General features: G+C 41.8%; 3 protein-coding genes across 3 annotated transcripts; 2 read left to right on the forward strand and 1 right to left on the reverse strand.

Annotated features, from left to right (window-relative positions):
* Positions 1-1907: 1907 nt before the first annotated feature.
* Positions 1908-36338, forward strand: mtmr12 (myotubularin related protein 12). The gene is made up of 16 exons (XM_080432860.1): positions 1908-2105; positions 11688-11748; positions 12528-12667; positions 17096-17168; positions 17285-17424; positions 17763-17853; positions 19830-19953; positions 20982-21057; positions 21146-21243; positions 22368-22492; positions 25218-25296; positions 25402-25472; positions 27844-28013; positions 29367-29543; positions 31273-31428; positions 32756-36338. The coding sequence occupies exons 1-16, from the start codon at positions 2034-2036 to the stop codon at positions 33362-33364; spliced, it is 2262 nt and encodes a 753-aa protein (XP_080288986.1). The 5' UTR covers positions 1908-2033; the 3' UTR covers positions 33365-36338.
* Positions 36339-39071: 2733 nt separating this feature from the next.
* Positions 39072-55572, forward strand: golph3a (golgi phosphoprotein 3a). Its single transcript, XM_080434035.1, has 4 exons — positions 39072-39599; positions 48140-48271; positions 49295-49409; positions 50283-55572. The coding sequence occupies exons 1-4, from the start codon at positions 39363-39365 to the stop codon at positions 50705-50707; spliced, it is 909 nt and encodes a 302-aa protein (XP_080290161.1). The 5' UTR covers positions 39072-39362; the 3' UTR covers positions 50708-55572.
* A 7014-nt stretch (positions 55573-62586) lies between these two features.
* On the reverse strand, positions 62587-65205 carry LOC308088282 (GPN-loop GTPase 2-like; the record flags this gene model as incomplete). Its single annotated transcript, XM_080432683.1, has 3 exons — positions 62587-62989; positions 63553-63563; positions 65104-65205. The coding sequence occupies 3 exons, from the start codon at positions 65203-65205 to the stop codon at positions 62587-62589; spliced, it is 516 nt and encodes a 171-aa protein (XP_080288809.1).
* Positions 65206-72089: the final 6884 nt, after the last annotated feature.

Here is a 72089-nt window from a genome sequence, read left to right on the forward strand (position 1 = left end):
TGTACAGGTTAACCATGGATCACAAGACTGTCATCTGTCATATAATATATGACCGTCATGTATCAGGGCTATGTACAGGTCATATCGCTAAATCTCAAACATCCTGTTAGTAAAGGTATGGTGGTTTAGATCAATTCCTATAATAAAATAAAGTGTAATGGGGAGATAATGTCATCAGATCGATATGATTGGATCTGAAGTAGCCTACTACACACGTTCAAAACGGACGAAGGCTGTCGCATAGATGACCTCACATCACAATGGAGATGTGTCCACTGTTTGTAGGAGATGGACAAATAATTTCAGTATTCTTCAAATTAAACTATCCCCTCAAGTACCTCTGGGGTCCCTGAACTCCACTGTGAGAACCGCTGTAGTGGATCATCCTCCCTGTAAATCAAGGGTCTCTGTTTAGTATGTATTAATATTTGAGTGGTGACACAATTACACTGAGCTGTAGTCAAAACAGTTGTGCACTGCATTGGTCACTCATGGGTTTAAAAACAATTAATTTGTGTCTGACTAAACTTGTCAGAAAAGGAAGGTTTTGTGAGAGTTCAAACTTTATACTGAACTTTTTTTTGAACAAATTGTACTTGTAAGAGTAGTTAGTAGTAAATAATGCAACATACTTTTCTCTATAACTCAAGTATATTGTCAATTTTTTTTTTTACCTTTTCCTCATTTACATTTGGCCCAAATGTTAAGAAATAAAAGTAACATTGAGTTGACCAAATGATTTGGCAACTTTCCACTTGTTACGGTTACTTTTATTGTATTATTTTTGTAATCATTAAATGCACATGTTTAATTCCATCAGAGAGATGTCAGCCAATTTGGTTTATTTTTTATCTATGGAAAAGCATAATTTTAAAATGTTTGACATTTCAATTACATTCTGATTAAACACATCAGATTGTATGAAGTAACACAGACAGACAGTAGTCTTTTAACTTTATCTTTACTTAATTACATACTCATGGAATGATTTGGATGACTACTTTTACAAAGTTCTACTTGAGGAATTATTTAAAAGTAACACTAATTAAGTAACACAGTTTTTGCATACCCACCTGTAGCAGGTAAATGCATGGTGATTCAACATTTTTTGGGCTTTTGAAGCGCGATCAACCACCTTGTGTATGGAAGTCCATAGGTCCAAACATTTTAAAATAAATACCACAATGAAATAAATAAAAAACACAAAGAAATGAATAGATACCGCAGTTAAATAAAAAACATAATGCAACAAATACATTTATTTATTTAAAGGAGTAGTTCACCCAAAAAATTACTTATTTTCTATCAATTACACACCCCATGAAGCCTTGATTTCATGGATTTATTTTTGTTTTTGTGGAATTCCTAAGACAATAATTTGATGACCGTGTGTATTTCCGGTAGGAGACACAAATAATCTACTTTGTGTCTCCTACCGGATACATTAGCCGGTAGGAGACGGGAATCAAATTATTAGCTTAAGAATGCGACAAAAACAAAAAAGAATCCATGGATTCAAGGCTTCATAGGGTGTGCAATTGATAGAAAATAAGTAATTTTTTGGGTGAACTCCTCCTTTAATTGTATCTTTTGTTTGTTTTTGTATTTGCATTTTTCATTTATATAATTGCGTTTTTAATTAATTTCATTGTGGTATTTATTTTTAAATTCTTGGACCTATGGACTTCCATAATTGTGGGCCACCGTACTGGACAAAAAAAGAGCAGATCTACAAGCTAACAACGCGTCGCAGCTTGTAGATCTGTTATTTTTTTGCAAAACCCCCAGCCAATGAGCGTGGAATAAAGAAACAGAGAGGGCGGGATGAGAGCCCAGCTGAGCCAATGAGAAAGGTAGAGGGGCGTGGTGTCGGAACGGTTCAGTCAGATGTCAGAGCCCAGCTCTCAGTGAGAAAGTCCGACCATCCCGTTTGTTATTTTGTTTTTATTGTTGTTTGTTTTTGTTGTTGTCTGTTTCCTCCCCTACTGGAACAGCGCAGGGAGGAGTGGAGCTAGCCTGTCTAGCCCGTCGTCATGGAGATTTTGAGAGGGACCGTGGCCGGGAAACCCACGAAACCATCGTTTGTTTCCTATGTCACGCCGGAGGTAAGAAGAGTTTTTGGAACCTCACCCTTCACCGAAAGCTCCGAGTTGAGGTCCCGCTTCGTACGCTGACGGCAGAGTGCGACACCGGCGAATGGTGGCCAATATTTTAGATGTTTTACCTTATTCCGCACATCGTATACAAAAAGTAAAGGTCGCCCCCTCTGCTCTCAGATGTTTGAAATGTTAGCGGTTAAGAAAATTTAAGCGACGGGTTGAAACAAGTGTTTAAATTGCCTTTTTTAGTCCGTCTGTGCCATGTTTTCACCATGCAGCCAAAAAGGGAGCTGTCTGACACCTGCGAACGGGGGTTGACTGGCCACAGGCTGACTAATAAAGGCGATTTAAACGCTTATTTCAACCCTTCACTTACATTTTCTTGACCGCTAAAATGTCAAACATCTGAGAGTAGGTGGGAATACCTTTACTTATTGGATACGATGTGTAAAAAGCAACAATATTGGCTGGTGTCACACCCTGCCGGCACCCTAAAGTAGAGGAACCTCATCTCCGGTCGGAGCCAGCTTCCTTCTCTGCTGTCATTATAAGCAGCTACCGGGCGGTAACGTTACGCACACATTGGTGACCTATATTATCCGTTTTCCCAATGCAGGACTTCAATTGAAGTTAAGTTGAATCTGTTCTTGACTGTAATTTGCAATGAACAAACGTCGAAACAACCACCAAATGTTATTTGTTTTAATAACCGAGCGTTGTCATTCAGCGCATTCGCCAAACTAATACGAATGGCGTCAATTAATTGAATGAGTCACCAATGTCGGTGTAACACGGCTGACCAGTGCTAGCTGAAATGTTGCTAGCAAACGTCAATAAATGAGAGACAGGCTGAGGCGGGGCTGGTAATGTCAGACCGCATACTGTCACAAGTAGAGCTGTGGTGATCTGTTTAGAGCCGTTGGGGATTACTGTTCCGGGCATTGTTGTCATGTTAAGCTGTTGTCTTTATAAACTCATGTAAACTTGGGTCGGTTGGTTTAATCATCTCGGATTACCAACGGTTTAGATCAGATTGTCTGAACACTGTACATGCAACCTTACTTGGTACTTTTCTGGTTGATTCATTGGTTGTAAACGATAGACAGGGGTTATTAATAAACACATACAGAGCTGTAAATCACAACAGTTTAGTTACAGGAAGATGAGTGTGGGAGTAGCTTTCTCACGGGAAGCAGGATATGGAGGTTCAGTTGGAAACAACTGTCACTGCTCTCTTTTCCCGTTGACAAAGTTAGGCTCTGTGTCTGTGCATGTCTTGTACTGTGTACACACACACACACACACACACACACACACACACACACACACACACACACACACACACACACAGTGGTGTACATTTATTATTACAATTATTTGACAGCTTTAGTCACTCATTACATTGCAGATTTAGATTGTTAATACGAAACATAGATTAACCAAGTAAGCCCCATTTAATATTTTGTTTATTTGAAAATACCTTGTAGATCAGCTATTTTCGATTTTTGCAAAACATTTAGGTAATTTTACTTTGATACTGTAAGTACAATTTGACTCAAATCACATTTCTAATACAGGCCGTTATAGTAGGGGGTACTAAGCACAAAAAATGGCCAAATCGTTACGCGGCGGATAAAAGCATGAAATTTGATACAGATGTCCCTTGGGTCATCCTAAAAAATCCTAGAAGGGGTGCCCAAAAAAATCTTAAACAGGAAGTGACTTATGGACAAAATGGCCGCCTAAACTGTTGACCGTTGACTCAAAAGACACCAAAAGAATCTCCAAAAAGCATAAAATTTGGCAAATATGTCCCTTGGGTCATCCTAAGACATCCTAGAAGGGGTGCCCAAAGGAATCTGAAACAGGAAGTGAGTTATTGACTAAATTGAAAATGGCCGCCTAGTGTTGTCGATTGACTCAAAATACAACTAAAGAATCTCATAAAAGCATACAATTTGGCACACATGTCTTTTTGGTCATCCTAAGACATCCTAGAAGGGGTGCCCAAAGAAATATTAAGCAGGAACTGAGTTATTGACAAAATTGAAAATGGCCGGTGTTACAAGCTACAGTGTTATCTATTGACTCAAAAGACAACTAAAGAATCTCATAAAAGCATACAATTTGGCATACATGTCCCTTGGGTCATCCCAAGACATCCCAGAAGGGGTGCCCAAAAAAATCTTAAACAGGAAGTGAGTCATTGACAAAATTGAAAATGACCGCCTACAGTGTTGTCGATTGACTCAAAAGACAACTAAAGAATCTCATAATGGCATACATGTCCCTTGGGTCATCCTAAGACATCCTAGAAGGGGTGCCTGAAATTATCTGAAACAGGAAGTGAGTTATTGACTAAATTGAAAATGGCTGTGTACAGTCTTGACAGATGATGCAAAATACACTCATAAAAAATTATTCATAAAAGCATGAAATTTGGTACAAATGTCCCTTGGGTTATCTGAATGCATCCTAAGGGGTGCTAAAAAAAGTTTGAATAGTCTCTCAATGGAAAACACTCCTCCCACACGGGCTGCACTGCTACAATATTCAAATCGAGCAGCCAATCTAGCATTTGGTCCAGAAGCCTGAAAGCTATGCAATCTCTACCATCTCCTGACAAATAAATTAAAGTCGCTGATTCGTGGACACCTTTATGGACACTCTTGCCAGAGGCTGCTTAAGTTTGTAGAGAACTCAAGTGTGGCTGCAAAGCTGAGCCCTTCTGTTCGAGAAAGTGTAGATGCCGGGATGCTGGGTTACCTTGCAGAGCATTATGCCAATGTGCTGGTAATTGCGAAATGGCACACATGAATACATGTAGTTACTAAACACTAATCACAAAAAAACAGTAATGATCAAGAAGAAAATACATGAGAAGATAGAGTGTAAAACAAGCAAGAAGATGTAGAGTGCAAAATAAATAAGATGCAGAGAGTAAAATAAGAATATGCAGAGTAAGATAAGATGCAGAGTAAAATAAATGAGAATATGCAGAGAGTTAGATAAATAAAGAAGATTCAAAGAGTACAATAAAAAAATTATGCAGAAAGTAAAATAAATAAGTGATGTAGAAATGAAAACAGAAGGTAGACTACAAAAAACGGCAAGTTATGCACTGCATAACCTGTCGTATTGAGTCTGCATAATATGCAGACTGCCATGGTCAACTGCCATTTAGAATTTCTTCAACATGGTCCCTTCCTAAAAAGTTTAATAAACAAGCAAACAAATAAATAACCCCTTCTAGGATATATTAAGAAGCACTCAATGTACGTACCAAATTATACACTTTTATGACGTCCCCTTATGTTTTCTTTTGTGTCAACTGCTTTTAGGCGGTCACTTCCTGTTTAAAACCTTTTTGGGCACCCCTTGTAGGATGCGTTCAGATCACCCAAGGGATATTTGTACCACATTTCATGCTTTTATGAGATTCTGTAGGTATCTTGCATCATCTTTCAACACTGTAGGCGGCCATTTTCAATTTAGTCAATAACTCACTTCCTGTTTCAGATTATTTTTGGCACCCCTTCTAGGATGTGTTAGGATGACCCAAGGGACATATGTGCCAAATTGTATACTTTTTGGAGATTCTATAGGCTTTTTGAGTCAATCGCCAACACTGTAGGCGGCCATTTTCAATTTAGTCAATAACTCACTTCCTGTTGAAGACTTTTTTGGGCACCCCTTCTAGGATGTCTTAGGATGACCCAAGGGACATGTGTGACACATTTTATACTTTTTTGGAGATTCTTTAGTTGTCTTTTGAGTCAATCGACAACACTAGGCGGCCATTTTCAATTTGGTCAATAACTCACTTCCTGTTTCAGATTTTTTTGGGCTCCCCTTCTAGGATGTCTTAGGATGACCCAAAGGACATGTGTGCCACATTTTATGCTTTTTGGAGATTATTTTGGTGTCTTTTGAGTCAACGGTCAACAGTTTAGGTGGCCATTTTGGATTTTGTCCATAACTCACTTCCTGTTTAAGATTTTTTTGGGCACCCCTTCTAGGATGTTTTAGGATGACCCAAGGGACATCTGTATCAAATTTCATGCTTTTATCCGCCGCGTAACGATTTTTCACTTAGTACCCCCTACTATTATTGCAACAGAGTATTTTTATATTGTGGCATTGCTACTTTTACTCAAGTAAAAAAGGGGGGGAAATTGAGGAGTGGCAAAGAGCATCAGCCAGGATTGGAATGGTGCCCTGGATTCTGCCTGTAGTACTGTACACTCCCTAGTACAGGCAATGGCATTGGAAAGTCATGTACAACTTCATACTGTAGCTGTTCTCCCCATGCACTGGAATAGATGGCCTACATATGAATCTGAGCAGAGTGGACAGGGAATAATATACCGTGTTCATTTTGGGGTCTGAAGTTTAGAGGACGTGCTTTACATATTGTCCAGGTGCCACACGTTTAGAGGCAGACGCCTGGGGTAGATCTAGAAATCCATTTAAAAAATGTAATTAAAGTTTCTATTTGAGAAGATTTGACTTATAAGCAAACAAATAAATAAACTGTTTGTCAGATAAAGTACATTTAATTAAGTATGTATTAAACGTCAATATATATTATGAAGAGAAGAATGTTTAACTTTCATTGTACAATGGACAAGCAAACAAGTACATATAATACACGCATGAACTGAACTTAATTTTAAGGCCATTGGGGATAACGGTGTTGCAAGGAGTTGCATTGGTGTGGACTGACCTTTATTTAACCACTCTGTAACTTTCATGTCCTACTGGGGATTCGAACCCCCCCCCCCCCTTGCACAAATGCTGAAATGTTTACCACTCGGCTAATAGAGCCCGTCTCTATTACAACATCCATTGGTGGCAGTTGTCTCCAGACATTTTGTTTGACTGTTCATGAATAAGGAAGTCGAATCCTACTGGCACGCGAAGATAATCCAGAGATCCTTGATAAATGCTCCGTTATATTGACACATGCGGTTGCATAGCCATTCTTTGCCTTTTCATTGTGGTTTTAATGGGCAGAGGCCTGAATGATCGTTTAATCTCCAGTACTTTGAAAGGCAGTAGTGTTCAGAATTTTAATATCTGCCACCCACACGCCCATTGACGCCATCCTCGGGTCACCTGTGTCAATGTTGGATGAGCAGCAGCACTCACCATGGAAAGCAAATCAGTATTACTACGTATGAAGCATTTAGGCTGAAACATTTATGAAATGGACGCGAGGTCGCGAGGAGCCTCTATTTCCTCCAAAAATGTGTTTTAAGCTAAGCTTAAAATAATACAAAAATAAATAAATTATAATAATTCAAAAATAGCAGATCTACAAGCTCACAACATGTTTGTCATTGTGACACATTGTGATCTTGTAGATCAGCTATTTATTTATTTATTAATCAACTCTTGAAAATGTTAACCTATATGACATGCCCAAAATATAGGGACACAAGGTTACAGGTCATCTGCATAATTTCAAAAAGTAATATAATGGCTGATATATTGGCCAAACCAATATGAAACATTTAGGCTGACAGAATCGAGTCCCTCTGTAAAGGCCAGTCCACACCAATGCAACTCCTTGCAACTACTTGCATCCATTAACCCCAATGGCAGTTGCAAGGAGTTGCATTGGTGTGGACTGGCCTTTAAACTGTTTTGTAGCAAGGAATTGCGACTAGTTGCGTTTGTGCGGTCTGGCCTTAAGAGCACATGATCAACTATATAGTGCTGCTGCTGGCCAAAGGGCAATGTTCAACTGAACTGTTCAAGTTGACTTCATACACTGTTATGGCTCCATTTGTACCCTCCAGAGTTAAAGAGTTGCTGTGTAGGAAAAGTTTTGACCTTGAGTTGATGCAAAACACCCCAAACTAGAAAAAGTGCTCCTCGGAGCACAGGTCTCCGCCAGGTTAGGTAGGTTATTGTGGCCTCCTGGTGGCGCTATAATAGGCCAATGTGAAAAGGGTGCCATTTCTTCTTAGGCCTTGCACGGCAATCGGACCTTGCATTGATGATTTGAGGCATTTTGTTCCAAAAATGTGTGTTGCTAAATTAGACCTGCTGGTGGCGCTATAACTGGCCAATGTGAAAAGGGTGCCATTTCTTCCTCGGCCTAGTGGGAATGTGCGTGCAAAATTTCAAGGAAATCGCATGCTGTGTTCATGATTTGAGGCATTTTGTTTAAAACAAACCAATCCTGCAAACTTTGGAAGGCAATCTTAACCAATCAGGATGGAATATGGAAAATCGGACAGATCCGTGTTGATCACATGACTATAGAGATACTGTGTACTGATTTGCGTGATGTTTGGATCAAATCTGAAGGAGTACTGTCAAAATATATGTTTTGCACAAATCGGCCTCCTGGTGGCGCTATAACAGGCCCATGTGAAACATTTGGGGCAGAGGTTCTGAATTGGCATCCAGGGAGTGTGTGTGCAAAGTTTCGCTGCGATCAAGCCAACGGTGCGGGAGATTAGCTGTTCACAGACGGACACACGGACGGACGGACACACACACACACACACGGACGGACAGGGGGTAAAACATACTCTCTCGCCATGCCTTACGGCCTGGCGGAGACAATAATGCAATAACTTATGTCAGTTATCACTTATTGACTACAGCAGTTTGCCAGTGGCTAACTAAGAGCCTTTCGTTCAGATGAGCTCCTAAAAAGGCATAATGCTGTAGATTGGAATCTCTAGCTCTCAATTCAAATGATGCTAAAAAATCACACCATATTATCAGTTTCGTCATTGCCAAGGCAGGCTATGTGGGCTAGAGTCTAAAAACTCCGAAAGGGCTTTAAAATGTTTCGGAAAACAAAACACAAATGAAAAGTGTCGGCTAGATTGTCTCTATGAGGTTATTACGGCCATAGATATATTCACCCACATAGAACACATTGTCTGCTACTGTTCATTGGAGCAGTGTGTCAATGCAGCCGCCATACGGGCAGGGTCAAGCCATGCCTCATAATGCATGTATGCCCCACGTATGTGTATGGAATCGGGTCTCTCCGTAATTAAAATAATCATAAAAACAAAACATACTGTATGTACATTGAACCAGAAGCTCTCTCCAAAATTAAAATGATCATAACTCATAATGCATGTTGAAGCAGGGGGAGGTCTCAGTTAAAATCCATCATAACTCATAGTGCATACATATCTACTGAAGCAGGAGGTCTGTCCGCTATTAAAATCATCATAACTCACTGAATTCTCAACCCCGCCTAGCGTACACTCCACTGAACACAATTGTGTTCAGCTGTTCATTCATGTAGATGCTGATTCCAAACTGGATGCACCGAAGTGGATTCAAACCCCTCGGTGGCGGGCTGGTACTTACCTCTGCGCCACCCGAGATCTAAGCGCAGAGATCCAACTGTCATTCAACATTGATGTTTGAAAGTGATCTACAATATATCTGACACCAGTTTGAGCAGACCTCTCAAGTTTCAAGGAACTGATTTTAAACCGGTGAAATATTCTAAAACCCCTGCAGTGTTGTCTACGAGTATTTAGTTATCAGGAGCAGCATACAAGCTTATATTAATGGCTCTGAGTCTGTAGGTAGCTTTCTTTCACATACGTAATAATGACACTGAATGTGTGTGACTCACAGGAAGTGATGTAGCTTTAACCACATGAACACTAGCATTCCCTATTCTGGGCGATTGATAATTGGGTAACATTCTGACAAAAAAGAAAATGAAAAAAAGGTGAGCATTCAGCAAAATATGGCAGATCTATATGGCATAGCGCGGCACTCAGTGCCGGCTATGAGCTTGTAGATCTGCTATTTTTCAAAATTCTTGAAGTAATCCTGGGCACTACACTCCCTCTGCCAGCCTAGGGGGAGCCCAGAGCCGAGCTCATGCCTCCTTCAATGCATGAGAGCTAGCAAGCCGCTTCTTGTCACCTGACAGGGGGGAGGTTCCCTGGTTGGACGTAGCGCGTGGAAGGAACATGTTATTCCAGCCAGTTTCTTTCCCCTCCATCCGGCGCCCCGGCTGACCATGGGGAGGCAGTATAGATACCAGGATTACTGCATGTTTTTGTGGGGGTACCTACCTTGTGCTGTTACACATAGTGATATCCTCATGTTACATTGGAGCTGACGCTCTGATCCAGTGGCACTCAACACTCAACAGTGGCACTCAACAACTTAGGGCCCTATTTTGCGTGTGTTAAAGGTATATTTCACTTTCAAAAAAACTTTTGGTCATTTTATCATCTACTCAGGCCTTTGTGAACCCCCCTGACAGTTTTTAAGTTGCTTGATTCATTATTTAGATATTTGATGTTCATTTCATCAGACACGCCCCCTTCCTATACAAACCCATTGTAACTTCAAACTCCATTTTAACCATGTTAGATTCATCAAAAACACCCGTCCTTGGTTCTGGTGACTCACCCTGCCCTCCTAATGCGTGAGGGGGCCGTGTTTTTTCGATTACTTTTTTCATTTATTTTATACAATAAAATAAATTAATTGTATTTAATTTTTTTCATTTTCCAAAAAATATATAAAAGATAAATGAAAAAAGTAATTGAAAAAACTTGGCCCCCTCACGCATTAGGAGGGCAGGATGAGTCACCAGAACCAAGGATGGGTGTTTTTGATGAATTTAACATGGTTAAAATGAAGTTTGAAGTTACAATGGGTTTGTATAGGAAGGGGGCGTGTCTGATAAAATGAATATCAAATATCTAAATAATGAATCAAGCAACTTAAAAACTGTCTGGGGGGTTCACAAAGGCCTGAGTAGACGATAAAATGACCAAACGTTTTTTTGAAAGTGAAATATCCCTTTAATTACCAGGTCTTATGACTTAACTTGGAGGCGTGGTCAATGCTGTTTCTCTATTTTGAGTGGCCAAACAACATTGGCCACGCCTCCAGGTCTTAAGATAAGACATAAGACCTGGTAATTAACACAATGGGTGCCAGAGGTTTATTAAAACAGTTTACGTTGAGTGCCAGAAATCTCACCGTTTGCAACGCTGTGCTGTTTAGAGCTGTAGACTCCACGGCGAGCACGTAAACAATGCATGCATGGACGATGATGGATGGTCCTGGCTAACGCCTTTGAACAACAACATGTCTCACGCGAGTCACCGTTGCGGAGCAATCGCGCATCGAGAATGACTCGTTTTGCCCACTGTAAAAAGTTAAGGAGATACAGAGGTTTTTAGCAAGGAGATAGGATGGGAGCCAGATTTTTGCCACAGTGATCCGTCTGTCCCTTACTTCTTAGAGTGTTCATGGGTGATTCCAGAGCTGCGCTAGCCCCCCCCCCCCTTTGCAAAAAAAGAAAAGAAAAAAAAGACTGATAACACGGTCTGAACCGTGTTCGGCACCAAAGCGCTACTCTGTGAAAACACGGTTTGAACCGTGTTTGGCACCCGATGTGTTAAGAAGCAGCACAAAATAGGGCCCTTAGTCTTGTTTGTGTACATTTTTATGGTTGTGAGCTACAATATTATAATGGCGATGTCTAGGCAAGGAAAAATAGGCCGTTCTATCAAGACTAGTGAATATTGTTGATAGAACAACCAAAATAAAACGACGTCTTTTGATTTACAGGAAATCAAGTCAGAGACACCAAGCACACCAAAGAAGGAGAAACACCCTGATCTATTACCAGGTAAAATTACATTTTATTACCATGCTTATTTAAAGGTGCTGTAAGTGTCATATTTTGAGGTTAAAGTAAATAATATAAATAAAACAAGACCAGGAGACCTGGTTCTGCCAGACCCAGAATGAAGCTGATGAGCTGATGAGCTTTACTTAATTACATACTTGTGACATAATAATGATGTCATGAATAGTTCGTGACGAAAGGGGGACAGACTTTCTTTTGGCTGGGGCCGGAGGACAAAGTGACAGACTTTTTTTTGGCTGGGGCCGGAGGACAAAGTGACCATGCCCATGTATGGACGAAACAGGTACAAAGCCTCATGTAAGCCCGACCCCTTGGGTCTGGCAATAAATAGCTCTAGTAAATTGTGAATGTCTATTTCAACCAATCAGGAGAGAGAACTCATACAGGATAAACAACTGAAATTCGAAGTGATGACACAAATAAATGAGAAGACAACATTGGAATTGGAACACTATACATTTGTGAGCTGATAATTTTCTCTGCTGATTGCATGAAATTGTTTAGTTCCCGCCTGAAAATGTATTTTCTGCTCATTAAAGCTGGAGACACGGGGAGACCCCTGTCATTGAACAAACATCCTATAGCTACGGTTACTATCAGAATATAACATTTTAACAAGCGACGTTTCGTTTTAACCAAAAAATATCAAATACACTACCCTTTAAATGTAGTTTGTGAAGCACTTGGTAACACTGTTATGAAAACCAACGTGCAAAATAGTAATCCTCTTGCACCTGTATGTGTGGCGCCTCCTGCAGGCGAGGTGGTGTTCTGCAGTGCTAGCACAGTGGTGAAGGAAACCCAGGACGACCTGTCCCAGCGCGGAGTGTTCGGGACGCTGCTCTGCACCAACTTCCGTGTGTCGTTTGTTAGCGATGAGGAACCGTCGGAAGACGCGGTGAGACCAACATTTTATCTGCTTATTTGTCTTCAGAGAAAATAGTAGATCTACATCTTGTAGATCTTGTTCGCTTATTATGACATGGCCAGGATAGGGCTATGGTTCATGTGGTTGAAGGACCACTGGACCCATTTTCAATCTTATATTCATATAATTGGTAACTTGTCACTATTAATGCTCATTATAATATGGTACCATTTATGTCTACTCACTCTGCATCTCCAACGAGGGCTGTGAACAGTTCAGAGACCTGCCTAGCAGTGACATCATCGGTGTGCATGTTTAGTCATTACAAACTAGATTTAACGCTTTTATTTTAGAATTTTAATGAATGCAACAATTATGGCTTCTATTTCAGCATTGTAACTTTCCAGGAAGAGAAAGGCTATAGTTTATTTTAGCTTAGAATCCCCGTCGATGATGTCATTGGTAGGCAGGTCCATAGCAGACAAATGAGAAGCAGAGTGAGTAAACGAAAATCGTACCAGCTTATAATAAACATTAGTGAGGATTAGTGATATGAAGACATGGTAGAAAGTGGGTGAAGTGCTCCTTAAGTGTGTGTTCACACTGACTGCCTGTTATGAAAGAAAAACCATTTTCCTGCTGAAAATGAAAGGTGCAACATCCTCCACCCCCGACAGCGGGGTGGAGGATCACAATCGTCTAGATGTCTTGATGAAGCTCGTTTTAAAGCTTATTAATTCAGGCTATGTGAGGGGCAATTTGAATACCTGTTGCAGAGGGTTTGAGCCAGCAATCTTGAGTCAACAGATGCAATTTATCATGATTGGTAACGCACTGACCAGCACCTTTTTTTTAAAAAGGTCTTTTACACTTGCGGTCTCCTTTTTGGTTATTTATTTTTATGTAAAGAGGCAGGGCCTATTTTATTTTATCATTTTTTTTACAGTGTGAACTTATTTTTTACACGTTTTAACATTTCTTGGTTGATGGCAAGGAATAATGGTTTCAATAGTCTCAATTGATTAAATAAAAAGGCGTTAATTGTCCGAGCTGGCTCCAGTGCCTTCCTTCTACAGTCTCAATTGATGCTCAGTACATCTCAATACTAAACATTAGTATTTACTTTCCATTTAATTTGTTGACAGTTCTTTTGTGAAACGCATTGAATGTCCGCTAAACAAACTTCCCATTTACCATCTACTGTATATTCTGAGTCTGTCTGACTATATTCTGGTACTGAAAATGAAGAAGTACCCATACTCAAGTTACTCAGAGAAAGCCACATTGACCCATAACAGAAGCCATTTGGAGAAGTGTGTGAATGACTCATGTCCTAAATTTCTCTCGGGCACTACTTAAAGTAGTTCTCCTGCATATAAGTTTCCTCTTTCAGGTGAAAACGGAGTCAAATGTAGTATTGTCTTAGTTTCTATAGTGCAGTCTTAAGTCTTTGATGCTACTGTCCCTCCATGCAGTTGCATTCATGAATAGGTTGATTGCATTCACTCTACCATCAAGCACCTACACTACATAACTGTACTGATTGCCTCAATCCACCTCCTTTGCAACAATAACAATATCCTGTAAATGTACACTGTTTATTTAATGCAATCCATTGCATTTTGGGATCCAGGGATTCTAACCCAGGTCTCCCGCGCAGGAGAAAAGGACTTCTACCTGTGAGCTAAGACAGTACGCCCACTTGGGCAGGAGAGATATTGAGCTTTGGGGTTCAGACAATAGCAGTAGTTGTCCTATCCGACAGACAGCAGGGTCTAAAAGTGTCAATAACCGGAACCGGAACCGGAACGCTCGCACCAAAACACGCTCGCCCCATTTTGTCTGCGGACCGCTCGCCCCCAGCGGTTCTTCAATTCTTGTGTTCGTTTTTACTGAGGATAAGGTTGGGAGTAAGTTTAGGGTTAGGCATAGTTTTACTGAGGTTAAGTTTAGGAATAAGGTAAGGTTTAGGAATAAGGTTAGGTTTAGGCATAGTTTTACTAAGTTTAGGAATAAGGTTAGGTTTTAGCATAGTTTTACTAAGTTTAGGAATAAGGTTAGGTTTAGGCATAGTTTTACTAAGTTTAGGAATAAGGTTAGGTTTTGGCATAGTTTTACTGAGGTTAAGTTTAGGAATAAGGTTAGGTTTAGGCATAGTTTTACTGAGGTTAAGTTTAGGAAAGGAGGGTCCGGCCGATAGTCGAACCTCAGATTCAAGAGGAGCAATGTGGTTTCCGTCCTGGTCGTGGAACAACTGACCAACTCTTTACTCTGGCAGGGATCCTGGAGAGGGCCTGGGAGTATGCATATCCGGTCTACATGTGTTTTGTGGATTTGGAGAAGGCATATGACAGGGTCCCCCGGGAGTTTCTGTGGGAGGTGCTGCGGGAATATGGGGTGAGGGGGACCTTGTTGAGGGCCATCCAATCTCTGTACGCCCAAAGCGAGAGCTGTGTCCGTGTGCTCGGCAGTAAGTCGGATTATTTTCCAGTGGGGGTTGGTCTCAGACAGGGCTGCGCCTTGTCACCTATCCTGTTTGTGATTTTCATGGACAGGATCTCGAGGCGAAGTCGTGGCGGAGAGGGTATACGGTTCGGTGAGCTAAGGGTTGCGTCACTGCTTTTTGCGGATGATGTGGTCCTGATGGCACCATCGGTCCGGGACCTTCAGCTCTCACTGGATCGGTTCGCAGTCGAGTGTGCGTCGGCTGGGATGAAAATCAGCATCTCCAAATCTGAGGCCATGGTTCTCAGCAGGAAACCGGTGGATTGTGCAGTCCGGGTAGGGAATGAGGCTTTGCCCCAGGTGAAGGAGTTTAAGTATCTCGGGGTCTTGTTCACGAGTGAGGGGAGGACGGAGCAGGAGATCAGCCGGAGAATCGGAGCAGCAGGAGCGGTATTGCAGTCGCTGTACCGCACTGTGGTGACGAAAAGAGAGCTGAGCCAGAAGGCAAAGCTCTCGGTCTTCCGAGCAATCTTCGTTCCTACTCTCACCTATGGTCATGAAGTGTGGGTCATGACCGAAAGAATAAGGTCGCGGGTACAAGCGGCCGAAATGAGTTTTCTCAGACGGGTGGCTGGCATCTCCCTTAGAGATAGGGTGAGAAGTTCGGTCACCCGGGAGAGACTCGGAGTAGAGTCGCTGCTCCTTCGCTTGGAAAGGAGCCAGCTTAGGTGGTTCGGGCATCTAGTACGGATGCCTCCCGAGCGTCTCCCTAGGGAGGTCCTCGCTGCACGTCCCACTGGGAGGAGACCCCGGGGCAGACCAAGGACCAGATGGGCGGATTACATCTCCACACTGGCCTGGGAACGCCTCGGGATCCCCCAGGAGGAAGTTGCTAATGTTGCTCAGGAGAGGAAGGTATGGAGCTCTCTGCTGGAACTGTTGCCCCCGCGACCCGACTCCGGATAAGCGGTTGAAGATGGATGGATGGATGGATAAGTTTAGGAATAAAGTTAGGTTTAGGCATAGTTTTACTGAGGTTAAGTTTAGGAGTAAGGTTAGGTTTAGGCGTAGTTTTACTGAGGTTAAGTTTAGGAGTAAGGTTAGGTTTAGGCGTAGTTTTACTGAGGTTAAGTTTAGGAATAAGGTTAGGTTTAGGCGTAGTTTTACTGAGGTTAAGTTTAGGAATAAAGTTAGGTTTAGGCATAGTTTTACTGAGGTTAAGTTTAGGAATAAAGTTAGGTTTAGGCATAGTTTTACTGAGGTTAAGTTTAGGAGTAAGGTTAGGTTTAGGCGTAGTTTTACTGAGGTTAAGTTTAGGAGTAAGGTTAGGTTTAGGCGTAGTTTTACTGAGGTTAAGTTTAGGAATAAGGTTAGGTTTAGGCGTAGTTTTACTGAGGTTAAGTTTAGGAATAAAGTTAGGTTTAGGCGTAGTTTTACTGAGGTTAAGTTTAGGAATAAGGTTAGGTTTAGGCATAGTTTTACTGAGGTTAAGTTTAGGAGTAAGGTTAGGTTTAGGCGTAGTTTTACTGAGGTTAAGTTTAGGAATAAGGTTAGGTTTAGGCGTAGTTTTACTGAGGTTAAGTTTAGGAATAAGGTTAGGTTTAGGCATAGTTTTACTGAGGTTGCATTTAGGAATAAGTTGGGCCTCATGGCTCGGCAAGGCTTACTTACTATAGGTTTACGGAGGTTAGGGTTAAGAATACCTGGTGGTGACCGTTTCGAGGTCACCAGATTTGACCCGGGGAAAAAGTGTTTTGCGGGGAGAGCTCTTGTATTCATAGGGAGAACACCTCTAACCATTGCAGATGGTTGGAGTTATATTGTATTAACCGTTACCTACAGATTGGTTAAAATCTGTGAAGTTTTGTTACTCTAAATTAAGTTCTGGGGTTTTCAACTTCATATACAGTACCTTTTATATGAAAGAGGTCATTTTAATCCACTAATACTGAATCTGTTGTTTTCAGGTATATAAATCCAGACCCACTGTAATGGCATTATTTTCCATTTCAGACTCAGCTTTTCAGAAACAAACTCTACGGGCCAAACGACATCCCTCTGTCATGCGTGGATCACATCTATGGAGGTACACAGCTGAACAAAAGCTGCTTAGCTCGATTGGTTCAGTCTTTGACTAATGATACGTGGGACAATGTGTGGTATGTGTGCGTATTGTCATCATGTTGGTGGTTTTGGCTTCAGGGTATGAGGACAAGAGGAAGTTGATCACCACAGGAAGCCTGGCGAAGAACAAGTGTCCGTCTAAGCTCATCTTCCACTGCAAAGACCTGAGAGTGTTTACCTTCGTCCTTACCTACTCTGAAGAGAAAGATGCTAAAAGAGTATGGACACCCTTGCCTTACGTGTGTGTGTGTGTGTGTGTGTGTGTGTGTGTGTGTGTGTGTGTGTGTGTGTGTGTGTGTGTGTGTGTGTGTGTGTGTGTGTGTGTGTGTGTGTGTGTGTGTGTGTGTGTGTGTGTGTGTGTGTGTGTGTGTGTGTGTGTGTGTGTGTGTGTGTGTGTGTGTGTGTGTGGGGGTTTAGTTTTTGTATATTGTTGTTTTGTATTGCTACATGTATTTTATCATTTACTTGACTAATAGCATGATATCTGAAACAATGTATTTGCTATTAGATTCACGTGCATAACACACACGTTTGTGTTGATTTGCTTATCTTGTAGATCTTCCAAGGAATTGTACACCACTGTTTAGAGCCGAAGTCTTTGAAAAACCTCTTTGCCTTTTCTTACTGTGAAAACACCGCTTGTCCAGGTAAGTGATTCAGTGAATGTTTAACCACACGAACCCTAGAGCCACTCACTCAACTCACCATTCCATACATTGCACCATATTGGGTTCACCATGCACTTTTTCTCACAGTTTTCAAACGATAATAACAAAATGAGATTCCTGACAACTTGATGATTATTGATTATTATTTTAATTATTTCTCAGACAAAAACTAGAAAATACTGTATTTTATTTATGTTTATCTTTTCTATATCATTTATGGTTAATGTATAGCGCCTAAAACCAGGAAGTAACAGTTGGAGTTTTCACAGGTTATAGTCCTACCCCAGTGACATCACTGGAGTCAGCTTTTCACCACAACTTTGGTGGCGATACAAATTTAATCGGTAACCGAAACTCGTTCAGGGTTAATTAACCATTACCCAATAAGAATAGAACACTATTTAGCATGAATGTCTGCGAATCACTCAGGGTCCCAAATGAACTCTCGCCAGGACTGCATTTGTAGTCTCGTGAAACTGTTAAAGGAACCCAGTATAGCCAAATGTGGGTAAATGTAGTCTTTGTGGAGTAAATGGAGGCCATCCACCACCACTGTTTGCTGTTACAAGCTACTACTGTAGATCATGATCTGCCATGCTGCACGTCTTCATCATGCGTAGTACATAATTTCCTCAGTCATCGAACCATGTAATCTTTGAATGATGAATCGCTAAAACATAATTGTATTGCAAAACACAGTGTAAAGCGCGGTCCATCCATTCTCCTTCCGACCCTCCAAACGTTTGAAATGAACATCCCACGGCCGCAACTTCCTGAAGTGGAAATGGATAAAATTTCAGGCCAAACCCAAACATTGTCTTTGGTCCACAAATTAAAGCACAACGACATGTTGGTAGAGGTTCCAGCTGTGCAATTAGTAAATAGAATTGTCTAATATGTAAATAGCTCACAATGAGTCATGCTGTGACACATTGTGTGCTTGTAGATCTGCCACCCTCAGTGCCAGACTCCATGTGCAACCAAGAATAAATCAGGCTTTAGTCAAACGGTGACGAAGTGAAACAGAACCAGCCTCTAATTAGCAGAGTGCATCTCATTAAACACAAGGTGAAATTTAGTTACTCAGAGCTAGATTACACTCGCAGCTCATGTTATGACATCCAAATGACATCCAGTCATTGCTTCTTCTTTATTTTAATTGTGATAAATCTCATATTGTGGATTTGTTATTGTGATATTATCGTATCCTGAGTTTTTGATATCGTTACATGCCTAGTAACTACACAACTCAAACCTCTACCAAAGTATCTAACTGGTAACTAACGCCTAGTTCAGACCAGTGATTCACTATGCGAGGAAACGGTTTTACAACATTGCAGAAAAAAAAGGTCACCGGTCTGAATCATCTTGTTGAAGGTTGGCTGATACAGGCTGAAGTCACAAGAGATTCAACTTGTCAAATCACAAGCAACAAGTTGCAACGCATTTCTGATCACACTCAAACACATTGCTCACATGAATGTACCATTGTAACGTCCCCCCCCCCCCCTCTCTCTCACACACACACACACACACAGGCGCACGCGCATGCACACACACACACACGTCACACACACACTCGTCACACGCGCATGCGCACACAAATGCACACAGTCTAGTGAATCGTGGGTCTGTCTCACACACACACACACACACACACACACACACACACACACACACACACACACAAACTGTTATAGATGGCTAGCCTCTTTCTTTAAAGGACCACATAATGGAAATGTGTATATATATATATATACAGTATATACAAATATGTCCATGTATAGACCTACTTACTTATGCATTCTTGTGAATAAAAACGTAAATTTCAGAGCCACGTCATGAAAATTCTTAGGGGGAGGAATTGTCAGTCTGTCCATCAATTATTTTAGCAACAGTGACGTCCCATATACATGTGTTAGTGTGAAAGCATCGAGTGTTTGTTGTGTTTGTAGAGAAGCAGAGGAAACAGAGGACTATGATGTTTGACTGTGCAGAGGACTGGGCTCTGGACATGAAGAGAAGCAGAGGCGCCTGTCGACTGGTCACAGAGAACGACAACTTTGAGCTCTCGCCGCAGTGAGTTCAGTGTTTACAAGCAGCTAATGTCAAAGACACAAGTCATAGAGCAGGAAAGGTAACGCACACCTCGCCCTAACCATAGAAGGTTAGGGTGAGGTGCTGATCACTGGGAATAAACTTAAAAAGCGGAAAAGGTGCTGCACTCTCTGGCTCCATATAGACGTTTCAGCCTACTGGCTTTCCTCAGAATCAACTACTTAGCGATTTAAGGCGTGTCAGGAAAGCATACCCAGTTGAATCCAAAAACACAATTGCATTGATACTCCCGGCTGGCTACTATTACTACCCTGGGCATGGCCAGAGGATTACAAATACAGTACAAGCTCATTTTAACCACATTTTAACATGTTAAAACATCACCACTGGGATGTTGGAAAAAGTACTCAAATATTACCAATACTGCAATGTAGAAGTACTCTGTTATAAGTAAAAGTCCGGAATAAAAACTCTACTTGAGTAAAAGTACAAAAGTATTGGTATCAAAATGTACTTAAAGTACCAAAAGTGAAAGTACTAAAATGTTTGAAAATAACAGATCTACAAGCTCACAACGCTTTGCGACGCGTTGTGGGCTTGTAGATCGGCTATTTTCAAATAGCCTAGGTATAAAATAGGGCTAAAGTGGTTACAGTATGTTTTATAATGTAAAATGTATATCTGCAAAGTAACTAAGTTTTCAAATAATTGTAGTGTAGTAAAAGTACAATATTTGCCTCTGAGATGTAGTGGAGTAGAAGTAAAAGTACAGAAAATTGGAAATACTCCAGTAAAGTAAAAAATACCTCAAAACTGTGCTCAAGTTCAGTACTTGAGTACATGTACTTAGTTACTTTACACCACTGGGCATCCTATTTTGGGCACATATTCTAAGATAGCTATTTTGTGCTATGTGTTGTATGAAGTATATAGTGCATGAACGTAGCTATATTAGTTTTACTTTCAAAAGGTGCATATTCCCTGATTCATTATGATGTAATGTAAATGTGTTGAACGATAAACAAAATTGTCTTTCTTTCTTTCGGCAGCTTGCCCCAGTTCTTCATTGTACCAACGAATGTTACTGAAGCAGACATGTGCCAGTTCCAGGGAAAGGGCTTGCCAGTAGGTGCTCTTCACTGTTCCATTAGTTTTCCACTGCAGAGTGTGAGAGACATGCTACATCTTGAGCCCACCTGTTTTGTCCCTCCAGATGTGGTGTTGGTCCCATCACAGTGGATGTGCGCTCTTCAAAACATCAACACTGCCCATTCTACCGGAGGACACTGTTGCACAGGCTTACATGGAAAAGTAAGAGTCAGCCAAGTGATATCTCTGTGTACGATCTGTAAAAATGATAATAAAGTACGTCATTGCAAAAAAGGCGAGGACCATACAGTTGGTGGACAACATCGAAATACAGCCTTTATCTTCCTGCAAACTTAACATGTTGAAATATAAGCCATTGTTCTTGCATTAATACAACAACAAAAAAAGATGATTTAGTGTGACCAAACCTACCTACCAATGATGTCACTGGTAGGCAGGTTTCAGAACTGTCCACAGTCCTCCTCTGAGACAGAGCGAGCTGACAGAAATAGTGCCATCTTATAACGAGCATTAGTGAGGACCAATTAGATGAAGATAAGGTTGGAAATGGGTGAAGTTGTCCTTGTTAGTGGTTATGTGTCCATTTTGAAATGATGAAAGAGCTGTTGTGTTCAGTGGTGGAAAAAGTACTCTTTTACTTAGGTAAAAGCATCAATACTGCAATGTAGAAATACTCTGTCAGGGCACAGTCACACCACACTTTTATTTTACCTATGGGGTGGAATCTGCCAATGCTTTGTCAATGCAAATGCGTGGATTCGAGTGAAAGATGCGCAAGACCATGAATCCACGCATTTGCATTGACAAAGCATTGGCAGATTCCACCCCATAGGTAACATAAAAGTGAAAGTCTGGAATTAAAAATGTACTTGAGTAAAAGTATTGGTATAAAAATGTACTTAAGTACCAAGAAAGTACTCATGCAGAATGTCCCATTTCACAATGTTTCAACTGTATAAAATGTATAATTTTGGGGGGGAAATGGCAGATCTACAAGCTCACAATGCGACGCATTGTGAGCTTGTAGATCTGCTATTTTCAAATGGCCAAAATGTATCTACATGTAGGGCTGAAGTGGTTAATGCATGTTTTGTAATAATAATCCAAATTAATAATCCAACTAGTAACTAAAGTTTTCAAATAATTGTAGTGGAGTAAAAGTGTAATATTAGCCTCTGAGATGTAGTGGAGTAGAAGTAAAAGTACTGAACATCGGAAATACTCCAGTAAAGTAAAAAATACCTCAAAATTGTACTTAAGTACAGTACTTGGGTAAATGTACTTAGTTACTTTACACCACTGGTTGTGTTTTTGTTGGTGTGCAGAATGCTGACGGCAGTGGCTCACAACTACTTGTTCTCTGTGAAGACGGAGGATCTGTCTGATACACTGCCAACTGTCCAGGACATCCAGCTGGCCTACAGCAAGTTCAAACACTTCTTCCTTATTGGTGGGTTCCCTTTGATGTCTGCCAGTAGCATTTTAGTGCAACTTTACAATAAGAAACATATTGTCGCTGTTGGGTGGAAACCTTGGATATCCAAACCCAGTCATTTTCAGGGAATGGAAAAAAGAACCTGTGTCTCCAAGGGATGCAGTTTATGTAAGTAAGTAGGTCGGAGTTGTCGGTATTGGCCTAGAACGAGGGTGTCTAATTTGCAATGCGCTAACCCCCTGAGAGATGGATTCTTGAGGTGGAGCACATCTCAGTTAACCAAACCGGGCTACTAGTACTCATACATTGGTGGTGCCGCACCCAGAACCTTGTGGTATAAAGACGAGTGCTCTACCGACAGAGCTACCAAGACAGGGGTAGCTATATTGGATCCGGACACCCTGATCCAATGTAGTCATTATTTAGTCACAAGCTCTTGTTATTAATACTTTTCATTGGTTAAGTATTTATAAACCCCATAGACACATTTAACCTAGCCTGGGATCAATACCATTTTTGGTTTTCTAATCCGTTTTGGAGCGGAAACAACGGCCGGAACCCCATGACCGGAACCAAGCACGCCGTGCACCTCCAAAATGATTCCCCTAGTTTAAAATTTGTTTAGTTTGGTATAATCGTTTAGTTTCTTTTGGTATAATAATCGTTCGGTATATACATTTTTCCCCCCCAACTCGTAGCGCGACTAAACTAATTGATTCGCATTATGTGGGGAACAAAAACAATGCAACGCCAACCGGAACTCACCACGGGAATTCTTTTTTTCCTCCTTCTTTTTTCTAAACCGGATCGCACGGTTCAGCTTTAGAATGAATACCAGACTCCTCCATGCTGGAAAGCCTGGTGACGCGAGGTTACACTAAAGCTAACTCCAGACCAATCCTAGTCGGCCCGATTTTGGGCCGACTTGGCGTCGGGAAGCGTCGTCCAGTCGGTTAGGGGTCCGTCGGGGGGTCCGTCGGGACCTTTTCGGCCGACCCAGAGCCGACCGAACATGTTCAGCTTTTTAGCCGACTGGGGCCAGCTATGTAGCAGAGACGAAGTGACAACAGAGGGCTGTCGGTGTTGCCAGATTATGTGAGAGAAACAAGCGACCATGTCTATGAAAACCTACATTCACTGTTGTTTCTCGTTGTTGCTCCCAGAGAGAGAGATTGATTGATTTGACCTACTTTTGCGCTGTGGTGATGTAATTTATTGGGAGCAGGTGTGTAAAAATGTTGTGTACACGTCAGCAGTGGTGGAAAAAGTACTCAAATGTTTTACTTGGGTAAAAGTATCAATGCGCGATTTTCCTGTCAATAAGTTTTTTTTTAGACACCAGTCCCCTGTTCATTTGTCAACAATGATCTAAATGGGAAGTTTATTTCAGCAGCTACAATGTGACAGTTTTAGTCCGTTTTTTGGTGTGCAACACAACCCTCGTTTAAGTGAATTGCTTTCACCTGCTGCTGCTGTGCGGAGTGTGCGCTACAGGGCATATCTCCGCCAAGCCAGGGTGACCTACCCAGGCTCATGAAATTCATATTCAGGCATAGTAGCCAATTAGAATGAAATCTGCAAAAACGGACTCATATACTGATACAGAACCATATATTGGCTATATATTATGGCTGTCGGGTGGAAATCTTGTATGTTCCTTTTTTATTATTGTTTAAAAACAATTTAAAATCGTGAAAATAGCCAATCTACAAGCTGTAATTATTAATAATTAAGAAATACTATATTTTAAAGAGTGAAAAATCAACTACAGTCATTATTAGTGCAAGTTCATTCACATTTCATTTGAATGAAAATAACTTGTGGGTAAAATACATTCTGTGAATCTAATGTGATTAATGTGACCCCTACTTCAGTCAGTGAAGTCCAGGGCTGAATGTGACATATTGAGACCTATATAACTAAATATTGGTCATTTGCCAACACATTATTTTGTGAAATAAATGGGTTATATTTCACAGATAGTTATACTATTCTTATAATATATTAAAATACAATCATCCTTAACCTTCAAGTTAAATGCATTATTTCCATGGACTTAAAAATCATTTTTGGACTTAAAAATCTTTATAATTTTTTTGGATGCCTTCCTGCCCTGGCAGGAAGGCCGGGCAGGGAACCACTGCACGTCAGTGAAGAAAAAACGCTGGGAACATCCCTAAGTGGCTTTGCAGGGAAACAAGCCCAAAGTCGCTTATAATAAGCAGACCTGGCAACGCTGGCAGGCTAAAAGTCAAATTAGCACATGAATGGCCAGTCGGCTGACAGACTTAAATGCCAACTTTTGCCAACCGAATACCAGTCTGTTGCAGTCTGGAGTAGTCTGCAATAGTCTGGACGAGTCTGTTTGGTCCGGAGTTACCTTAAACCACCTTAATCCTGGAGCCCCTATTTTGGGCATGTTACTACAGGCGAAAAAATAGCTACAAGCTAGTTGTGAACTTGTAGAATGGCTATTTTTGCTACTTTTGGGTGGCACTGTCTTCATATGACAGGATACAATAGGGTATTCATTTGTGAAAAAACATTAAAAAGATGAAATATGGAGACATATGGAGCCTGACGGTGTCCATATGTTGAATTGCTGGGTCTTGTTAGTCATTTGTCAAAACGTTTGATCTTGCGCCTTGCACTGAAATGGTGAAATCTATGCAATACTAACAGCTTCCAGTGCAATCTTGGTGGTTAATGTCCTGACGTTTATCCCCCTTTCTTTTCTTAGACAATACAACAGACTTCTGGGTATCCGATATGAAATGGTTCTCATCATTAGACAGCTGTGGATGGCTGGACATCATCAGGTCTGCTAGGGAAAAAAAAGCTCCCCCAATGTTATTGTTGCATTCTCTTCTATATTATATTGAATACAGACTTGTTGTATTAACACTTGTGCTGATGCGTTTCAGGCAGTGTCTTCAGAAAGCACTGGAGGTTGTGGAGTGCCTTGAAACAGAAAACACCAATGTCCTGATAACAGGTAGGTTATTAATCCTATTTCTATCTCTCTCTAAATTAACACACAGACCCCCATCTGAAAATATTTTGTGCCAGGGACCCCAGTACAAGATTTATGTGGTTAAAGTTTTCCAATTTGTTAAATTGTTTTCAAGATAAAAAAGACAACTAGCAGATCTACTAGCCTGGTAAACCCTCCCTCCGGAAATCTAATTTCTATTTGATTCCTGGAGTGAGTCTGGCATGAACCGCCTCTCTGCAATATTGGCTGTATATGCCAAACGACCGCGCCTATCAGCGTCGTCGCACATCGTTCTGTGATTGACAGCGACAGTTGGCCAATCAGGTGGCGAGTTCGAGTGAGCCCAAAACACGAACGGCAGCCATCTTTTTCTGTGGGCAGTTTTCTCCGCTATTTTTTTTACTTCAAAAAGCTCTCTAACTTCTATTTTGAGGCACGGAATTTACTTATAAGATATCGTTTGGATAGAATGTAGTTGTTTAACTTCATATATGTGGTCAATTAATCATGACAAAGCCTATTTAAAAAAAAAAAATTAGAGAACCGGTAGGGGCGGGCAGTGACACCATTGTACCCGAAAAAGGCAACCCATTTTGGGTATGGCTGTCTCAAAAGTCCCGTCGCGTCACATTAAGACTGGTGAACTGCTGATTGGCTGAAGGGGAAAAATTATCATTGGCTGAAGGGGTTGTCAGTCAACGGTATTACTCCCGCCCAACTCCAGCACAGCCAATATTGCAGACAGGCGGATCAGGCCAGACTCACTCCTGAAATGAAATGGAATTGAGATTTCCGGAGGGAGGGTTTACCAGGCTACAGATCTACAAGTTCACAATGTGCCGCGACACGTTGTGAGCTTGTAGATCGGCTAGCCCTACAATAAACTGATGTTGATGCTATTTTAACACATTTTCCTGGGAACCCACTGGAACACCCTCAAGGACCCATGGGGGTCCCTGAACCCTACTTTGAGAACCACTGGTATAAAGACAGGACACTGTGGGCAGAGAGGGGTGGAGGTCTGGAATCAGATGTGGGGGAGAGTAGCAGTTAAACAGTATGTGTTTGAAGAACCATCCGGTCAGCTACCGGTGGGCACACCCCAGAGAAAACTGATCAAAGGCTGGTTCACTAAGACCATTTTATCATAATTATACAGTCAGCAAACAGCCTCTGTGTGCACTTTAGAAGTTAGAAACATATGGCTGGAAGACCATGAGACGAAAACCCCTCATTTATCAATGGAACGTAGAAACCAGCTTAAATTCGAGCCCAGGAATCATCTTACGACGGGGCTCACGTGTGATTTATCAAAGGGGCGTTTCCTGCCAATCAGAGTGTAAGAATGGACGGTGTGTTGATAAATATGGCGGCTGCAACCAATCGGCATTTAAATAGCACGCCCTTAAATATGCTCGAAATGCCCCGATTTTACGTCGAGAAGAACGGGAATACGACCCAAAAATGTAATAAGAGAAAAAAAAGGCAATAAGAAAGAGCAACTTCTCCGACGTGGAAAGTTTTCCCCGTCTCACCGCCTGTCATCTCCGCGTCCTCTCACACACACACACACACACGCACTTACTTGCATAAAAGCCCACCTGTTTGTGCATTTTGGCACACTGACTGCAGTCCTACAGTGTTTGCCAGTGGGATTACCATGTATTCTGTGACGGTATAATCTTTAACCCATTACCGAGCAGTCATGGACATTACCGCGGCACCACGTTTATGAGATATATTCTGGCAAGGCAGTCATAATCTGAACGTGTATGGAGTGATTGATGAATGTGTAAAGTAAACATTAATGTATGATGGCTGGCTGGTGAGATGGTTAGGTTACCTATCCGATCTCCTGCTGAGGTCCCGGTGGCCCAAACCCACAACGTAAAGATCACAGTGTCGGGTTTTTATCCTTAACCCAGATTGCACGTAGCTCCAGAGGACGTAGCTACTGTATATACATTTGGATTTGGAAACCTCACGCTCCATGAAAAGATTACAGTGGCACCGGTCCCGACTCCCGAAAATCCTCTCGCATGTAAGCGCTCGTATAGCCTACTGTAGGGCTTAATTAAGCCAGATCTGCAATTGTATAGATCTGAATGACTGTTAAAGCACTTGTTTAAATGGGTGAATGATTAAGTTATAACACTGCAAAAATTAATGAATGAAAATAAGATTTCCATCGCATTCTAATTGCTTGTCATTATGTCACTTGGAAATATTTAGGCATGACCATGTGTGCCTTTACAAAATGTTATATTTTCACAGGGACTATTTATTAGTGATCAGGCAATCATGTCATAATTGTGACCGGCCTAACTGCACGGTGATGATGAGTCTGTGTGTGTGTGTGTGTGTGTGTCAGAGGAGAGTGGCTCAGATCTTTGCCCCGTCATCTCCAGTCTGGTGCAGCTGATGCTGGACCCCTTCTACAGGACTCTACCGGGCTTCCAGAGCCTGGTCCAGAAGGAATGGGTGGCGGGAGGACACAACTTCCTGGACCGCTGCAACCAGCTGCACCTCAAGGATAAAGAGGTAGAGAGAAAAAAAACTCACACAATAAAGTTATGGACTTCTTGAAGAGTCGTACAACGATGTTTCAGTTTAAGAAGGTGTTTACAAGGGGGAACATCATAAATTATGAATTGGATAGTTATTGGATGGTTATTTATTTTTCCTTAATTTGTATTTGATGAATCATGGTATAGCTTGTATGGTATATGTAGTGATGTACTGGTTGGTAGTCATTGGGCAGATCATCTATTATTTGATGAGTTATTATTGAAGATAGGGGCAGGTATAATAAGATTTATCTTCTTCCTGCTCCTTTTCATTTGTGGAATATGTAAAAGTATCATGTATGTGAAACCTTAAATGGAATAAATAAAAATAAAATGAAACTGAAATGAACAATCCCAATTACCCAACGCCCCAACCTTCACGCCACTGTCTGATATGGATCAGAGCTTTACTGATCACTGAGAGGGATCAACAACTTCAGAGATCGCTTTTTGACAGCTCTCTTTCAGACAGTAAACGAGGCAGTGGCCATGCTCAGGGTATGATAGATTGTGAAGTGCAGATCAATGACAGCGTCTGAATGTTCAGGTTGAAACTACAGTTTATTCCAAGTCGAGGTAATAGAGGTGGGGTAGGAAAGGGTCTCAGCTCAGTGGGTTTGTGGTTAGAGTGTCCGCCTTGAGATTGGGAGGTCGGGGTTCGATTCCCCCGGCCGGGTCATACCAAAGACTACAAAAATGGGACCCCATGCCTCCCTGCTTGGCACTCTGCATCAAGAGTTGGATTTGGGGTTTTCGCTTCCGCTTCATGCTACAGAAACAGGAGATATGGGGCCACATGGCTCGGTAAGGCTTACTTAGGGAAGGGTCTCAAACAAGGCAAAACGGAAGTTCTTTCTAAACTGGTGTAGTTTAAACAGTGTGCTTTCCAGTACATAGGCTCACCCTACGTTGTCTGTGAGAGACACAAAAACAAATCCCAGAAAGATGGAGTCAGTAGCTTACAGTGTGTCGTCCACTGAGGAGAGTGGGCACCTTTCTGAGGAGAGACAGTCAGCTTTTATAGCCCGAGGCTGATTAAACTACAGGTGTGAGCACTTATTGAGAATTGTGAACAATTGCTAGGGTTTGTTTTGTTGTATGGTAGTTGTTGTCGTTTCTGTTTTGCTTTGTTCTGTTCTTTCTGTTCTGTTTGCGGTTAACTCTGTCCTGTATTTTAAAATGAAAACAAAAAAACCTGTTCACGGATAAAGAACATGTCATGTTCCCAAAAATATCACTTACACCCCCTTTTAACTGGGCTTTTTCATAGGCTATGTTTGTGAAACACATGACTCATTTGTCCCCCTCCCCCCTCCCACCCTGGCAGAACATGTCTCCGGTGTTCCTGCTCTTCCTGGAGTGTGTGTGGCAGCTGCTGCACCAGTACGGACCGTCCTTCCAGTTCTCAGAGACCTACCTGACCGTGCTGTCCGACAGCATCCACGTGCCTGTGTTCAGCACCTTCCTGTTCAACACCCACCACCACAGAGCCACTGTCCTCAGGGTATAACACACCCCTCTTCACACACTCTACTGCACTGGTGGTTCTCAAACGTTTTCATGTCAAGGACCACCCAAATTCATATGTATTTGGCTGCGGAAAAAAACTTAATAGTGAAAAGAAAAAGCAAAAATAGCAAATTTACAAGCTCACAACGTGTCGCATTGCGACGTGTTGTGAGCTTGTAGATCGGCTATTTTCACTATTAAATAGGGCTTAAGTGGTTGATTCGTAATGTATTTTTCTAAGTCTAAGCTCGACACACACATTCATTTCCGTATCTGTTGTTTCTATCTATGCCGGATATGCAAATTGGCAAAGGCGAATTGATCCCAGTGTATGACGGAGAACAATTTGGCGATAATAAAAAAATTCTGCTATGCAACTTTTTTTCCTTTTTTTCGTGACAAACGATAATATCGCATATAGTCCCATGCTTAATATTTACAGTCTATCAACAATGTATGTACAGTATGAGTGAATATCATGTCTTTAGTCAGAACAGGCCATGTGTCGAGGTCCTGTAGTGTACATGCTGGTAGTCCCATGTGAAAGTGAACCACAATGTAGCTCTCTGTGGGCAGAGCCACTTCTCTTAACGTTTGCATAGCATGTAAAGATTGGAACTGTGCTTTTTGATAACTGCTGCTTGCAGAGTGACACTAAACATGGCCAAGTAGTGACCGCTAGTCTGCCGTCGAAGCACAAGAGACTACTATTCTCCCACGTCTCTGAGCAGCACTGTAGACCACTGTACTGTACACTGCATTATGCACAGAGCGCTACTGTGGAAGGCACCCTAGGGCCGGCTGTGAAGCTTTCTGTATTAATTTATATATAAAATATCACTGCTGTCGAGCAGAAACCTTGTAGGCCCAAAACCGTTAACTTTTCAGGAAATGGAGGGGGGAAAATAACCTGTGTTCCAATGGATCCAATGTAGTTATTATTTAGTCACAAGCTCTTGTTAATACTTTTCATTGGTTAAATATGTATAAAACCTACAGACACACTTAGCGACATTAACTTTCAAATTCTTTCCAAATACTTTTGCTCGATGCCGTTGTATGACAAAGTAGGGCATTCATTTACAAATACAAGAACATGAAATGGTGAAATATGGAGATACAAGGTTTCTGACCGACAGCAACGATATGCAGGGAAAACGCCTCCAAATGTGAAGTATCCCTGATTAAGCCATAGACTCCCTAATTGCCGTTGCATTCAACTCTGCAAAGGGTGGCCCACAAAAATGATTTCCCTATATGGATCAATGCAGTAATAAAAGGATGTACAGCAAAGGCATAATGGCTGGTCGGGACATGTAGACGTGATCTATCTATCTATCTCTGCTGTATTTCTGAGGGTGCAGAAATATGACAAATAAAGATAAATTCGATAACATAAAAAAAAGAAACTGTTGTATAACATTGTGCTTAATTTAGTTTGTTGATTGATTGTTTTTTGATGTTTTTATTTATAAAAAATTATCTACATGATATTTCGACATATCTGTCAAAAGGATAAAACCAACTATCTCAAATGCTGAAAAACATAGCGACAATAGCCGATGTAGATTGGCTATTTTCGCTATTTGTCATGGGACAAAGTATGGAGGACTCAAGTGGTTAACTGGTTCAGAGAATATTTAATGAAATCCCGCAGTGTTTACAAGCCCTAACTCACACCCATCCCCTGCCCCCTCCCACCCCCTGCTTGCTTGTCTTGGCAGGCCGAGTCGCCGCACTCACAAAGGGGCCCATTGAACTGTCCCACGGTGTGGGACTGGTCGGTGCAATTCGACTGCAGGGCCCAGGACCTCTTCCTTAACCCCCTGTACACTGAGAAGCCCAAGCACGACAAGTCCGTGCCCAGATCACGACCTAAGGTAATTTGTCTGAGAAATGCTGCTCATTCTACTGTATTTATACGTACGTGACAACTTGCACATTGATTGATCATGTTGCTTTGTGCTTCTGCACATGGTCACTTTGCACATTTGGGTGAACAAGCCCCTAAGTATTAGCGTATTGCCCTATCACTGTATATTTGTATACAGTATATATATTTTTTTATTATTGTCATTCTATTCTATTTTTTATTTTATAAGCTTTAATATATTTTCGTTATATGTATGTAACGATCTGCACTGCAGTGACAAGTCCCAACAGCATTTAGCTGCTTGTACTTGTATAAATCAGTGACAAATAAAAACTTCTTGAACCTTGAGGTATTTTAAGACACGGCACCATCAGAAACAACTTGCATAATGAGCCAGCCATCTTGGTCTAGACACGTGTTGTTGTACCTAAATCTAAACATTTTTTTTTGGAGGAGAGCTCTAGTAGATGTGATGCATGACATGGAAATGGATGCTACAATCATGTCTTAATCATGGTCACAGGTTTCTGTTGCCGTTAGAATTAAAGAGAGCATAAGTGATATTGGTTTGTTAAAATAAGTGTTAAATAGCTCTATATTCCCAAAGCAATCATTACTAGAGTGTGTTTGTTCAGTGACAGGGGTCTCCCCGTCTCTCCAGCTCTATAGTAGACAGAAAATACATGTTCAGGATACCAATTTCATCCAATCAGGAGAGCTCATACAGGATATGCAAACTAATACAGGATAAACTAGTGAAATTGTAAGTGATTAGACAAAAGAATTAGCAGACAATATTGGAATTTGAACCAAATGTAAGCTGGTAAATGGGTTCTCTCTCCTGATTGGTTGAAATTGGTCACCCACCTGAACATTTATTTTCTCTTTATAAAAGAGCTGGGGAGCCTCCTGTTACTGAACAAACACTTTTGTAGCAATGAATACTATCACAATATAGAGCTTTTTTTTTTTACCAAAGATTGTTGCATTCTTTATTTAAAAAGGCCAGTTTCTTGTCTTAAAAGTAATAAAAACACCATTGAGCCATCTTTTTTTTTTATGTAGCAAGTTGATATTAATCAGTAGGATAGACTTATAAAGTCTCTGTCGGATGGAAACTGTCCAAAACTGTTCAAATTGAAAAGTAGCAAAAGTAGCAGATTTGCCGCGTTTCGAGCTTGCGGATCTGCTACTTTTGATGCTTTTGTGTGACGCTGTTGTATGATCAAGTAGGGTATTAATTTACGGAAAAAAACACAAAAAGTTAGAATATGGAGGTAAGAGGTTTCTGCCTGACAGCAATGATAAGAAAATCCTGAATGTTTCCATTTCAGGGGCACCAGAGGCAGCTGTCCTTGCCCACCGCCTGCAAGACCCCGCCGCCAAAGAAAGGCTTCTTCAAAGACGAAGCCGAGAGCCTCAAGAAGATGCTGCGCGTCAAGCGGATCAGCCGCTGGATGCTGTCCCCGGAGACGCCACACCCCTCGTCCGCCACCCGGGAGTTCTACGAGACCTGGCAGCGCAAGCCCCTGGACCACCACGGCCTGATCCTGCCCTGCCTGGACTGGACGTCCGTCCGCGTCTGGATGCAGCGGTACCTCCGCTGGATCCAGGAGGTGCAAATCTTCGGCGGCGGCGCCGTCACCGTCCTCAGCAAAGTGTCAGAGTTGCAGGGCGAGGTGCGCGAGCTGCAGAGGCGGCTGGAGCGCCACGGCGGCGGCTCCTCCTCCAACCACCAGCGATCCATCAGGGCCAGGACCGGCGCGGCGGCCGAGGCGGACGGCAGGTCCTCCGTGCGCCTCTCGTCGTCCTTCCCCTTCACCACGCTGAGACACAACTGGTCCTACAAGCCAGCCATTCCCACCAGTGTGCTGCAGAGCCTCATGGCTTCGGGGAACCTGGCGGACAAAGAGGACGCCGCTGATCCCGAATCCATCGTCTGACAAGAGTGGTTCCTCAGATATTTTCATGTCAAGGACCCTTAAATTGACGTTAAATTGAGGGGATTTTGTGCCAGGCACCCCCATAAGAGATGATTTGTCACGTTTTTTCAAAAATACCCGATCTACAAGCTCACAACGCGTCAAAATTAGGTGATTTTTGAATAGGCGAAAAATAAAATAGAGCCTACATTTTGTTTTTAACTGTTTGTCATTCTACTGGAGACCATCCCCCCCCCACCCCACATTGAGACCAACACTCAACAGTCTTGGGTCGTTTTAAAGTCTCTCATTAGGAATTTCCTTCATCTTTTTATTGTATTTTATTTTGTATTCTTTTTTTGCAGTGGCCCAAACGTAAGATTTATCCACTTGGATACTGCCTTAGAACCGATGGCCAAAGCTATACCGCTTGTGCCCCAGAAAATATGCAAACAAGAGCCATTAGCGCAAAGTGCAGCCGGGTACATAAAAGGGAGATTTCGTATTTTCCGAGCTTTGATACTTTTCCCAAGAGCATTCGATGGATCAACACTGTGTATGGATGCACTGTGGGACCACCTAAGGAGAGGGTAATGCCATGGTAACAGTCTATTTGTTGGCATTGTTGAATGGACAGAAGTGAGATGATCTTTTTTTGAGTAGCACCTAAGATGAGCAACATCAAACATTGATGGAATTTCTTCAAAACCTTGCTATGAACGTTGGCAGTGTACCGGACTCCCCCCCCCCCCCCCCCTAATCTATGTATGATATCTGTGTGTTTCTATCGGGAAAAAAAGCCATTTCCCCTCCGATTCTGCTGCTTTCTGTAAAATAGGAGCCAAATGACCAAATATGCAACAACAAAAAAGCTAATATGCAACCACAAAAAGAGCCATTAGAGCAAATTGCAGCACTTGGGGTTCGTAAAAGGGAAGCTATAACATGGACTTAAACCCTATATACTTTGTTGACCGGGCTCCCCAAGTGGTCTGTACTGACCCCTGAAATGAAAGAGAATGTTCATGTGGTTAAAGCCAGTTCCATGTGGTAGGCTGAGAGACAGTTTGCCTTAAAAAAAAGACACTGTCCAAGAAAACAGAATTGTAAAATAAATTGCAGAGCCATCTGCTGGCCACAAGAATAATCACACTTAACTTGACCTGGGCTTTTCAAACTCAAGCGATCAAAATGATAGACTTCTATCCATTAATCACTTGTTATCAAGTCTCTTTTCAGAAATTGTCAATAGCCCCTGTTGAAATGTGTTGGCACTGCTACAAGTCAGTGAGGTATGCAGCTGTTTCTCTCAGTGGATACCATTCCATCCCCATAAAGTGTAGTTCAGAAAACGATGAATAAGGGGCCGTCCACACAAAGCACTATAACGATATTGTTCACCACTGTAGTCGTTATAGTTATAGTGCTTAGTGTGGACAATCCTAACCACATGAACTTTAGCTTCCCTATTCTGGAGTGGAACAAATATTCTTCGAAACAAGCTCAAAACGCTGAAGATCGGCTACTTTCACTAAAGATATTTGGTGTGGACGGAAACAAGGAGGGGGCCTCGTATAGACCCCTGGAGACCGCCGGTCAATACAGGGTTTAAGTTGTTAATACAGGAGTTTGAAAAGACTTGTATGTGATACGCTTACAGAGAACCCTTATAAAGACTTTATGTTCATGTAAACTTTACATTGTAAGTAAAGCATACATGGGCTGCGTATTTCAAAAGTTATGGCTACGGGTAAGGTCTTTTTTGTTGAGCTCTAAGATTCCAGGCTATTTTCATATGGAAGTTACTTTGAGAAATTGATCCTTTTCACGTGGTGCAGAAGATTAGATGGTTTATGATTATATCCACAAAGTTATTTGTTTTTAAATTACTAATGACATTTTAATGGTTATTATTCACAGTAAATGTACACATCTTTACACTGTAAATATATAATAGGAACTAGTGTATGGAAGTGATGCTATATAGGCTATTGTATTGTGTTTGGGGGGAAATCTAATTTTAGTTTAAATGTAATTATGTTTTAGAATTTAAAAGTCAACCTGAATGCAACCTGAATGCTATACTTAAAGAATCAGAATTCAGTATTGGTAAGTAAGTAGAATGAGTATATAGAATGAGAATATAGTCTCAGCTGGCTTGAGTTGTGTTTATCTTGTATATCTCAGATTTCATTTATCATATGATGAATGCCCATAAAAAGATGCTTTGATAAGCTGGCTCAGTGTTAATAAGCAGTGTATTGAACACTGTGGCTTAGGACACGGGCTGTTTTGATCCTGAAACCAACCTCCCCATTTACTACTGATGGTTGCAGTTGTAGGTGCGTGAATCAGGAGGATTTTTGATGTGTACATTTGACCTCATGTTTCAAACGTCTCGCACTCTCAGTGAAACCAATGATGTGTTCTTGTGACACGCACACTTTATGCACTTATGTCAAATGAAGCTGTGGAGGTGAGAATATGAGGACGTTTCTTTTCAAGTGGACCAACTTTACTGCTGCCTAACCTTTAATTTATGCAACGTCTTCCGACGGCGCCATGAGCAGATGATAGCCGATATACAAGCTCACGACGCGTCACATCCATGTTGCGCCGTGAGCTTGTAGATCTGCTGTTTTCGGTGTGCGATACCGCCGTATGACAAAGTATAAATCATGCTTAACTAAAGCTGTCTTGTATGCCTTAAGCTTTTGGGCCCACTGAAAATAGGGAGGCAAAGATGTACTGTTATTTGCTACTGGTGTTTGAGAAAATAGTCACTTTTTATTTTTTATAAATCTTGATATATATATATATATATATATAAATATATATATTTTCACTGCACTACTGATGTAGAATACTGTTCTATGCTTAATCTGTTATACTGCACATTGTATAAGCATCTAAATGCGTCGGATGGTGTCAACAATGTTTAAACTCAATGCAGATTTGTAGATTTGTCATGATGACTTTGGAATAAAAGATTGCTCTATACTCACATGATGTAGTGTATGTATTACTGAACACAAGTTGTATGCCATTTTTTTGTAATAAGTAATCCCTTAGATTACAAAACAATTGTAATCTGATTAATTCACAACCAAACATTGAAAAGATTGCGCCTTATACTAACTAAAACAATGGACGCAGTCACTAGAAATGAGTTCCACAAATATGCCCCCCTTCTCTTTAATCATCTCAACATTTGCATTTTGCAATAAAACATTTAGCATATTCAGCACTTACAGTTGTTCAAATAAAATCATCCTTACAAAAACATCCTGGCATAAACGTCTACAGATGTACTGTATTGTTTCTTTTGTTCAAGTCTTTGCTGATAGATGGACCTTTATTTTGCTTGTTGCCGCTGTGTTTTTTTAAACAAAGGCCACATGGAGGTCAAGAGCAAAGGCAAAAATGTATTTGAGACCTCAGCATATTATTTAGAATGCAATCTCATGGCTTCTTGACCATCTCTAGGTGGTCACGAGTTATCCCCATTTCTGCGTCACTTATAGACACAACTTTTTGCACAGCATGGTATTCTCTATTCCGAGTTCTACTGAGTGACACGAGGAACAATAAGTCTTGCTTTCTTCCACAGCTTCAGCAGCCAATGATTAGAATTTGTATTTCTTCCTGTCTGAGAATTAACTTCACAATACAAAGTGTAGTTACTACCCAACCCGTTCTATGTACTGTATGCTGCTTTAGTAACTTGTCACGATAATGGGATTTCTAACTTTTATACGACTACAAATAAACTTGATAAATATTGATATTGGCATTGATGTACCACTGGGGACATTTTTAGATTTGTATTAAAGGCTGTTAGGGTGTGTTGCTTTCGTTGCAGAACGATTCTCCTCGGCTCATATCTGTACTATATAAAGAAATATCACACTTTTCACTTTATACCAGGCCTTTAAAAGTAACTAAATTATCTAACTATAATCTTTAAATTGAGTAAATTACGATAGATTAATCAGTTTTTGCTAATTGATATTTGTCTCCGCCAGGCCGAAAGGCATGGCGCGAGAGTATGTTTTACCCCCTGTCCGTCCAGCCGTGTGTCCTGTCCTGTCCGTGTGTTACCAGCTAATCTCTGGCACCGTTGGCCCGGTCGCTGCGAAACTGTGCACACACACTCCCTGGATGCCAATTCAGAACCTCTGCCCCATTTTTCACATGGGCCTGTTATAGCGCCACCAGGAGTTTGCCGATTTGTGCAAAACCCATTTACTCCTACAGATCTTATCCAAACATCACACAAATCGGTACACAGTATCTCTATAGTCATGTGATCAAGACGGATCTGTCCGATATTTCATATTCCATCCAGATTGGCTAAGGTTGGCTTCCAAAGTTTGCAGGATTGGTCTGTTTTTAACAAAATGTCTCAAATCATGAGCACAGTGTGCGATTTCCGTGAAAACTTGCACGCACATTCCCACTAGGCTGAGGAAGAAATGGCACCCTTTTCACATTGGCCTATTATAGCGCCACCAGGTGGCCACAATAACCTACCTGACCTGGCGGAGACCTGTGCTCCGAGGAGCACTTTTTCTAGTTCCCTTTGTGTTGCGTCAGCAATGCTGCTGGAGGCATCCTGTGGCTTGGACATCTTGCCGTGAAACTTTGCGAATGGATTGAACAGACGTAATCTGGGGATCAGGAGTTAAATCCACTCGTACTCCAGTTTGAAGATTAGCAGAATCCTGAAGCCAGGCACTCACAATCTGTCACAACACCCACTCATCCAGGATATCCCAGCAGAAAGGGATAGCCCAGTGGACTAACTGTTGAGTGAAATCTACTCCAAGTCTGCTGTACATTGCATAATATAATGGTCAGGTTTGTGGAGTACCCAACCCAATACAAATTTGGAACTTTTCCCACATCACCCCTGCCATGTTCACTAGGCACGCACGCACGCACGCACAGAGAGAGAGAGAGAGAGCACACAAAATAAACACACACAACACCCTATTTGTTTCCTTATATCTTTTAATATGTTGAAATATGTCCGTCATAGCTTGTCAGTTACACAGTTTACAACACTTTATTACGAGCCATTAGATATATTAAGTATTCAACACACACATAAAATTAAACATCCTTTCTTATGGAAAATATTTGCTGTATTATCTGTATTTTTCAATGCATTTACATACTATGTACACTATTGTGTGTGTGTGTGTGTGTGTGTGTGTGTGTGTGTGTGTGTGTGTGTGTGTGTGTGTGTGTGTGTGTGTGTGTGTGTGTGTGTGTGTGTGTGTGTGTGTGTGTGTGTGTGTGTGTGTGTGTGTGCGTGCGTGCGTGTGTGTGTGTGTGTGTGAGTGTGAGAGCCCACAAAACAAACACACACAACACCCTGTTTGTTTCCTTATATCTTTTAATATGTTGAAATATGTCCGTCATAGCTTGTCAGTTACACAGTTCACAACACTTTATTACGAGTCATTAGATATATTATTACACGTGTGTGTGTGTGTGTGTGTGTGTGTGTGTGTGTGTGTGTGTGTGTGTGTGTGTGTGTGTGTGTGTGTGTCTCTCTCACACACACACACACACACACACACATACACACGCACGCACACACACACACAGAGTCCCTCACTCACCTGTCTGGAGGACTCGCTGTGCTGGTGCTGAGTGAGTTGAGTTCCTCCTCAGTGTGCCACATCCACCTCTGTCGTCATCACACACACACACACAGGACGCCATATTGGAACACATAGCATCCAGCCAGACAGGCAGCCAGCAGCAGAGCTGTGTTATTATCATCATCTTAATGTAAAAGAACATCCATGTTGTAGTTGTTGTCATCCAGGGGGGGTGTAGAGAAGCAGCACTCACTCTGCCGGGCGGGGGGTAAACCAGTGTAAACCGGTAGGATCCAGTTAGGGTCTAGCCTTCAGCTCGGTCGTTGGTTCGGTCGGAGTTTTTTTTTTTTGGCGTTAGCTTAGCACGTTAGCACGTTAGCTTAGCTAAGTTAGCTAAAGCTAGCCAAATGTCTTCGTCTGCATTGACACAGCGGAGCTCGGGCCTGGTGCAGAGGCGGACCGAGGCCTCGCGTAACGCCTCCGCCGCCGACAAGGACAGGGGCTCCGAGGACGAGGACTTCTACGAGGGGGGCCCGCGGGCCGACGAGGCCGGCGGGGACGACGACGACAACAAGGGGGACAGCAAGGAGACCCGCCTCACCCTGATGGAGGAGGTGCTGCTGCTGGGGCTCAAGGACCGGGAGGTCAGCAACACACTGAACACACACACAACAACACCCTGTGTTTTTTGTCTTGTTTGTCTATTAATGTGTCCGCATAGCTGGTCAGTTCCACAGTTTGTAGCTCTAATGGCCAGGGGTCGACATTAAGGCTTGTCCCAGTTGTCCTGACAAAGTAGTTGGCTCGTTAGGGAAAGTGTTGTAAAAGTGTTTGTTGTGTTGACGTCAAGTTAGCATTATTAGCTTGGTTGGTCTTGGTTCTCGGCTACACCGAAGTATTGCTGGCCCCGAGATGAAAAAAAAAAGTTAAGGGCTGAACTTAAACGTGACTTCCTCCTTGTTCGCTCAGCTAAAAAGATCAGATCTACAAGCGTGCTTTTAGATCTGATCTGTTCTGTTTTGCTGAGCTCCGTTTAACCACTTACATGCTTAACCGGAGTCCCTCAGGGCTCAAATTATACTAGTGTCTTTTCTGTTATTGTGCGGAAAGCTTTTGCTGAAAATAGCAGATTGACAAGTTCACAAGGCGTTGTGAGCTTGTCGATCTGCTATTTTCAGCGAAAGCTTTCCCCACGATACCGATGCTGGGGTTTAAGTGGTTAAATGAGACTCGTATCTACATGATCTTGTCATGTCCTGTGTGGGTGTGTCAATATTGAGTTTAGGTTTGTCTCGTGGGTGTAATTCGTTGTATATTCGCTGTAAACAATCGAGAACTCAAAGTAAACATTTAGTGCACACAGACAGTCCCAGTGGTGATGAGTGTTAAACACTGTATAATGCTTCTGGAGGGGATGTTGGGAGGGTCATAGTTTTATTTACATTCTTGAGATTTGTCATATGATCATACATGTATGTGCAGTAAAACTTTGGTGATGGCAAGACTCCATAAGACTCCACTTAGCTGTGCTAAAACATGTAACATCACAGGTTTACAGGTGTAATGAAGGCTGTGATTTATTTTTCTTCCATGCAAGCTACCATGATCATTTTGCAGTTTTCAGGAAAGAGAGGAAGGATATTGATAGAGGAAATAGCATGTTGAAAAGCATAGGATAGAACAAGGTATAAACAAAATCAGAGTTACCTAATATACGTAGATATAAGCATAAATAGTAGTATATTTGTGCATGAGGTTAGAGAGGTGCAGCAAAAAAGGTTGAGGTTAAAAAAACATGGTTTGTTATTATACTGTATAATAAAAACAAGTTGTTATACAACATACAAGTTAGGTTATAACATATTATACACGGCTGTTAATTAGTCATAAGTAATAAAGTAGAAACTACCATTTAAATAACCTGACAGTGTGTGCATAGAAAAGGAATGTATGTGAATCTCAGGATCCTCATAGAAAAAGTGTGGCTTCAATATGGATCTCAGTCTTCATGTGACCAGCCTGTGACATCAGTCACCTACTGTATTATGTCACGTGTCAGTCGCCTATGACAGTGATTCTCATACATTTTCATGTCAAGGACCCCCAAATTAATATGTATTTGGCCGCAGACCCCTATCTGGAAATATTTTGTGCTAGGGACCCCCATACAAGATTTATTGTCGTTTTAACTCATTTGGCTGGGGACCCCCTGGAACCCCCTCAATAGACCCCACTTTGAGAACTACTGGTCTATGACATATCTCTGACACATGACTCCAAATTTGGACAAGGACTCGGCACGATTACAGCCCCCTCTTGACTCCATTATGTATTAAAGTTAAATATTTAAGTATAAACATGTGTTTTTTTAAACTTTAAGTGGAGGTACTTCTATGGCCTACTACTGGCAGCCTGCATTTGGCGCTGATTGGTCAAGGGGTTTTTGAGATTGGGTCTGGACACACACACACACAGACCCTGTCATAGACAGCTAGCCTCTTGCAGAGCCACACCATAAGAACACAGGACCAATATACACACAGTCACACATTGGTGTACTGTAACGTCACTGTCGGATGGAAACCTTGTATTCAAAAGTGTTACTTTTCAGGAAATGGAAAAAATAACCTGTTTTCCAATGTAGCTATTTAGTCACAAGCTCATGTTAAGACTTTTCATTGGTTCAGTTTCTATAAAACCCCCAGACACCTCAACCACTTTAACTTAAAAAAAAATCGGAAATATAAACAATAGCCGATTGCGACGCGTCACATTGTGAGCTTGTAGATCGGCTACTTTTGAGTGACACACTTGTACGGCGAAGTAGGGCATCAATTTATGAAATATACAAGGTTTCTGCCCGACAGCAACAATACTGTTTAGTCTTGAAATGCATTTTCCCTGGATTACTGAGGTGGGACGAATATATCTTATTTTATTTTGATATTGTAAGTCAATGGGGCTCAAGTCAATGTCATAGATATATATTATATCAAAGATGTAATGTTTGGATTCAGTGTAGTGGGTATCCCTCCAGGACCCACGGGTGGTCATCTGGATGGGTCACTAATTGTTTAACTCATATTCAATGCTACATGCTTATAATTATCATGGTTTGAAAAGTATCTGAACATTTTAATATAGCCACCAGTCATCAAGGATCAGCAGGTAATAATTGAACATCAATTGATGTAAGTTTTGAGAGCATTGTCTATGTATTGACAAGGGTTGTGAATTAAGAGAGGATAGAATTACAACAACATGTCAATACCAGCTGCACTGTATATCCAGGCATATCTCCATCATGAAAATGAGTGCTCATCTAAGTGCTGCCATGTTGTAGTACTGTAGGAGGTGGCCTATTGCTATGGTGCTGACCACAAACGAGTTCCAAAGCCACTGGGCTGAATGAAAAAATTAAGCCACACCAATGAATCATCACAGAAGTATTATCTGCATGACATTCCTAAAATTTTACTATAATAGCAGGCCTAATAATAACACTGTGTGTGTGTGTGTGTGTGTGTGTGTGAGAATGAGCAGGTGTGTGCAGTCCGCCTTTACTTCACTGTCCTGTGAAAATGAGTGTGCTGCTCTAAACGTTTCCCAAGGTTGCCAGGTCTATAAGCTCAGAATATCCTACGTCGCAACATAATCCATTGAGTGAGTTTGTAGATCAGCTATTTGAGGCAACAAGTTTTGGTGTAATACTAGTGGACCTAGTACAGAGCCCTGATCAACTAAGTATACAGGTTTTAAATTAAGTATAAGTGATTAAACTGAACCAGGCCTACTCTAATACAGTACATGCTGAAAAACTAACAAGAGGCTAACTGCAGTAAATGCATTACACTAGTGTTCATTATTATAATACAATGTGGGGATGCTTTATTTTATTATGATCCTTAATTAAAACTTGTTAACCATAGAGCACCGAAGTCTGACGTAATTTACACATCCTAGGTTTGTCTACCTGGTTCGCGGTTTTCCACCCCCATTCTGAATCCCCATAGATGTATTTAATATCGCGTCAAATAAGAACTGTGTTCCAAAAATAAACAAATGACCCCGGCGGTTTTACTCTTATGGATATGAAGCATCAACTGACGGTGAGAAAACGCTAATGTTACTTCCGCCGAATTAGTTAAATTTTCGCCAGAAACGGACTGTATCAAATATAAGTGACTGACTATCATAAACGATACAGGACCTCCTCCCTGACGATATCGCCGAGACAGTTTGTTTATTTTTGGTCCACAATTGTTATATGAGACGATTCTATGATGACCCAATGTTATTCTCCATAGCGAAATTACTTTACGAACCTGGGGATGAACGAGTGACGTCAGGACTTTGTACTCTATCAATTCATCGTTAATAAGAAAATGAACTATTTGCGATTGATGAATGTCTGCTGTGAACCATAAAAAATACCAATAATACAGCAAATGTTTTCTATAAGAAAGGATGTTTATTTTTGACTTAGCAGTGCAATAGCAGTATGAACAAGAGGATTCACACATCGTAGGCTATGTATAGTAGTCTACCCTGCAGTGCTGTAAACAGAATAAATACAATAGTATGAAAATGTATAACTTGAATCACTGTTTTGCAATTAGTAGCTATAGTTTATAATGACAAATACTGCTACTTCTAATAATAATAATTGATTATCCGGTGGTATTAATCGATCACAACTCTTATCTGTTTTATGGTTAAACAGTTTATTTTTGTATAACGAATTGTGTTTACTAAAGCAATGGTTCTCAAATAGGGATCTGGGGACCTCCAGGGGTCCTTGGAGGGGCACAAGGGGGTCCCCATCACAATTAGTTAATATAGCACAACCTATTTAGCTATTCGAAAATAGCAGATATACAAGCTTATAGCGTGGCACCCAGCTAAACACATATCATTTTGGGGGTCCTTGACATGAAAAAGATTGAGGACCACTGTACTAAAAAGGATGCAGCTGTCAGTGACCTGTAGGTGGCATAGTAGTGTGGTAGTGTGACAGCCTGGACTTTCCCTTCGCCATTGCTGTTTGTCTCCTTTGTTTCGATCAGAAAGGGGATAGCCTTGAATGCATCACCTGTGTGAGATATAGGTGAGAGATAAGCATGGCAGACTGCTCACACAACTACAAGTCTATTAGGCTGACACCAACCCTCTTTTGTTCGTTGGGTTTTTCAGTGAATAAAATCAGTGCAGGTGTGTCTGTGTAAGTGACACGATTTTTAGACTCTTCTTGACTTCGTTTTATACAATAGATTGTGGTAAATTTACTTGAATGTTGCGTGAAGGAGAATAGTTCCATTCACAAGAAGCCAGGATTTTGTAATAGAGTTGCTGTAAAGAGGTCACAGTTTCTACCCTGCTTCCTTCTACCATCTGGACAGGTTGATTTTATTGTTTTAACCCATTTAGACCGGGAACGCATCTGTGTGTCATTTTAGATTTCTTTGGCTATTCAAAAATAGCAGATATACAAGCTCATATCATGGCAGGAGTGCCGCGCTATGTGCTTGTAGATCTGCTATTTTTGAAAAATCTATATATATATTTTTTTATCTTTAAATATATATATAAATTTAAAGCAAACATTTGCAACTCAAATCATTGCTTCTGGGGGTCCCTGGAACAAGATATTTTGAGATGGGGGGGGGGGGGGGGGGCTCCTTGACAAGAAAAAGTTTGAGAACCACTGATATAGCAACATACGTTTAAAAAAAGTAGAACTGGATTTAGAAGACATTTTTGTAGAATCGGCCTCAGGTCTTAATGGGTTAATTGTCTCACGTTGCAGACAGAATTTGTCTAAACTGTGTGAGCAATTTTTTTTCTTTCATATTACAAATAATGTTATGTGTAGTGTTTGTAAACTCATTAGTAAAACATGTGTCATGGTGCAATCATACAGTACATTGTTTGTATTGTTAGTGGTCACTCATAAGTTCTAACCTTGAAATGTGAAGGTAATATGGTATTATTAACCAAAAGCTGTAGGCTTAATATCAGAGATCTTATGATCTATGTCTTTCATATTGGTCTTTCTGTACCTTCAGATGTGGGACTATGGGACTTGTTAGAATATACAGTACTTATACTTAATGACTGTGTAATTGTGCTGCTCTTATCAGTACATGGTACAAAACACTATCCATGACTAAAAAAGAAAAGAAAAACCATTGATGTTTTCTCACTTGAAAACATAAACGTTTTAAATTGGTCCGGTCCAGGTTTATTTCCTGTCGGCAGTGTCTGGGAATATCAGTAGCAGACAGGAAATAAATGGAACCCAAGCTGTTCCTTAGCAACACAATTCCACTGACAATGCCGTAAGTAGTCCAGATCAGTGGTTCCCAGTAGTTAAGGATGACCCCCACAACCCGGCTCCGAATAAGTGGTAGAAGATCGATGGATGGTTAAAGATTATTTCATTTTTAATACATAGTATAATAACTACCAGTGAAATAAATAAATAAAGTTTATTGAATGAAATGTGTAACCCACCTTAAAATGTTCATGTTCAATTTCATTTTGCTCATTCATCTTTCTGTTTTTACAAGCTCAAGAGTCAAGGTTAAATGGCAGGTTCCGTTCACAAACATTGAACAAGCCTAGGGAGATGTTTCATACATAATGTAGCAGTTTAGTCAGTTGCCCATAATAAAAGCTATCTAACTAGACTGCTTTAACTCCAGATTTTTTAGTTGGTTGCCCTGGTGCGCTTAACCTTTTCATAGGTGCACCAGCATATCATTTAGTTACGCCCACACATATACACACATAGACAGGGTAAGTAAGCCTCGCTGAGCCATGTGGCCCACAGAACAGGAGCATATCGCCTGTTTCTGTAGCGTGAGGCGGCTTGTACGCTAGTATGTCGCAGGGACTAACCCCCAATCCAACCCTTGATGCTGAATACCAAGCAGGGAGGCATGGAGTCCCATTTTTATAGTCTTTGGTATGACCCGGGCCGGGCGGCAGTGGCTCAGGGGTAGAGTGGCCGGTAGAGCGGCCGGATGGGAACGGTGAGGTTCCCAATTCGATCCCGGGCTCCCCCAGAGTTAGTGTCGAAGTGTCCTTGTCCTTGAGCAGGACACTGAACAACTAAATGCCCCCGATGAGCAGGTTGGTGCCTTGCATGGTTTCCTCTGCCATCGGTGTATGAATGTGTGTGTGAATGGGTGAATGTACAGTAATGCACAATCTATGTAAAGCACTATATAAATGCACCATTTACCGACCTTCCAGTCTCAGGGCGGACACTCTAACCACAAGGCCCATGAACTGGTCGGCCAATCAACACACACATAGAATAAGGTGCACTGGTGCGACCAATGAAAATGTTTAGTTGCACTGGCCAGAGTTTTGGGTCGATTTGCGCCCAAAAGGGGTACACTCAGTAGCAACGCCTATATTCTTCATTGACCGTGGTCCCTCAGGGGGTCTATACTTAGCCCCCTCCTCTTTTCCCTCTACACCAATACTCCTCACAAAAAATACTGTAGCAGATGCACACAAGCTCACAACGCGCTCCGAAGCGTCACATTGTGGGCTTGTACATCTAGCTTACTGGATATATTCATTACAAACTCCACCCGAAAGGGCTCAACGATGAATTAGTATTGAATGTAATGCTATAATTGACATTTGAAAAAAAGAAAGTGTCATTGGGCTACATGTGCCCTTCTATTGTTCTCTACTTGAACTTCTTGGCCTATCCTGTGCATGTGGTAACTTTATTTTCCACTCTGACAAACAATGGGAGTAGGACATAGTGACTGTTGTCTCTTAACTATTGTATTTATATATATATATATATATATATATATATATATATATATATATATATATATATATATATATATATATTATATTGTTTGTACTGTTGACTTTCTTGTATTTATATGGCATAATTTTGTATTTTCAATGATGCATTAGGATATCAGAGGCTGCACCTTTAAGGTCACGTGACTATTATCAGCACAAGCTGTCTCCTGTTATGATTGCGAACGCAGCGGAAGGCGCAAGTGGAGCTTACTATGAAACCGTGCTCGGCTTGTGGGTGTGTCTCTCTGTCCGTGTCTCTGTGTGCACTATTGTGTACACTGCCTGTGTGCAGCCAAGTAAATGTCCAATATAGACGTACCATACATCAAATGAAAGGTCTTTGAAAACTGAACACACCTGTCAAGGTTGCGTTTAAGCCCGCCCCTTCCCCCGGAAGCCACGCCCCGGAGAAGGCTCCTAAAAACTCCCCATTGAAACCCCATGTTAAATGAAAAGTGCCCGAATCGCTCCGAAACTTTTTCTACCCCCCCTAAGTGGGGGTCTACGAACAAATACTTCGGGCTCGGATTTTGGCTCCGCCCCCCGGAAGTGGGTGAAACAGGCACTTCAAACACTTTGTTGAATTGTTCAAAAACATTCAAAGTTTTTTTTTTGTGAATTTGTATTTTTCTAAGATGCTCCTTATAACACATCCACCGCCAAGGGCTAATCTCATAATGTACTCACCAGTGCCAAGGTTTTATTGTTGTTTTTTTGTTTTTTTCAGGTCGCCATAGGCCCCGTTAAAATCCTTTAGATTGCGCGATCCACTGTCTGTAAACAACGTGCACATGTCCTGGTGTGTACTCGTCGAGACCGCGTGTCAAACGGAGCCGCCATGTTTGAGTTCTGACCGTTTATGTTAACATGGGAAATGCGAGGATGAAAAACTACATAGGTTTTACAGGGCTTTTAATTTTTTTTTATTGGTTACTTTTTCTTTAATCTTTTTTTCTCATTATTATTATAATTTTTTTTGCGTTCGCCTCCCGCTTCGCACGTCTTACTTGTTATCACACACTGGTTTCTGATTGGATGTCTGTACCTGAAATGTATTTAGTGATGTTGTCTGTTTGAATCAAACCTGAGGAAGGACCAGGTCTACACGACGGAAACGTCGTTACTTAATAAATATTCTCTTGAAACGTGCAAGTGGCAGTGTGCGGGTATCTCTCCTCCTTTGACATGCCCAGAATAAAATAAGGAAGCTAAAGAAATGACGAGTTACCAGACAACCTGTTTAGACAATTTACGTGGTTAATCCAGTTTCTCTCGCTTGACTGCATAGTGAAATTCAGCAGCCCTGTGGACAAACACGTGTGCCTTTTATGTGTTTTTTGACTCGTAGGGCTACACGTCTTTCTGGAACGACTGCATTTCTTCGGGTCTGCGTGGCTGCATGCTCATAGAGCTGGCCCTGAGAGGACGCCTGACGCTGGAGGCCTGTGGCATGAGGAGGAAAAGCCTGCTCGCCCGAAAGGTACATACGTATAAGGTGTGGGGATGTGGGCGTGAAAGGTATGTATGTACAGGGAATGAATGGGTTTGTGGACCTGTGTGTGAAAGGTACGTACGTACAGGGAATGAATGGGTTTGTGGATGTGTGTGTGTGTGCAAAAGGTAACGGCATATGGGGAATGGCTGCTGTGTGTGTGTATGAGAGCGAGTGAGTGCTGCAGTAACCAGAGCCCACCCATGCCACATTCTTAGGTTTGATCAGGATTTTTTGGGATAGTACTAGACCACAGATTATGGGTCCATTTGGTTACATTTATACACTCTCAGATAGATGCGGGTTCCAGAAATAAAACAAAAAGTTATCAAATGGGCGTTTGTGGCCTATTATCAAACTGAGGGTCTTTGAAATGAAAAAAGGGTGAGAAATTAATTACTGCTCTAGTTCAGTGGTTCTCAACCTTTTCAGGCTGCGACCCCCCCAAAATAATCATATTTGAACTAGAAAGTTTAGAAACCCCCCAAAATAATCATATTTGAACTGGGGACCCCCCCCCCCCCCACCCTGACAAGCACTTGGAATTATAGGAGTTGAGGCATTTAGTTTGACTCGGTTCCATAGATGTTGTGAAATTAGTCATTCTACAAGCTCTCAACGCCTTGCGTTGCGAGGCTGCATTGTGAGCTTGCAGATCAGCTATTTTCACAATGATTGCCTCTTTCTTATATTATTTGGCCAATGCTTGACCAGGTTTTATAGTAGGCTTGTTGATTACTGTTGATGCAGTTATGGTCTTTTTTCCCTCTTTTCTTTTCAGTTGTGTTTTTATTTCTTTATTGCACTGCTGCTCCCGTTGTAAACTTTTATTCTTTTGTATTGTTCTTATTGATCTATGTTATTTAGTGACCTCTTCCATTATGGAAAGGATTCCAAATAAGCCTGCTGGCTTCTTCCTTTTCTCGCACAATAACTGTTTTTCTATATGTATTGTTTAAATTTTTTATTACAATGTGCTAATAAAACTAAACTAAAAACTAAACTGTGCAGGTGATCTGTAAGTCAGATGCTCCGACGGGGGACGTGCTACTGGACGAAGCCCTGAAACACATCAAAGAGACCCAGCCACCAGAGACGGTGCAGAGCTGGATAGAACTCCTCAGTGGTGAGTTCAAGCATTTTATTTTAAGGGTAGTTAGTTTAAGTGATATGTTTTTTAGTTAATTGTTAAAAGGTTAAAGCTCTATATTGTGATAGAAATAATTGCTGTATAGTGTTTGTTCAGTAACGGATGTCTCCACGTTTGTCCAGCTCTTCAATAAACGGACAATACATTTTCAGGCGGACGACTATAGAGTTGAAATTCAAATCTTATCTGCTCATTTCTTTGTGTAATCACTTCTAATTTCAATTATTTATCCTATATCCTGAGTTGTCTCTCCGGATTGGATACAATTGGTATCCCGACCTGAAAATATATTTCTGGTTTACTAAAGAGCTGGAGAGATAGTGAGACCCCTGTTACTGAACAAACACTCTAGCTATTTAACACTTATTCTAACTAAAACATATCAGTTACACCTCCTTTAACCACATGAATACTAGTGTACCTATTTCTTATTTCTTATTCTTTGGTCAATATTCTGTGAAAATAACCCTAACCCTTTTTTCCCTCTACACCAAATTGCTTTGGTGTAAACGGCAGATCTAGTACAACCTCACTGAATATTATGCCATGCCGAGGAAAGGGACGTTGGGGGTTTGTGTGGTTAATATAGACCAGTGTTAAGACTAATGTGTTAGTAACGTGTTACTGTAACAACACTACTTTTGCGGTAAACAGTAGTGTAACTAATTACTCTTTCCAATGTAATAACACCGTTAAAGTTTACTTTAAATGGGCTCGTTACTTTACAGTATGTGAAAATTGCAGACAACTTCAGAGGAAGTTGTGAAAGTTTTACTATCATCCGACTTCTACTCTCTCACTGTCTGTGACATGTCAGTTACTGGTTGTGCCCTTGCCTGTGTTCTCCAGGGGAGACATGGAACCCGCTGAAGCTCCACTACCAGCTGAGGAACGTGCGCGAGCGTCTGGCCAAGAACCTGGTGGAGAAGGGCGTTCTGACCACGGAGAAGCAGAACTTCCTGCTGTTCGACATGACCACGCACCCGCTGACCAACAACACCATCAAGCAGCGGCTCATCAAGAAGGTCCAGGAGGCCGTGCTGGACAAGTGGGTGAACGACCCGCACCGCATGGACAAGAGGCTCCTGGCTCTCATCTTCCTGGCCCACTCGTCGGACGTGCTGGAGAACGCGTTCGCGCCGCTCCTCGACGAGCAGTACGACCTGGCCATGAAGCGCGTGCGGCAGCTCCTCGACCTGGAGCCCGAGGGCGAGAGCACCAAGGCCAACACCAACGAGCTGCTCTGGGCCGTGGTCGCCGCCTTCACCAAATGAAGACGCCCCCCGCGCCAACTTAACCGGGACATCGGTTTGACGGTGAAATTGTCGGTTCAGATCGGCTCTGAGCGTATCCGGAGTCCCGGGTTTCCAGAAGGTGGCTTAACCCATTTCCTGTTCCTGGTTCAGTGTCCCGTAGCTTAGTTTGATTGGCTCGGCAGCAAAGCTGCTTACTAAGCCAATCAAGTGAAGCTGTGGTCAAATGAACAGGAACAGTGAACGGGTATGCCACCTATGGCGTCCCGGGGCTATAGTCATGCACAGAGCCTATTGGCGACTCCTGGTGGCAGGGGTGGGTATGACAGCATATTGGAGAAGGTGGAGAGACACGAGTGCTGACCCTAAGGGTAGTGACTTGAATAACTTGAGTTTACCCCCTTGCCTCAGCTTTTTGGAATGGGCTGCTCCTTATAACACCCCCTTTTCTTTCTCTCTCTTTTATTTTTCCTCGTCTTTTTTTCTCCTCCTTGTAGATAAAACTCATTTCTCACTCATGTTTCACCCCCCCCTTTTCTGCCAGATGTGTGATTTCTGCGCTCTCACTTTTTTGCTATAAGGAAAAATTACCAGGACTTCTCTTCAAACTTTTGAATCAAGTGGGTGGGGGCAATGGTTTGGATATCGGACACGCAGAAATTGAGATGTCGATTCGTTGTCTTTCTTTTTTTCTTTGGTCACATCTAATGTTTCTTCAAAGTATGTATGCTATCATCTACTCAAGGTAACTAGCTAACTCACTTCAAGATATATTAATCAGCAACTTGGTGTACAGGTAAAGGTTGATTTATACTCGGTGTCCCGCGCCCGAAAAATAGGCGTTCTACAAGCTCACAATGCGTTGCAGTGCAACGTGTTGTGAGCTTGCAGATCGGCTGTTTTCGGAGCGAGACAACGCGCAGAGCTGAACTTATGTCAAGCCCTTTACAGATCCATGATGTACGGGGCATAGATAACCATATAGGAATGAAATACTAGCAAGTTCTTCTGGCGGAGTCTTGAGACAGATTTCTTCTGCCAAACATGCTTGGAGGATTTCTGTTTTGAGATTTACTCTCCTTGTTTATAAACGCTGCTCTTACGATGGTTGTTTGGGCTTGTTGAAAACTGGTCTCATGGCGTTTACGTAACTGTACTCTATACCTGGGTTACAAAACAAGGCCAGGCCGGTTGTTTTGGAAATGCAGAACATGGGTACAGGAAACACCGTCGAAATATAATGGAAGTCTAGGTTTCCCAGGTTGTAATGGGGACCTTAGTCTTTTAAATGTCGGAGTGGATATCAACAATGTAAAAGCAAAGTGCGTCCTAAGGGTAATTGACACTGTCGTATGTCATATGATGAAGTATCAGTTAGCCGTAGCTTTGTCCTGGATCCTGGATCCAGCCCCATGCCTAAGTTTGATACTTATAGCAGAAGGTAGAGATTTGGGTTGTGTTAGTTAATAGTTATGATGATTTAACTACACCTATTTGCGAGATACAGTGTATTGCTCTGTTGTGCCGTTGATTAGGAATTAATAATAAAAAAATAGTCTCCGAAACGGCTCTCAAAGTCTCTTTTAGCACTTTCATTATATATGTAAGATCCGGATCCAGTCCGGGATTTCTTCCTAAGACGAATGGCTAAATCAACATCAATTGAAATGTGACATTATATATAGTCAAAATCAGCTTTGTTTGTGTTCGTTGCTAAAAAGGTGACTATGTGAGCTGTATCACCGTATCAATGCGAGTCAATAAGGAGACTATTTTTAGATTATTAATTGCCAATCAACGGAGCAATATATCTCGCCAGTTGGACTAGTTATATCATGACCTGGTAATTACACAAATACTATGGGACAGAAGTCCCGAGCTGAGCACGCTCTACTGTCAGTGGATTAAGAGGACAGACACATTTCGGCTACTCTGGCCTGAAAACGCTGATGAAGGTCTGAGTAGCCAAAATGCGCCCGCAGAGACTGCTGTTGCGATACAAAAAAAATAAATTCAAAGAAGAATGATCTTGTGAGTGTGGACTGTTCCTATAGACTGGTAATTACACAACCCAAGCCTCAAAGTGTCCTTGTGCTTTAATAACATGGCCATTAGAGATTCCTGGCACGGGCGATGGGAGTCATACGGCCTCACCAGTGTACCATGTGGTCTCACTGTGTGAGGAAAACATCGGTTTGCTTCAGTGATTGTTAAGTTCCTTTACCTCCAAACCATTATATGGTTTTCACTCGTGAACCACTTTTCAACCCGACGGATTATAGGCTCAAATGCGAAACGAAAATAGCTAAAATAGCAGATCTACAAGCTCACAAGGTGTCACACAGTGAGCTTGTAGATCAGCTATTTTTGTCATGCGACATCCCCCGTATGGCAAAGTATGAAATAGGGCTTAAAGTGGTAAATGAAGTTTATATGGATGGAACAAGCCACCTTGGGGCTAAATGCAGACTAAAAGGGCCTGCATTGCTTTCTTTCCACCTGCACAGCAAAATCCACAATGTTGATCTAACTCTTTTTGCGTTTTCAAATAAGCCTTTATTTATTTACTCCAAGAACAACAACTCAAATGGAACACGCATATATAATAAGCCATTCAAACACATTTTTTTTACAAAAAAAAAGACAGATAAATTGAAACCTTTCTCTGCTCAATCACAGGTCGGTCAGTTGTGTGTCCTGTGTGACACTTGGCTAAGATGCTGATATCTGTAAAGTCTTGGATTGTTAATTGGAGTTTACGGACATGAGCAGACTTCAGTAACAAGGTCCAGAGACTAGTCCCAAAGCTGTCCTGCTGACAATGACCAGGAGAGCCGTTTCAGCAGTCAGCATGGTTTAACCCATTAAGACCCGAGGCAGTTCTAAAAATGTTCTCTAAATCCTAGCAGTTTTTTGAACGAAAAATTTAAATATCTCAAAATATTTTGTTCCAGGAACCAGCCAGAAGCAAAGGTTTTAGTAACAAATGTTTGCTTAAAAATATATATATTCAAAGTTTTGCACACATTTTCACGATTAAAAAAAAAAAGCAGAGCTACAAGCTCATAGCGCCTCAAGCTCATAGCGCGAGGCACTTGGTTCCTTCCTCTTCTCAATGAGGTCATTGAGGGACTGCTCTCCTCCGTACTCCATGGTCAGGCATTTGGAGCCATCGTTGGCCGTGACATGGGCACGGAAACCAACAATGTTTGGGTGAATGAGCTCCTTCAGGATCTTTGCCTCATCATTCAGTTGTTTCTGGTAAACCTTCAGCTGCCTACGGCACTATGAGCTTGTATATCTGCTCTTTTAGCTAAAGAAATCTAAAAATGACACACAGATGCTTTCCCGGTCTTCCCGGGTTAACACAGATATTTTATTTTTCAATCAATTAACTTGAGGGTAAAAACTAAGTTAAATTAACGATGTGGATATTGCTGTGCGTTGGTGTCAGGTTGTGTGTGTCCCTCAGAAAGTTCAGTAACAATTAAAACCCTGCACTCATTAAACGAGCTCGTCCTTAACCACTTAAACCCCTGCATCCGTATTGTGGGGGAAGCTTTCGCAGCAAAATAGCAGGTCGACAAGCTCACAATGCAGCTATTTTCAGTGAAAATTCCCCACAATAACCGCAAACGGAAAAGACACTAGAATAGAGCCCTGAGGGACTCCGGTCAACCATATAGGGTTTAAGTGGTTAAATGCACAAGGACGGCCTCAACTCGGCATTCAGTCGTCGACGCTCTATAAAAGTTGGAAACCGGTTTTATTTTTGTAAACCTTTTTTTTGAGAATATTCAAGATGCATTATCCGACGTTTTGTTTGTGCGCACTCCAAGGTCTGAATAAAACAATCAATGGATGGGGTCACATTCCAGTTCTTAATGTATATAGTTAACCCCCCTCTCAACCCCCCCTGCTCTGTCTTGGTTAGCTAGGTATCCTGAACACAAATGTGGCTGAGCTCACATGTTTGCTTTAGAGCTGGCCACTCGAAACTGTGGACGTTCGCTCGGTCCTGTTAAAAGTTGGCTTTTCCAAGTCTCTTTCTCCTCTTTTCGACTACGAGGGCTACGTGAACCACGCCGTGAAGCGTATTTCACAGTTTCTGGATCTGTTACGATATACGCTAACCTCATTTGGGGTGCTTAGGAGGTAGTGATAAAACATTTGAAAGTATGAAGTTCTGGGTTCCCAGAACTCAGAACTTATACTTTCAGAAATCTTCTAAAATACCGAAAATATCAAGCCCCATTCAGGAGTGTGCGTGGTGATTATGGAAAGTGAAACTTAAAACAATAAAAAGACATCACAGAACTGCACAGGTTCTGTAAAGTTTCAGATCACGGAAGGTTCGGGGTTACACGTTGTAGTGGAAAAGAGCCATCTCTCTCCTCTCTGTTGTGGTTCTGCTTCTCAGTGTCTCTTTCAAGCAGTTCACAGTTTGTGTTCTCAAACGAACTGTCGAGAAAGCCTTTTTTGACCAATCACCATATCTTGCTCTTAATTTCATATTGCATGATTTTTACGAATTTTATTTTTTTCTCAGAGACTTAATTGTTCATTTGTAACATTGTTTTTGTTACGTTCTTTTGTTTTTCTCCTTTTTGTTTTTTTGAAATCATGTATATTGTAAAAGGCATTGCTTTTTTTTTAGTGTATAGCTGCATTCACGTAACGTATGTAGCAAGGACTTGGGAGTCTGTCAACTGATTCTGGGGGAAAAGAGGTGATATAGAATGTTTACATGTCTGAAGCATCACCTGGTTGAGTAGGAGAGTATGGTAGATAATGTACCTGTCATCTTCATAATAAAGGGACCTCTAATCTGTGTATTTTCTTTTACCATAAAAAATAAACAAAGAGCTTGGAAGTGCCTAATCATATTTTAATTGCTCTATTTTATTATTTGAAAAATACTAATGTTTAAACCACAACATATTTTATTTGTTATATATAGCTCACTGTACTCTGTTGTATATTGTTGATACAAATGTAGGTTTTGTGGTGAGTGAAGAGCATCGCCATAGATTCAAATGCTTTTGGTTGTTGGGTATGCACAGATGGACAGGTAGGCCGATTCACAAACTACAGTAGATGAAGATTGAAGAAATTTAGCCTTGTTTTGGTCACTAAACCCAACCATGGAAATAATATTTGTAGCTGAAAAAATATTCATTATTTACGTTATAAACCGTTTATCATCTCTGGAATACATGAGGTTGAACCCTCATTTTCAGTGATGCAGACATAACAGGCAGAGCAAAATAAATTCTCCCTAAAGGCTGACTTACATTCCTTACATGTATGTCCCTTTCAAAAGTTTTGTGCCATATCTTTATTTCATTTGACACACTTGATGAAAGAGCTGTCCAACAAATTATAAATTTCCCTTGACTGACTTCTCCAGGAAAATTCCTGTCTTTCACCCTTCTCTTGGCAATGATAATAAACATTGAATCCAATCTTTATGGAAAACCCAACTGTGAATTACTTTAAAACATTAAAGGACGACTTCGCCCATTTTCAACCTATCTTCATATAATTGATCCTCACTAAGGCTCATGATAAAATGGTAAAAAAAAAAAAAATCTACTCGGTCTGTGTCTCAAAGGACGGCTGTTGACAGTTCAGAATCCCGTCTACCAGTGACATCATCGATGGGGAGTCCAAGCTAATAGAAACTGCAGGCTTTCTATTCCTGGAAAGTTGCAATGCAATAATAGAAGCCATTGTTCTCGCGTTAATAAAAATTAAATACAAATGGGAAATGTTGGGGGGAAAAATCCTGCCTAACGATGATGGCAGGATGATGTCACTGGTAGACGGATTTCTGAACTGTCCACAGCCCTCCTATGAGACACAGACCGAGTAGAAAAAGACTGTACCATTTTATCATCAGCATTAGTGAGGACCAATTATATGAAGATAGGTTGAAAATAGGTGAAGTCGTCCTTTAAGCATTTTTTGTCAGTGAAATACTAATCTCAAGAACATATTCTGCTCTGCGTTGGAGATAGTACAAACAGCAGAGGGCGCTGTTTTTCATTCTTATTTGGTTCTGGGTTCCCAGATTGGTGAAATACAGATTACATTAATGTATTGGCCCTATACTCTATGGACTGATTTATGTTTTGAACAGTTCCACATTCCATAAAGTGAGACAAGTTGTTTGAAGCAAGACTGGAAATGATCGAGAATAGAGTACTTATTTATTTCTAATTCATGATCATGTTGACTGACAATGACTATTAAAAAGTCAAACTCAAGTGCAAATAACTGAAATATGATAAACATGTAAAGGACCGTACTGTGTTCTGGCATGTTAATTAGCCTATTGATGAATGTTGATTAGCTATATAACTCTATATAATAAGTCATCGTACATTTGACATAACTTTACAAAGCAGGAGGAAGCCATACTACTTTCCATTCATTTCAGTACAGCATGAAAGCTCTAGAGACAGTTACTCCATCACACTAAATTTCACTATACCGTTATTTTCTGTCAAGTGTCAACGTTCTATGATCGAATCTAACGTGCAGATTGAAAAGTCTAGCTGAAAATAGTCCCTAGACAATAGATAAATATTGATAATTCAGACATCCATGTCTTAAATGTGCTGCCTGTAAATGCATGTGTGTGTGTTAGCCCCTACGGAACCTCTCCCTCCGCTAAGTAGCTCCGAGATGAGGTCCCTCTTTAATTCCTGCCGGCTGCGGTAGACATTTTCCAGTTTTACATGTTTCTTACCCCTTTCTGCACATCGTATCCAAAAAGCAAAGCAATTGCGCCACTCTCTCAGATGTTTTAAGCTCTAGCGGAACATAACAGCTTCCAACGTGTTGAAGAAAGTATTTAATTTGCATCGGATTTCATCCGGTTCCATAATATTTTGCATTAGAAGATGCAATTCAACATTTGACCAGTAGGGTAATCAGTAATGTTATCTCTACGGGCGCAACTCTTGCGCAATGTCTTAAAAACATGTAACCGGATGAAAACCGAGGCAAATTAAATACTTTCTTCAACTCGTTGGAAGCTGTTATGTTCCGCTAGAGCTTAAAACATCTGAGAGAGTGGCGCAATTGCTTTGCTTTTTGGATACGATGTGCAGAAAGGGGTAAGAAACATGTAAAACTGGAAAATGTGCGAAAATGTCTACCGCAGCCGGCAGGAATTAAAGAGGGACCTCATCTCGGAGCTACTTAGCGGAGGGAGAGGTTCCGTAGGGGCTAGTGTGTGTGTGTGTGTGTGTGTGTGTGTGTGTGTGTGTGTGTGTGTGTGTGTGTGTGTGTGTGTGTGTGAGAGAGTGTGTGAGAGAGTGCGTGCGTGCGTGCGTGCGTGTGTCTTTCTCTCTCCCTCTCTTTCCAATCCAACTCTCTCTGGCTCATTTCCCGTTTGGAATCAGATTTTCTGTAAACTTCTGAAAAGCAGCTACAAAAACATTGCAGTCGAGATTCCCACGTTTGAGGAATCAGCAGAGCACGGGGCAGTGTTGCCAGCTTTTGTGAGATAATTACGCAACCAGGTCTAGGAAAACCAGCCCAAAAGAAGCAACTGAACTAGGTCACATCATGAGCACTTTAAACATAACAAGCTCACAACGCGTCGCATTGTATTTCAATTCCAACACTATAAAAGCAAGCCCAATAAAAACGCAACCCGCACATAATACTACTATTTGCAAACTACTTTACAAAAATCAAGGGCAAAACCGCCTACAATAAGCAAACATGGCAACACCTCAGATCCACAAGACATGGAGCTGTATATTCACACACATACCAGTCACAATGACGGTTCCTACAACACACGCTGCTCAACCACACTCGACTACTGTTAACTTACACACACATTATAGGAACCTATAGTTGATGTTAGCTGTTGATTGATGGACATTTTCACTTCAATACATTGTTATTTTTAAAGTAGAATCCTGTACCCAGCATGCACTGCGGTATTAGCGTAGCTAGGCACATAGATGTACTATGGCTAGGCAGCCCACAGGCATGCTCTTAGGGCACTGGGGACATCTGGTCCCTTCGATGCAAAATTGGCTATTTTGCCCAAAACGTAAAAAGAAATAATTGAAAAATGGTCTTAAGTAGCTAATGTAAAGTACATGATAAGAACATGCACGGTAGCTTACATCATTATCAGACTTAAATGTATCCTTCAACTTCTTGTTTATGCCCCAAAATGACTGAATGTACAGGTTTTGTTGCAATTGTAGAAATATTAGACCTTAATTGTCGAATGTTCAAGCATGTTCTAATCATGTTGACTTTACAAAAAAAAAAATCCAAATATATTTTGTTTTAACACCCCTGTTACTGAACAAGCTATTACTAGGCTATTAGAATAGGATATATAGCTTTACCTTTTTTAACAAAAATATTTTTGTTTGAACCAAACAGTATCACTTACAGCTCCTTTTACGGCATAGTGTTGTTTGGCCCATAATGACTCTTATACAGGTAAGTGTAAAGGTCAATGACCAGTCAGTACAATTAGACAGTTGTTCGTAAGCTTTATGAGTCATGTTGGGGGTATAGTGTACATGTATCTGTTTTTGCACATATACACACACGCTTGAAGACTGCAATCCAGTTACTTATCATCACTATGCAGCATTAACTAGTCCCTATGTAGCATTAACTAGTCCCTATTGCAGAAGAGTGCCAGCTGTAGTCCATCCTTTCTGGTGGTCAGGTTTGACAGCAATGGAGTCACCTGGGCTTGAGCAGAGGCAACAGGTGGCATCTATGACATTATGACATGGTGACAAGGCTCTTTTCCACAACACAAGAATAAGTGGCCGTGCTGTGTAACATATTTCACAGGTTCTGTATGTGTTTCTCCGTTTCAGATAAGGTTCGGAACCTATTTGGGCCCTGCTCATGACGTAGCACTAGCATGAGTTCTGGGAATTTATACTTGAATTTTTTTCCTAAAATGTCTCACAAGGTGACCCGTTGTGTGCTATTTGAGCTTTATCATTATTATTCTTATTTTTAGAACACTTCAGTGATGCTTGACACTGCAGTGAGACTTCAGTGATGCTTGCGGCTATGCCTCGTTCCTGACTGCATCACTGGCGTGCCAATAATCACAGTAAAGCACACCCTCTCGTGTAATGTTGCTTAAGTATATAGATGTGGAGGGTCTCAGCTTTTGTCTGAATGTAAGAAGGGGGGCTTCCAAGGAAAAGAGATTGGGAACCACTGACTTGAAGGACTGGCAGTGTTGTTTCCCCTCTTCCTCTGTTCCTCGTTGACTGGGAGCGCCATGGAGAACGGCCGCTTCCGTACGCGCTCCGTAACATCGCAACGTTTTTCCATCTTTTTAGTATTTTTTAGCCTTCTCTTTTTTCCCTACACCGTCGCGTGTCTAAGGAGTTATGACAGACAAGCACTTATGGACATCAGCACAGCGATTACACACAGAAATCCGGACTTTTTTGCCGAAAACCTCCCACTCGGCTGGGTGGGGGGAGGTGTTCCCTTTGTTCCGGCTGGAACAACATACCCGAGGCGACGGAAAAGACCAGGACGACGAGGGACAAGAGCGGGTCTCCTCGTAAGAACAACAAAACGTGGATATAAACCTGCACTGCCTTCAATCCTGCTAGCGAACGTTAGATCTCTGTGTGAATCAAGAACAGTGACCACTATGGACGACTTATTGGCGCGCGTAAAGTATAACAGTGAGACAAGGAACACGTCCATTGTTGTGCTAACAGAGACGTGGCTAACGGAGTTAGCATCTGATTCTTCCATCACTCCTCCTGGCTTCACCGCGTATAGGAAGGACAGAGACCCTGTACTGAGCGGTAAGCAACGTGGGGGGGGGAGTTTGTGCCTTGATCAACAACAACTGGTGCAAAGATGTTAAAATCCTAGATAGTCACTGCTCACCAGACCTTGAACTTTTAATCATAGCCTGCCGTCCTTTCTACCTACCACGCGACTTCAGCATTGTGATTGTAGCCGTTGTTTACATTCATCCTGGAGCTAATAAGGACACAGCTATGAGGGAATTACACCAGGCGATCAGTGCACAAGAAAATCGCCACCCGGACTGCGCAGTCATCTGCCTAGGCGACTTCAACCGGACAGACTTAAAAAATGTCTTTCCCAAATTCCACCAGCATGTCGCCTGCAGTACCCGTGGTGACAATATTCTTGACCACTGCTACACGCCCTTCAAGGATGGATACAAAGCTCTCCGCCGCCCACCGCTAGGAAGCTCTAACCACGACGCCATCCAGCTGCTACCTGCCTACAAACAGAGGCTAAAAAGGGAGCCGGTCGTTGAGAAGGAAATCCGAATCTGGTCTGAGGACACAGACGCTATGCTACAATCCTGCTTCTACCAGACTGACTGGGGGATGTTTAAGAACGCCGCTGGGAATAACATCAACGAACTCTCAGACTCAGTCACTGGCTTTATCAGTAAGTGCATAGATGACATAGTCCCAAAAAAGACAGTTCGGATCTATCCCAATCAGAAACCATGGATGGACAGCGGAGTACGTGCACATCTGCATGAACGGGATGCTGGTTTCAAATCTGGCGATGTGGAAACGGGAGAACAACCTCTCTCTTAACGTCGACAAGACCAAAGAACTGATCGTGGACTTCAGGAGGCCGCGGAGAGACCATGCGCCCATCCTCATCGACGGTGCTGCAGTGGAAAGGGTCAGCGAGTTCAAGTTCCTCGGAGTACACATCGAGGAGGACCTCAAATGGGAGACGCACTCCACACGCGTGAGGAAAAAGGCTCAGCAGCGACTGTACTGGCTCCGCCGCCTGAAGAAGCTCGGAGTAGGACATCGCATCCTCAGGCTGTACTACAACAGTTCTGTTGAAGGCATCCTAACAGGCTGTGTCACGGCCTGGTACGGGAACTGCACTGCCCGAGAAAATATCAGCCTACAACGAGTAGTGCGATCGGCAGAGCGGATAATGGGACTCGAGCTCCCAGCGCTCCAGGAACTGTACAAAAAGCGGAGCGTGGTCAAAGCCAAGCGCATCATCAAGGACAAGCACCACCCAAGTCACAGACTGTTCAACCCCCTACAACGACCGCGACCGGGCAAGGGGCTCTACCGCAGTATCAAGAGTTCCACCACCAGGTTCTGGTGTAGTTTCAATCCGGCTGCTGTCAGAATGCTGAATGGGGCATAAGCCTGAATGAGGCATAGGCCTTGTTCAGCAGCCTGACAACAGGCGGCGCAGACTTTTCTGGCTCTTCCTGAACACACCTGTGGATTATACCAGGGACAATGACTTGGACTTTAGCCCCCCCTCGGACACACCTGTGGACTACACCAGGTACAAATGACTTTTTGTTGCACTCCCTCATGGAGCTACCTGCGGATTATACTAGGGTCAGTCCACTCTAGGTGGACACGCACTGACCTTTTGCACCTTAATCCCTTGTATAACGCACTGACTTTTTTTGTTTTGTTTTTATTGTGCTCCTTTTCCTCTAAGCACCTTAACGTCCATTGTCTATCATGCACAGTATAAGTATAACATGCACAGTATACAATACATTGCTGCTATGCTCAGGCACCTTAGTTTAGTTTTTTTTAGTTTTTTATTATCTCAGGTAATTTGTAAATATGTAGATAACTTGTCTGGCCTTCTGTTGCTCTCTTGTTTTGATCTTCTTCCCACTTGCCCCCCACCCTCTTCTTCTCCCCCCCCCCTCTTCTTTCTATGGAAACTAACGTTGCGATGGGAACGATGTACAAAAAAGAATTTCACCCACTTTTTTACCTTGTAAACCTGTGATGTGACAATAAAACTGATTCTGATTCTGATTCTGATTCTGTAAAGCAGTGCAGGAGAGGGACGTTACCTCTGTCCATTAATTTGTGTCCAATAATTCACAGGTCTATCATTTCCTCCTCCACTGTCTTTTCATTGGTTTCAACATATCTCTCGTGCAGTCCCAGTGTTGTGCTGAACTGAAAGTCTGCCCCCACAGCGGCTGACATCATGGCCTGCAGGTTCCTCTCCTCTAGGTCTCCAAAGCAGTAACCATTAGCTTTGTCCACGGTCCGTAACACCCGCGTCATGCTCTCCTTATCCTCCACATTGAGAGGGACAAAAGACACGAGGCTGTAGTCTTGCGCGATCTCCACCAACTTCTCGTTTAGATGGTGGAACTTCTTAAAGAAGGGGTCTGCAGCCAAGTGGTCCAGAAGATAGGTCAGGTCCATGACCTCTGTGTAGAAGTCCAGGTTGAAGGCCAGTTTGCCGTACTGCTCAATCAGGTCCATCTTGGACCTTGGATCTTAATTTGTTTTCATTCAAAAACTTTTTTTGATGTGTTTATATAATTTTCTTTGCTTGCAAATATTATTGTTTTGCTTGCTGTTTTAATTAGTTTTCATTCAATTTTTTTTTTTGCTCTGTTTAAATTTTTTCTCTCTCAATTATTTTTCTTTTGTATGGTTAATAAAGACACAAATGTAACTCCATACAATTACACTACACGTTGGATTATTATGTCAAGTTGGCATAACGTTTACAGCAATCATTACTTACTCTATAAAGTAATTAATCCAAGCTGTGTCCAGCATGATTTCAGCATACAGCCTGTTGAATTCCTCTGCGGTGGAGCTGCTCTTCTGTGTTTTATGGTTCAAATAAATATGTGTTAGTATTCCTCCCACGGAGTGTTTACCGACGCCATTGTACAACTGAGCAGGGAGAAAGAAGGCTGATCCCACTCTTTGGGAGACACCCCTTGGGGTGTGTGTGGGGTTGGTCTCACTGAGACACCGTAGTGCGGACATAAGGTGAGAACCTATGGAAAACGTCATTTGACGCTATGGGGATCGCCTTACGGATCAAAAATCTAAAAACACAGGTACAACACAAAAAACACACCAGGATCATGTTTATGGGTCCTAGACTTCATAAAAATAGGGGTTTTATGCAAAATCGGCGAAGTGTCCCTTTAAATGATCCAGGTTTCAACACTATGCTCCTTTCACAGTAAAGGTGGTCTGAGCTAAACATTCTTTGAAGACTTGCTGCTCTGGTGTTGTGGTTGCAGGCAGCTCACCACAGCTCAGCTACAGTACACATGTTCTATAAGGTCACTTCCTTGTGTCATTTTCTTACATGATCAGACCAACCTGGTGAAGTAACTGACTTGAACAGCCGTTCAAGTCAGGTCATCATGATTGGAAACTATTTTAAAGTTATGCTAATTGTTGTTTTTCTCATTTTGCTTGATGATACTATGGGTTATTTTCAACAGCTTATTGGTTATTATCAACAGCTTGTAGAAAAAGATGAACTTGGACTCAGAGGATCAAAGTTGATGAGCAGTTGCGTAGTTTTATTTAGCTTCCATCATTGTTACAGTCAAGGAAGGAGACAGTCAGGTCAAAAATGGAGATGTTGTCCGTTGGTCGAAAAGGTGGAGAATCTCGCGGCTGTCTGTCTGTCGACCAGCAGTTTGTAGCCTGCTCATATACTGTTTAGATCTAATCTAATAACCTGCATAATACAATAGTGTGCATACATGGAATCTAATAACCTATGGAATGATCTCGTGGCTTTTGCCCATGCCTAGTCACATGTAGAAGTGGGACAAACACATTATGTTCTATATAACATGTAGCTTGTAAAATATCCTATATTCCCCCCTTTGTGGCACCCTAGTGTCACAACGAAACGGGGGAGCGTACCTAAACACAATACAACGATATGATCAGGACCAATGACAATGATAATAACAAAACAAGTATATGATAATCATCAATCACATAGACATATATAGAGCCTATGGAAACGGACTCCACACCGCCGTCAGGTCCCCCTCAAGAAGGAAAGACAAGCAGAAAGATTAGGCACACACAACAGAGGCCAAATGCATACAGGGTGAATGCTCACATTCAATGCATGTAGCCCCTCTTCGTTGTTAACACATCAAATACAGCCATACAGTTTAACTATACCAACTGGGCTGTAGTACAGTGCCTGTCAAATAAAATACACAATCGGCAATCACCTTAACACACTACAGCCATCAAGAAATGGCCGATCTACAAGCTTCTCCAAGGCCACTTAAGCAAAAACGGGCCAAGGAAGGACGTTCCACCAGGTGGAAAACAGTCATATCTTTTTACATGTTACACAGCATTACGGGCTGTAAATAGCCAATATGATTACCTCAATTGTGTTTCAATTTGAAAGCGCTGCACAAACACATACAAATCACAATAGTAGAATCACAATAGTAGAAATACGAGGCACAATATCACAACAAGGCATATAGGTGTTGTAATTAGTGTGGCCAAGGCATATACACTTAACGTAAACAAGTGGTGTAATAAATGTGATTAATCCATATATATATCAAAAGAATCCCTATCACCCATGTCAACCTTGTCGTCATCATAATCTAGAATGCGTGTGGCCTCACTGTCTACCTCGCCAAGACGCACGGGTGGAGACAGGACGATGTGCTGCCCAACTGCCGCCCCCATTACACGTTTAACCATGGTCTGAAGCAGTGGGACCACACAGCATATCAATAATAAAAACAAAAATAACACCAGGCCTAGGATAAATCCGACCCTGACCAAGCTCGCCCTCCAAGAAGATGACAGAAGCCATCCCAACCAACTGGTATCCTCACCACCCTTAGTGTGACTGACATGTTCGTCTCTAAGTGTTTTCAACAGTTCAAGAGCCCCCGTGATGTTCCCCCCTTCTCCGGTGTGCATTGGAATTACAGTGCAGCAGTCGCTCCCTATTTTTGCGCAGGCCCCTTGTTCCTCCGCAAAAAGTGTATCTAGGAGGAATCTATTTTGTAACGTCATTGTGGAAGTGGCATGCAGTTGTTCACTAAAGTACTCAAATGTAGTGATGGTAAAATTGATGAATCGTTGCTGATTATACCACAAAAAATTTATCCAACGACCGTTTGTTTCAGGATAAAAGAACGGATTAAATTGCAGCGTGTCCTCTGGCATAGCTCTATGCTCCCATGGAATATTCATCGGACCAAACGGGCCCATTTCCACCTTTCCATCAAGACTAGCGAATTTCAGGTCTTTAACGCTCTCAGCACCTTTCTCACCCGTAACATCAGTTGATCTTTTAAGTCTTGTCGAATTCCCATGCAGTGTCAAAATTGACAATGGGCCTGTGAGCATATTTGCTCACCCCCACAATACCAAAAAATGTCAGCTACTGAACGAGTCCCCCCTTGCAAGCTTGGCAGTGGGAACCCATGACGTATAACCGTTCCATTGTCAGCCTTGCGTGCATGAACATGAGCGTTATGTGCGATCACTTCCGTACATCGCATGGGGAGATCCGTCCTATTGTTACAGGCACGTCCTTCCGTGTAATCTGAGCACTGCAAATCATTCTGATTTGGACCAGATACAAGACATAGTGGGAACACAATTCCCTCAGGAATGTTTACAAATGGCGGCACAAATGCATTGCCACTTAGAGTGAGCAACTCAAAGTCCTTACATCTACTGGATTTGTACAGGTCCACACTTGCTTCGGTCTGAGGTTCTATTGTTAGAGGTTCTGTTGTTATATCATTTAGAGGTTCTGTTGTTATATCATTTAGAGGTTCTGTTGTTATATCATTTAGCTCTTCCGTCCCCCCTTCTGTGACGACAGTCACAGATGAGCTAAGAACAGAATCTGCATGTAGGGTTGTAAAAATGGAAAACGAAGCCACATCCAAGGGTTGTGGAAGGGTAGGATCAGGGGTTCGGGGAACGGAGTCCGATGCCTCCAAGGTGGGAGCCACAAACTGGACCTTCACCGTGGGCGGGGCTGGAATGGAACCAGAAGTTACAGTGTCCAGTATTGGACTCAAATCAGATACGTATAGCAAAGTTGGGAGGCCCGGCGCAGCCGTTAAGCTGCAAGTGAGTGAGTTTTCGAACTGCCTCAATATCTTGCTCACGCAATGATTTTTCCTTCGCCCTAACACTCTCGATATGGTGTGCCAAGTTGTCAGTGTACACATTGCGAGTCATGGACTGTAGTCCAACAATTTCATCCAATTTACATCTGACCTGTCTAGGTAGTCCCTGCTGAATTTTCTCCCTTAATATGGCCTCTTCCATCTGATTGTCCTCCGGATTCTTCCCAACGATATCCCGCCATTGTTGATATGATCTGGCCACGTACGCGCGGGGGTTCTCATTGTCCCCCAAGGAATTGATTATGATACTATTCGGATGCATGTTAGTTTGATACATCTCCTGCAATACCTGGCCCAAACGCCCTCTGTATGCCGAAAAGAATTCCGCATCGAAAACAGCTGTATTGACATAATGTCCGAGGCCGGCCCTGTCAAAGACACGAGCCAAAGAAGATCGCCCGATTTGGGCCATAAGCAGGCGTTTGAAGTCTGCCATAGCTGGATTAATTCCAGTAAAAAGTTCATCCAATTTCGAAAGCCAAGCATGAGCACCCTCTGTAATAGAAGGCAACTTGGAGGTCCACGAATCCAGCTCTGATTGGGCGACTGGCTTGTAGTTTAATTCATTCCCGCGTATAATCACTGGAAGAGAAAGAGAAGGACCAAGTACAGAATAGTGCCCGGAAGGAGCAGATTCCGAATTCTGCTTAGACCGCAACGGATAACTTTGGCCCATTTCCCCTTCTAGCTGGTCTTTGTCTGTTTGAAGTTCCTTTTCCTGTATCTCAACCATGCTTAACTCGTTCAACAGAGTTTTTTCCAGGTCCCCATTTTTCTCGTGTTCTTCTACTGAGTCTAAATCCTGTATGATCTGGCGTTTCATGCTGCTTACGTTACGTAAGTCTCGAGTTAATTTTTCCAAATCACTTGGAATATCTTTATAGCTTCTCGGGGTGGCGTTGACTGATGAAGTGCCTGGTTTAGTACCTGGTTTGCCTGGTTTCTGAGACCAGTCTGCCTCCTCATCGTCGCAACAGTCTGGCACAGTACTCACCTGTTTAGATGAAGCTTTAGAGCGTGTAAGTTTTCCACGCTGTTCAGCTTTTGCTAAAATATCTTTGATCTGGGAATCATAGCCTCCGACCCTATGATCCTCCTGTCGGTACCTCTCAGGAGTACCACCGGTTCCAGGCCTGTCTGGTAATGTTTCCAAAACCGTCTTGGCCCTGCCCTTCTCAAGGACTTTATTATGATCATCTCTTGTCTCATAATTACCCTCTGCAGTAAGAACAGGATAAATGCCAGTATTCTTATTATACGGAGGAGGAAACAGTGAGAAGGCTGTTTCAGTCAGCTCCTTTTCGCCAGGACGCGGTCTGTCCTGGGTTTTCAATTTTGCCTCAGCAGTTTTCTGAAAGGCTTTAATCGCGATAATCTCCTGTGTACGTTTTTTTACACGTTTCTTGCCAGTCTGGTTCATTTTATAAGTGTCAATCAAAATTTTTAAAGTTTTAATGACATCGAGGTCGAACGTTCCCTCGATCGGCCATGGCTGAAGTAACTGGGGCCAACGTTTATTCCATTTCTCAGAAAATTTACCAATATCTGAGATATGTTCATATCTTGATTGGACTTGCTCAACCGGCGTCGTTTGACTCATTATTGAATCTGGCGGAGATCCACTTCTGAATGACACGCTTAAGATGTGTGTGTGTGTTCCCTAAAAACTCAGTATTAGACTGCTGACCTATCACAGGACCCGAAAATGCCGACCTATATACACTGCCTAGCAGAAACTAAACTACCTAAACTTGCCTAAGTCTTCACTCCCCACGACTGGCTTTTTAAACACCCGACAATTCCTGTTCTGGGCTGTTGTACTCAACTCAAACACAGTAACAGAAACTGAAGGTATACCATTGAACCTCAGGTATTGACCCTTGGCAAGGATATGTGTCCCGGAGGAATTTCACGCAGGAAACCTCACTTGGCCATGGTTGTTGGAGCAAAAATAACAAACAGCGTACTGTCTCTCCCGGTCAGTTTCAAAGTCCTGCAACTTTTAGTCATGCAATCAAACAGGGTCACACTCACACAGCGTCAAAGAGGATCTCGATTATAAATGTAAGCTGATAAAGATTTTTCTTTAAATACACAAAGGTACTGAACTCTATTACGTTACAAAGATTTATTAAGTTACTTCACTTATTGATAACTAAAATGCAAAGATAAGAAATGTATTAAGTTGCTTCATTTATGAAGTTACTAGAAGATGGCAGAAATATAGTGTTTCCAAAAGCATACTATAGGCTGCTTCTTCCCCTCTTTTTTTTTTTTTTTTTTTTTTTTTAGATAATTTATGTATTTATTATTATTATTATTATTATTATTATTAATTATTAATTGATGTACTGAGTAATTAATCAAGCAATGAACAATGTGATCAAATAAACAAACAATGAAGTAATCTGCCACTCAGGAAGACAATGAAACAGTGTTTCACTGGTCAATACATTAGGTCAAATGAATGCAGCCTAAACACCCCTCCCCGCTGGATAAAATGAGTAAGATACTGCTGAGAACCTGTTAATCTGCCCGATAGTTAATGACGTGTGTGTGAGGGCGTGTATAATCTTACACGAAAGTGCAGCAGACAGCAGGCAGTCAGCTGTATCCAGACGTCAGTCAGCTGTATTTAGACGTCAGCCAAGGGGGGTGCGACCTCCAAGTGGGCTGTCCCTGAACCAGGTCTGCTTCCGAACCTATGAGAGCTCAGACACAGCGCAAAATAATGAGGTTACAATGAGATCAGCCTCACATGTCGTCATTCTAAAGTAACTCAATAAGAGAGAGAGAGAGAGAGAGCAGGGTGGGATGTCAGTGAATGAAAGCCGTTATATCCGATTCAGCATCCACAATGTCAGTGAATCATACACAAAGCATAAAATGTTTCCCTAAAGTCATGTTTGTTCTCTGTGTTGGGAAAATCATAGAGTCATTAAAGATCTGCGAGATTCCCAAGACAGCAGATCTACAAGTCTGCAAAATCCCTCAAAAATAGCAGATGTACAAGTTAATGAGGCTGCACATCCACTATTCCCGAGTTACACAAAGCGTGTATTGTCTCTCCGCTCCCGTTCTCCCCTCCTGTTTTGGAGCAATAGGGAGAGACGGAGATACGAGGTTACAATAACGGACACACGGAGCACAGAGGAGAGGGTCTAGTAATCCCTTCACAAAAGTAATCTATACTCTATGTGCTGCACGTATGTGACTGCAGCCCTTGTTTTAGGTCGGAACACACTGCAATCATTGTTATTATTATTATAAATAGACCCGCTATCAGGGTACATCATTGACAATATCACTAAAACTTTTATATTCAATTTGAAACACACAAAACACATCACTCACAGAAAGCACGGCCGGCGCATTCTATTCCACATTTCCAAACTATGATATCATTTAATATCAACCAGTACTTTAGTCATTAGAACCAAGAATAACAGGCGTCCCTATTAACACTATACAGGCTCAAAGACTTGTCAGCATTCTCAGCATGTAATTACTAATTACTTATTAGTGATTTGGGACCGAAACTACAGAATTTTCTGCTAAAATGTCATGACCTAATTTAATTAAAACCCAAACAACAGCCCCTTTGTGCTGACATGCGAGTGCTCCTCTTCACTTCAAGTGCTGAATTATCAGAAGTATTTATTTCTCTGTCTTTTTATGTTGAAGTTGTCCAAACAGCAGTACTTATTTCACTCTTTCTCTTTATTTTTAAGTTGTCCAAACAGCAGTACCAGAGTACAGCATAAGAAGTATAGTGCACTTACTTCATGCATTTATCATCATGTACATGTATTCTTAAATTTGTCAGACTGCTCAGTTCAATTTATCCCTCCGTTACCCAAGTTCACAGTTCTAGGTGCGTTTAAATTGCAACGACAAAAATTTAAGCAGACCTTGCCTCGGGGGTGACAGTACTCGCAGCGCGGGATGCAGGGTGATCAATCCCTGTCGTCTCTTGCTGCCGGCACGTTTGGCTGCGGTCTGCTCTTCCGTCCAGATGTCATCAGCGTGTGTTTGTCCCGTCGTCGCAAAAAGTGTCGATCGCTGGTTCGCCAAGATATGGGTTATTTTCAACAGCTTATTGGTTATTATCAACAGCTTGTAGAAAAAGATGAACTTGGACTCAGAGGATCAAAGTTGATGAGCAGTTGCGTAGTTTTATTTAGCTTCCATCATTGTTACAGTCAAGGAAGGAGACAGTCAGGTCAAAAATGGAGATGTTGTCCGTTGGTCGAAAAGGTGGAGAATCTCGCGGCTGTCTGTCTGTCGACCAGCAGTTTGTAGCCTGCTCATATACTGTTTAGATCTAATCTAATAACCTGCATAATACAATAGTGTGCATACATGGAATCTAATAACCTATGGAATGATCTCGTGGCTTTTGCCCATGCCTAGTCACATGTAGAAGTGGGACAAACACATTATGTTCTATATAACATGTAGCTTGTAAAATATCCTATAATACATGTCACACCACTGAAGGTAGGACATCTGTAAATTATGTCTTCCAGCAAATTGCATATTATGTTAAAAGTTACAGGCTCCTGCTACTGTATATCTGCTTCCTCATGCAGAACGTGAGGTGGTTGTTACTGTATAAGTCTGTCTACAGACAATATTTTATGTTTAAGTTACAGGTTTCACTTATGTTTGGAGGGAATGTTTGTTTCCCTAAATGAAATGTCACTGGTGGGATTTAGGTAAATAGATTTGCTGTATATCCACAATGATAAAACATGTGTGCGTGCGTGTGTGCGTGCGTGTGTGTGCGTGTGTGTGTGCGTCTGTGTGTGTGTGTGTGTGTGTGTGTGTGTGTGTGTGTGTGTGTGTGTGTGTGTGTGTGTGTGTGTGTGTGTGTGTGTGTGTGTGTGTGTGTGTGTGTGTGTTACTTTTCTTTCTGTCTGTCTGTCTGTCTGTCTGTCTTTTAAACTTATTTTGTCTATCTATATTATATTTCCTAATGCAGTGCCTCTTGTGAAAACCATTGGTGAAGAACCAGACGCCACTCCACTATGTCCCAATCAAACATTTATCACGATAATCATGATAATATGTAATATCAAAACAACAAGGAATGGAGACTGTCTGCTGTCGTATCACTATGAGAATGGCACTGGGAGTTCTTGTGACTCTAGGATCACTCTGTTAAAACAGAATGAGACAATGTTTCTGCACCTCAACAAATTAACACCAGTAGATAGTGGAAGCTATAAGTGTGCTTGTGTGTTCACTGGAGGAATGGATGCAGTCCAACTCAGCGTTACTGTGAACAGTAAGTACATTTTGTTTAAAATGTTCCTGCATGACCACAGTGGGGGTCATTTATGTTGAACATTCATTAACAGTTTTTGTTTTGTTTTGTTTACATGGTAAGATAATATGCCTGAACTAACATTT

This window comes from Gymnoscopelus braueri (genome assembly GCF_963280865.1).
Source record: "Gymnoscopelus braueri genome assembly, chromosome: 7".
NCBI lineage: Eukaryota > Metazoa > Chordata > Actinopteri > Myctophiformes > Myctophidae > Gymnoscopelus > Gymnoscopelus braueri.

What these genes read in the sequence shown, in the direction of transcription:
- mtmr12 (XM_080432860.1), top strand. Translation starts at nt 2,034, where the DNA reads ATGGAGATTTTGAGAGGGACCGTGGCCGGGAAACCCACGAAACCATCG. An exon ending in CAAACACTTCTTCCTTATTG is followed by an intron (nt 22,493 to 25,217) that starts GTGGGTTCCCTT and finishes TTCTTTTCTTAG; the next exon opens with ACAATACAACAGACTTCTGG. An exon ending in TGCCCAGATCACGACCTAAG is followed by an intron (nt 31,429 to 32,755) that starts GTAATTTGTCTG and finishes TTTCCATTTCAG; the next exon opens with GGGCACCAGAGGCAGCTGTC.
- golph3a (XM_080434035.1), top strand. Translation starts at nt 39,363, where the DNA reads ATGTCTTCGTCTGCATTGACACAGCGGAGCTCGGGCCTGGTGCAGAGG. An exon ending in AAAGCCTGCTCGCCCGAAAG is followed by an intron (nt 48,272 to 49,294) that starts GTACATACGTAT and finishes TAAACTGTGCAG; the next exon opens with GTGATCTGTAAGTCAGATGC. An exon ending in CTGGATAGAACTCCTCAGTG is followed by an intron (nt 49,410 to 50,282) that starts GTGAGTTCAAGC and finishes TGTGTTCTCCAG; the next exon opens with GGGAGACATGGAACCCGCTG.